The following is a 70,203-nucleotide window of genomic DNA, read 5'->3' as shown; positions in this document are numbered from 1 at the left end:
CTAAAATTGCTCAAAATGTGAAGTTTTTCATGTCTATAAATGGCTCAAAATGTGAAGTTTTTTATTTCTAAATGGCTCAAAATGTGAAGTTTTTTATTTCTAAATGACTCAAAACGTGAAGTTTTTCATGTGAAGTTTTTCATTTCTAAATGGCTCAAAATGTGAAGTTTTTCATGTGAAGTTTTTCATTTATAAATGGCTCAAAATGTGAAGTTTTTCATCTCTAAAAGTTTTTCATGTGAAGTTTTTCATTTCTAAATGGCTCAAAATGTGAAGTTTTTCATTTCTAAATGACTCAAAACGTGAAGTTTTTCATGTGAAGTTTTTCATTTCTAAATGGCTCAAAATGTGAAGTTTTTCATTTCTAAATGACTCAAAACGTGAAGTTTTTCATGTGAAGTTTTTCATTTCTAAATGGTTCAAAATGTGAAGTTTCTCATGTCTAAATGGCTCAAAATGTGAAGTTTTTCATGTCTAAATGGCTCAAAATGTGAAGTTTTTCATTTCTAAATGGCTCAAAATGTGAAGTTTTTCATTTCTAAATGACTCAAAACGTGAAGTTTTTCATTTCTAAATGGCTCAAAACTTGAATTTTCATTTATAAATGGCTCAAAATGTGAAGTTTTTCATCTCTAAATGGCTCAAAATGTGAAGTTTTTCATTTCTAAATGGCTCAAAACTTGAATTTTCATTTCTAAATGGTTCAAAATGTGAAGTTTCTCATGTCTAAATGGCTCAAAATGTGAAGTTTTTCATGTCTAAATGGCTCAAAATGTGAAGTTTCTCATGTCTAAATGACTCAAAACGTGAAGTTTTTCATTTCTAAATGGCTCAAAATGTGAAGTTTTTCATGTCTAAATGGCTCAAAACGTGAAGTTTTTCATGTCTAAATGGCTCAAAATGTGAAGTTTTTCATGTGAAGTTTTTCATTTATAAATGGCTCAAAACGTGAAGTTTTTCATGTGAAGTTTTTCATTTATAAATGGCTCAAAATGTGAAGTTTTTCATGTCTAAATGGCTCAAAATGTGAAGTTTTTCATGTCTAAAATTGCTCAAAATGTGAAGTTTTTCATGTCTAAATGGCTCAAAATGTGAAGTTTTTCATCTCTAAATGGCTCAAAATGTGAAGTTTTTCATCTCTAAATGGCTCAAAATGTGAAGTTTTTCATGTCTAAATGGCTCAAAATGTGAAGTTTTTCATGTGAAGTTTTTCATTTCTAAATGGCTCAAAATGTGAAGTTTTTCATGTGAAGTTTTTCATTTATAAATGGCTCAAAATGTGAAGTTTTTCATGTCTAAATGGCTCAAAATGTGAAGTTTTTCATGTCTAAAATTGCTCAAAATGTGAAGTTTTTCATGTCTAAATGGCTCAAAATGTGAAGTTTTTCATCTCTAAATGGCTCAAAATGTGAAGTTTTTCATCTCTAAATGGCTCAAAATGTGAAGTTTTTCATGTCTAAATGGCTCAAAATGTGAAGTTTTTCATGTCTATAAATGGCTCAAAATGTGAAGTTTTTCATGTGAAGTTTTTCATTTCTAAAATTGCTCAAAATGTGAAGTTTTTCATGTCTAAATGGCTCAAAATGTGAAGTTTTTCATCTCTAAATGGCTCAAAATGTGAAGTTTTTCATCTCTAAATGGCTCAAAATGTGAAGTTTTTCATCTCTAAATGGCTCAAAATGTGAAGTTTTTCATGTGAAGTTTTTCATTTCTAAATGGCTCAAAATGTGAAGTTTTTCATGTGAAGTTTTTCATTTATAAATGGCTCAAAATGTGAAGTTTTTCATGTCTAAATGGCTCAAAATGTGAAGTTTTTCATGTCTAAAATTGCTCAAAATGTGAAGTTTTTCATGTCTAAATGGCTCAAAATGTGAAGTTTTTCATCTCTAAATGGCTCAAAATGTGAAGTTTTTCATCTCTAAATGGCTCAAAATGTGAAGTTTTTCATGTCTAAATGGCTCAAAATGTGAAGTTTTTCATGTCTATAAATGGCTCAAAATGTGAAGTTTTTCATGTGAAGTTTTTCATGTCTAAAATTGCTCAAAATGTGAAGTTTTTCATGTCTAAATGGCTCAAAATGTGAAGTTTTTCATCTCTAAATGGCTCAAAATGTGAAGTTTTTCATCTCTAAATGGCTCAAAATGTGAAGTTTTTCATCTCTAAATGGCTCAAATGTGAAGTTTTTCATTTCTAAATGACTCAAAACGTGAAGTTTTTCATTTCTAAATGGCTCAAATGTGAAGTTTTTCATTTCTAAATGGTTCAAAATGTGAAGTTTTTCATGTCTAAAATTGCTCAAAATGTGAAGTTTTTCATGTCTAAATGGCTCAAAATGTGAAGTTTTTCATGTCTAAAATTGCTCAAAATGTGAAGTTTTTCATGTCTAAATGGCTCAAAATGTGAAGTTTTTCATTTCTAAATGGCTCAAAACTTGAATTTTCATTTCTAAATGGTTCAAAATGTGAATTTTTCATGTCTACAATTGCTCAAAATGTGAAGTTTTTCATGTCTATAAATGGCTCAAAATGTGAAGTTTCTCATGTCTAAATGGCTCAAAATGTGAAGTTTTTCATGTCTATAAATGGCTCAAAATGTGAAGTTTTTCATGTGAAGTTTTGCATTTCTAAATGGCTCAAAATGTGAAGTTTTTCATTTCTAAATGGCTCAAAATGTGAAGTTTTTCATTTCTAAATGACTCAAAATGTGAAGTTTTGCATTTCTAAATGGCTCAAAATGTGAAGTTTTTCATGTCTAAATGGCTCAAAACTTGAATTTTCATTTCTAAATGGTTCAAAATGTGAAGTTTTTCATTTCTAAATGGCTCAAAATGTGAAGTTTTTCATTTCTAAATGGCTCAAAATGTGAAGTTTTTCATTTCTAAATGGCTCAAAATGTGAAGTTTTTCATGTGAAGTTTTTCATCTCTAAATGGCTCAAAATGTGAAGTTTTTCATCTCTAAAAGTTTTTCATGTGAAGTTTTTCATTTCTAAATGGCTCAAAATGTGAAGTTTTTCATTTCTAAATGACTCAAAACGTGAAGTTTTTCATGTGAAGTTTTTCATTTATAAATGGCTCAAAATGTGAAGTTTTTCATGTCTAAATGGCTCAAAACTTGAATTTTCATTTCTAAATGGTTCAAAATGTGAAGTTTCTCATGTCTAAATGGCTCAAAATGTGAAGTTTTTCATGTCTAAATGGCTCAAAATGTGAAGTTTTTCATTTCTAAATGGCTCAAAATGTGAAGTTTTTCATTTCTAAATGACTCAAAACGTGAAGTTTTTCATTTCTAAATGGCTCAAAACTTGAATTTTCATTTATAAATGGCTCAAAATGTGAAGTTTTTCATCTCTAAATGGCTCAAAATGTGAAGTTTTTCATTTCTAAATGGCTCAAAACTTGAATTTTCATTTCTAAATGGTTCAAAATGTGAAGTTTCTCATGTCTAAATGGCTCAAAATGTGAAGTTTTTCATGTCTAAATGGCTCAAAATGTGAAGTTTCTCATGTCTAAATGACTCAAAACGTGAAGTTTTTCATTTCTAAATGGCTCAAAATGTGAAGTTTTTCATGTCTAAATGGCTCAAAACGTGAAGTTTTTCATGTCTAAATGGCTCAAAATGTGAAGTTTTTCATGTGAAGTTTTTCATTTATAAATGGCTCAAAACGTGAAGTTTTTCATGTGAAGTTTTTCATTTATAAATGGCTCAAAATGTGAAGTTTTTCATGTCTAAATGGCTCAAAATGTGAAGTTTTTCATGTCTAAAATTGCTCAAAATGTGAAGTTTTTCATGTCTAAATGGCTCAAAATGTGAAGTTTTTCATCTCTAAATGGCTCAAAATGTGAAGTTTTTCATCTCTAAATGGCTCAAAATGTGAAGTTTTTCATGTCTAAATGGCTCAAAATGTGAAGTTTTTCATGTGAAGTTTTTCATTTCTAAATGGCTCAAAATGTGAAGTTTTTCATGTGAAGTTTTTCATTTATAAATGGCTCAAAATGTGAAGTTTTTCATGTCTAAATGGCTCAAAATGTGAAGTTTTTCATGTCTAAAATTGCTCAAAATGTGAAGTTTTTCATGTCTAAATGGCTCAAAATGTGAAGTTTTTCATCTCTAAATGGCTCAAAATGTGAAGTTTTTCATCTCTAAATGGCTCAAAATGTGAAGTTTTTCATGTCTAAATGGCTCAAAATGTGAAGTTTTTCATGTCTATAAATGGCTCAAAATGTGAAGTTTTTCATGTGAAGTTTTTCATGTCTAAATGGCTCAAAATGTGAAGTTTTTCATCTCTAAATGGCTCAAATGTGAAGTTTTTCATTTCTAAATGACTCAAAACGTGAAGTTTTTCATTTCTAAATGGCTCAAATGTGAAGTTTTTCATTTCTAAATGGTTCAAAATGTGAAGTTTTTCATGTCTAAAATTGCTCAAAATGTGAAGTTTTTCATGTCTAAATGGCTCAAAATGTGAAGTTTTTCATGTCTAAAATTGCTCAAAATGTGAAGTTTTTCATGTCTAAATGGCTCAAAATGTGAAGTTTTTCATTTCTAAATGGCTCAAAACTTGAATTTTCATTTCTAAATGGTTCAAAATGTGAATTTTTCATGTCTACAATTGCTCAAAATGTGAAGTTTTTCATGTCTATAAATGGCTCAAAATGTGAAGTTTCTCATGTCTAAATGGCTCAAAATGTGAAGTTTTTCATGTCTATAAATGGCTCAAAATGTGAAGTTTTTCATGTGAAGTTTTGCATTTCTAAATGGCTCAAAATGTGAAGTTTTTCATTTCTAAATGGCTCAAAATGTGAAGTTTTTCATTTCTAAATGACTCAAAATGTGAAGTTTTGCATTTCTAAATGGCTCAAAATGTGAAGTTTTTCATGTCTAAATGGCTCAAAACTTGAATTTTCATTTCTAAATGGTTCAAAATGTGAAGTTTTTCATTTCTAAATGGCTCAAAATGTGAAGTTTTTCATTTCTAAATGGCTCAAAATGTGAAGTTTTTCATTTCTAAATGGCTCAAAATGTGAAGTTTTTCATGTGAAGTTTTTCATCTCTAAATGGCTCAAAATGTGAAGTTTTTCATGTCTAAATGGCTCAAAACTTGAATTTTCATTTCTAAATGGTTCAAAATGTGAAGTTTCTCATGTCTAAATGGCTCAAAACGTGAAGTTTTTCATTTCTAAATGGCTCAAAATGTGAAGTTTTTCATTTCTAAATGACTCAAAACTTGAATTTTCATTTCTAAATGGTTCAAAATGTGAAGTTTTTCATGTGAAGTTTTTCATTTCTAAATGACTCAAAACGTGAAGTTTTTTATTTCTAAATGGCTCAAAACTTGAATTTTCATGTCTAAATGGCTCAAAATGTGAAGTTTTTCATGTCTATAAATGGCTCAAAATGTGAAGTTTTTCATGTCTAAATGGCTCAAAACTTGAATTTTCATTTCTAAATGGTTCAAAATGTGAAGTTTTTCATTTCTAAATGGCTCAAAATGTGAAGTTTTTCATTTCTAAATGGTTCAAAATGTGAAGTTTTTCATGTCTAAATGGCTCAAAACTTGAATTTTCATTTCTAAATGGTTCAAAATGTGAAGTTTCTCATGTCTAAATGGCTCAAAATGTGAAGTTTTTCATGTCTAAATGGCTCAAAATGTGAAGTTTTTCATTTCTAAATGACTCAAAACGTGAAGTTTTTCATTTCTAAATGGCTCAAAATGTGAAGTTTTTCATTTCTAAATGGCTCAAAACTTGAATTTTCATTTATAAATGGTTCAAAATGTGAAGTTTTTCATGTCTAAATGGCTCAAAATGTGAAGTTTTTCATGTCTAAATGGCTCAAAACGTGAAGTTTTTCATTTCTAAATGGCTCAAATGTGAAGTTTTTCATGTCTAAAATTGCTCAAAATGTGAAGTTTTTCATGTCTAAATGGCTCAAAATGTGAAGTTTTTCATTTCTAAATGGCTCAAAACTTGAATTTTCATTTCTAAATGGTTCAAAATGTGAAGTTTTTCATGTCTACAATTGCTCAAAATGTGAAGTTTTTCATGTCTATAAATGGCTCAAAATGTGAAGTTTCTCATGTCTAAATGGCTCAAAATGTGAAGTTTTTCATGTCTATAAATGGCTCAAAATGTGAAGTTTTTCATGTGAAGTTTTGCATTTCTAAATGGCTCAAAATGTGAAGTTTTTCATTTCTAAATGGCTCAAAATGTGAAGTTTTTCATTTCTAAATGACTCAAAATGTGAAGTTTTCATGTCTAAATGGCTCAAAATGTGAATTTTCATTTATAAATGGCTCAAAATGTGAAGTTTTTCATGTCTATAAATGGCTCAAAATGTGAAGTTTTTCATGTCTATAAATGGCTCAAAATGTGAAGTTTTTCATGTCTAAATTTGCTCAAAATGTGAAGTTTTTCATGTCTAAATGGCTCAAAATGTGAAGTTTTTCATCTATAAATGGCTCAAAATGTGAAGTTTTTCATTTATAAATGGCTCAAAATGTGAAGTTTTTCATGTGAAGTTTTTCATCTCTAAATGGCTCAAAATGTGAAGTTTTTCATTTCTTTGACTTCTATGACAGGAAATAAATCACAAACCTTGTTAATATTCACATTTGAGCATGAATTCTGTGAGTTTATGTTCTATAGCTGCACTGATTCACTGCGTCTGGGTCCATTCACTGTGGGATTTATTAGTTTTCAGCTTCAAACTGCTCACAGAGGTGCAGTAAAATGTGCTCCATCAGCCTTTCTCAGACAGAAACTTTCACTCAAAGCTAAAGCAAGACAAAAGGAATCAGGGGAGCCGCGAACAGCGCCGCCCTGCTGGCAGAAGGAGCTTTTTTCTGGGAAAACTCACCTTTCTGAGCAGGTTTGGATGCTGCTGGAAGGACTTCTTTGGTAGTTATGATGTAGATTCTTTCTAAATATATGAATCTTTAATAAAAACGACCACATAACAGGTTACAGTTTCAGTTAAAATCATCTTCATTTTTATGACATCATTTCTAACCCTTGAGTTTTTCCCTCACATCTTTGTTTTTCTGAATGTTTTGATCTTTTTTCCTTTGAAGAACCACTTTAATGGTGAAATGTTGCTTGTTGACAACTTTAATCTTATCTTATAAAACCTAAAGTGTGTTTTATTCTATAAATCTGGATGTTTTGTGCCTGTAATTGATCTATTCTGACATTATCTCAAATCTAATCTGCGAACGCAGACAGAAACTCACTCGGTGATGTTCTTCTTCTGCTGTTTCATTGAACGTCGGCCTCCTTCTCCACAGAGCAAAGGCATGTTTGCTTTATGGGAACTCGCCTGCTGGATGCTTTTAGGTCAGTAAAGGAGTTAGTTTCTTCCTGCTGTTAGATACTCGTCACCTCAGGCTCTGAAACGTGTGCATACACATATATTTATAGACCTATCCTCTGTTCTTCAGGGAGAAGGCAAACAAATGCAGCTTCTTTCTACTCAGATGTAAATAATGAAGCTCTCTGAAGTGTTAATACACACATTCATCTCAGCAGCACATCGACTCCTTTCTTCTCCTCCCTGCTCTGTTCCAGCTCTGAGTGAGGCTGGAGTGAATTGAAATGACAGCGATTCACAGTCAATTCTTTTACATAATGATACAGAAACTTTGACTCATCAGAAGACTTCAGCAGGAAAACACAAAGCTGCTAAATCACATCTTTTAACGTTTCCACGGAGCACAAATGTCCTCACAACAATACAAGATACTGAAACACATCAGTTAAAAATAATAAAGACGCAGACGCACACATCTGGGCGCAGACGCACACATCCGGGCGCAGATGCACACATCTGGGCGCAGACGCACACATCTGGGCGCAGACGCACACATCTGGGCGCAGATACACACATCTGGGCGCAGATACACACATCTGGGCGCAGATACACACATCTGGGCGCAGATACACACATCTGGGCGCAGACGCACACATCTGGGCGCAGACACACACATCTGGGCGCAGACGCACACATCTGGGCGCAGACACACACATCTGGGCGCAGATACACACATCTGGGCGCAGATACACACATCTGGGCGCAGACGCACACATCTGGGCGCAGACGCACACATCTGGGCGCAGATGCACACATCTGGGCGCAGACGCACACATCTGGGCGCAGACGCACACATCTGGGCGCAGATACACACATCTGGGCGCAGACGCACACATCTGGGCGCAGATACACACATCTGGGCGCAGACGCACACATCTGGGCGCAGACGCACACATCTGGGCGCAGATACACACATCTGGGCGCAGACGCACACATCTGGGCGCAGATACACACATCTGGGCGCAGACGCACACATCTGGGCGCAGACGCACACATCTGGGCGCAGACGCACACATCTGGGCGCAGATGCACGCATCCGGGCGCAGATACACACATCTGGGCGCAGATACACACATCTGGGCGCAGATGCACACATCTGGGCGCAGACGCACACATCTGGGCGCAGATACACACATCTGGGCGCAGATGCACGCATCTGGGCGCAGACGCACGCATCTGGGCGCAGAGACACGCATCTGGGCGCAGACGCACACATCTGGGCGCAGACGCACACATCTGGGCGCAGACGCACACATCTGGGCGCAGATACACACATCTGGGCGCAGACGCACACATCCGGGCGCAGATACACACATCTGGGCGCAGAGACACGCATCTGGGCGCAGACGCACACATCCGGGCGCAGATACACACATCTGGGCGCAGATACATATCATTCAACCCATGAACGAGGGCCGGTGTTTACGGTCTGCAGCCGGTGGCCATGATGGATTCAGAGCTGATGGGACAGGAAGGCTCCATCAGTCTCTCTCACTCGGACTCAGTGAACTGGTCCAACCTGGAAGCTGGAGTAAAACAGCTTTAAATCACAGGTAGCTCCTGTCAGCAGGAGGAGGCAGAAGCAAAGCTGCTGTCAGGTGTGACGCTGATGAACGAAGGCGTTCTCTCAAACTGCCACTTCACCTGGCTACAGATGGCAGATTCCTCCAGGACTGGACCTGACTGAACTCACTCAGCAAGCCCCCATGACAAAGGATTGCATTTATGTGAACACTGACCGCTGTTTACCTGGAATTCATGACCGTTGAATGCAGAAACCGTCCCCTGGAGTTTACTGTCGTCATGGTTACAACAGTGTCCGGCAGAGGCCCCCCAGGAACCAGGGGCAACAGCTCCAACTCAGCTATAAAACCAACTAAATCCACGTTTTTATTCTTAATGTTTGGTGAATGATTGAATTTCATCAGTAATCTAATGTCTTATGGGGCTGTACCTGTTTCTGGTTTCTGATTTCCGTGCACTTTAACCCCCTGAAGGGTTAAGGATGGGAGTCCGGAGCTGCAGTCAACCACACAGAGACTTCAACAGGCTAATACGCTCTCAGGCTGAAGAGGTACCGATCCTCAGAGCTGATTAAATGACAGTAAATGTGTTTCATCCAGCCTCCTCCCGCTGGGACCTCCACTCTTCATCCATCAGGGCAGCAGCAAGCAGAGGCCGCAGATCAGGAGTCATCTGGCAGCTGAGGTTCACCTCTGGGTCTCCTCAGGGTTTTCACTTCCTCAAATAGACTCTGACCTTGTTACTAAGTTCCTAAGAAGCACATTTAAGTCCAGATTTACTGTTTGTGGCTCCCTGAATTGACTCTGAAACACCAAGGTATCAAAAAGCAATGAGTTGACAAGATGAATATGGGTCTGCAGGACTATAAACTGACATCTTCTGAGAAAACAGATGTGGAACCAGTCAAGTTAAAGAACATTTACTTTGAAATGTGTAACAGTTACAGTCAGAAGGCTGAAGAAGAAGGCTGAAGAAGAAGGCTGAAGAAGAAGGCTGAAGAAGAAGGCTGAAGGCTGAAGAAGAAGGCTGAAGAAGAAGGCTGAAGGCTGAAGAAGAAGGCTGAAGAAGAAGGCTGGAGAAGAAGGCTGAAGAAGAAGGCTGAAGAAGAAGGCTGGAGAAGAAGGCTGAAGAAGAAGGCTGAAGAAGAAGGCTGGAGAAGAAGGCTGGAGAAGAAGGCTGAAGAAGAAGGATGAAGAAGAAGGCTGAAGAAGAAGGCTGGAGAAGAAGGCTGGAGAAGAAGGCTGAAGAAGAAGGCTGAAGAAGAAGGCTGGAGAAGAAGGCTGAAGAAGAAGGCTGAAGAAGAAGGCTGAAGAAGAAGGCTGGAGAAGAAGGCTGGAGAAGAAGGCTGGAGAAGAAGGCTGGAGAAGAAGGCTGAAGAAGAAGGCTGGAGAAGAAGGCTGGAGAAGAAGGCTGAAGAAGAAGGCTGGAGAAGAAGGCTGGAGAAGAAGGCTGAAGAAGAAGGCTGGAGAAGAAGGCTGGAGAAGAAGGCTGAAGAAGAAGGCTGAAGAAGAAGGCTGGAGAAGAAGGCTGGAGAAGAAGGCTGAAGAAGAAGGCTGGAGAAGAAGGCTGGAGAAGAAGGCTGAAGAAGAAGGCTGAAGAAGAAGGCTGAAGAAGAAGGCTGAAGAAGAAGGCTGGAGAAGAAGGCTGAAGAAGAAGGCTGAAGGCTGGAGAAGAAGGCTGAAGAAGAAGGCTGAAGAAGAAGGCTGGAGAAGAAGGCTGAAGAAGAAGGCTGAAGAAGAAGGCTGGAGAAGAAGGCTGAAGAAGAAGGCTGGAGAAGAAGGCTGAAGAAGAAGGCTGAAGAAGAAGGCTGGAGAAGAAGGCTGGAGAAGAAGGCTGAAGAAGAAGGCTGAAGGCTGGAGAAGAAGGCTGAAGAAGAAGGCTGGAGAAGAAGGCTGAAGAAGAAGGCTGAAGGCTGGAGAAGAAGGCTGAAGAAGAAGGCTGGAGAAGAAGGCTGAAGAAGAAGGCTGAAGAAGAAGGCTGGAGAAGAAGGCTGAAGAAGAAGGCTGGAGAAGAAGGCTGAAGGCTGGAGAAGAAGGCTGGAGAAGAAGGCTGAAGAAGAAGGCTGAAGGATGGAGAAGAAGGCTTGAGAAGAAGGCTGAAGAAGAAGGCTGAAGGCTGAAGAAGAAGGCTGAAGAAGAAGGCTGGAGAAGAAGGCTGAAGAAGAAGGATGAAGAAGAAGGCTGAAGAAGAAGGCTGAAGAAGAAGGCTGGAGAAGAAGGCTGGAGAAGAAGGCTGAAGAAGAAGGCCGAAGAAGAAGGCTGAAGAAGAAGGCTGAAGAAGAAGGCTGGAGAAGAAGGCTGGAGAAGAAGGCTGAAGAAGAAGGCTGAAGAAGAAGGCTGAAGAAGAAGGCTGGAGAAGAAGGCTGGAGAAGAAGGCTGGAGAAGAAGGCTGGAGAAGAAGGCTGAAGAAGAAGGCTGAAGGCTGGAGAAGAAGGCTGGAGAAGAAGGCTGAAGAAGAAGGCTGAAGGCTGGAGAAGAAGGCTGGAGAAGAAGGCTGGAGAAGAAGGCTGAAGAAGAAGGCTGGAGAAGAAGGCTGAAGAAGAAGGCTGGAGAAGAAGGCTGGAGAAGAAGGCTGAAGAAGAAGGCTGAAGAAGAAGGCTGAAGAAGAAGGCTGAAGAAGAAGGCTGGAGAAGAAGGCTGAAGAAGAAGGCTGGAGAAGAAGGCTGGAGAAGAAGGCTGAAGAAGAAGGATGAAGAAGAAGGCTGAAGAAGAAGGCTGAAGAAGAAGGCTGGAGAAGAAGGCTGGAGAAGAAGGCTGAAGAAGAAGGATGAAGAAGAAGGCTGAAGAAGAAGGCTGAAGAAGAAGGCTGGAGAAGAAGGCTGGAGAAGAAGGCTGAAGAAGAAGGCTGAAGGCTGGAGAAGAAGGCTGGAGAAGAAGGCTGAAGAAGAAGGCTGAAGGCTGAAGAAGAAGGCTGAAGAAGAAGGCTGGAGAAGAAGGCTGAAGAAGAAGGATGAAGAAGAAGGCTGAAGAAGAAGGCTGAAGAAGAAGGCTGGAGAAGAAGGCTGGAGAAGAAGGCTGAAGAAGAAGGCTGAAGAAGAAGGCTGAAGAAGAAGGCTGGAGAAGAAGGCTGGAGAAGAAGGCTGGAGAAGAAGGCTGGAGAAGAAGGCTGAAGAAGAAGGCTGGAGAAGAAGGCTGGAGAAGAAGGCTGAAGAAGAAGGCTGAAGAAGAAGGCTGAAGAAGAAGGCTGAAGAAGAAGGCTGGAGAAGAAGGCTGAAGAAGAAGGCTGAAGGCTGGAGAAGAAGGCTGAAGAAGAAGGCTGAAGAAGAAGGCTGGAGAAGAAGGCTGAAGAAGAAGGCTGAAGAAGAAGGCTGGAGAAGAAGGCTGAAGAAGAAGGCTGGAGAAGAAGGCTGAAGAAGAAGGCTGAAGGCTGGAGAAGAAGGCTGGAGAAGAAGGCTGAAGAAGAAGGCTGAAGGCTGGAGAAGAAGGCTGAAGAAGAAGGCTGGAGAAGAAGGCTGAAGAAGAAGGCTGGAGAAGAAGGCTGGAGAAGAAGGCTGAAGGCTGAAGAAGAAGGCTGGAGAAGAAGGCTGAAGGCTGGAGAAGAAGGCTGGAGAAGAAGGCTGAAGAAGAAGGCTGAAGGATGGAGAAGAAGGCTTGAGAAGAAGGCTGAAGAAGAAGGCTGAAGGCTGAAGAAGAAGGCTGAAGAAGAAGGCTGAAGAAGAAGGCTGGAGAAGAAGGCTGGAGAAGAAGGCTGAAGAAGAAGGCTGAAGAAGAAGGCTGAAGAAGAAGGCTGGAGAAGAAGGCTGGAGAAGAAGGCTGGAGAAGAAGGCTGAAGAAGAAGGCTGAAGAAGAAGGCTGGAGAAGAAGGCTGGAGAAGAAGGCTGAAGAAGAAGGCTGAAGAAGAAGGCTGAAGAAGAAGGCTGGAGAAGAAGGCTGGAGAAGAAGGCTGGAGAAGAAGGCTGGAGAAGAAGGCTGAAGAAGAAGGCTGAAGGCTGGAGAAGAAGGCTGGAGAAGAAGGCTGGAGAAGAAGGCTGAAGAAGAAGGCTGAAGGCTGGAGAAGAAGGCTGGAGAAGAAGGCTGAAGAAGAAGGCTGGAGAAGAAGGCTGAAGAAGAAGGCTGGAGAAGAAGGCTGAAGAAGAAGGCTGAAGAAGAAGGCTGAAGAAGAAGGCTGAAGAAGAAGGCTGGAGAAGAAGGCTGAAGAAGAAGGCTGAAGGCTGGAGAAGAAGGCTGAAGAAGAAGGCTGAAGAAGAAGGCTGAAGAAGAAGGCTGGAGAAGAAGGCTGAAGAAGAAGGCTGGAGAAGAAGGCTGAAGAAGAAGGCTGGAGAAGAAGGCTGAAGAAGAAGGCTGAAGAAGAAGGCTGGAGAAGAAGGCTGGAGAAGAAGGCTGGAGAAGAAGGCTGAAGAAGGCTGGAGAAGAAGGCTGGAGAAGAAGGCTGAAGAAGAAGGCCTGGGGCTCACAGTTCAGACACTCAGAGGAAGTTTACTTCAGAAACTGGAAAGTAGATAGATTGCTACAGCCTCAGCTCAGCTCTGCCTTCGCCTGACAGAGAAACACCTCACGCCTGATCTGAGAGTCACTCTGTTCAGACTCAGAGAGGCGGAAGGATCGGATGATGGCAGCGACAGCCGATGATAACATTTACTCTGGAGAAATGTCTCTGTTTATTGTCTCTCCAGCACGGAAATTAAATTTCTGCCCAGCTGGGCTTCGTGAGATGCTACTTTCAGTCTGTTGTGGTTGTAACTTCCACAACTTGTAAAGACACAGCTGTAACTTTTCCCCCGTTCGCTCATTCATCATCACTCACCTCCAGGACTGCTTAAAAATTCAGTGATGATGAGAAAATGACTTGTTTTCGGAGGGTTTTCTCCTGTGTGTCACACATCATGAGCTACAAAGATGCATCTGGGATAAGAGCGGATTTAAACCTGATGACGTTACCTCTGCAGTGACTGTGCTGATGCTTAAAGGGGGGGAACTAGCACCTGTGCAACACTTTGGGGGGTGTTGGGGCCCATGGGGGACTCACAAACTCTGTGAACACGACTCGATCCTGAAGACAGTCTGAGCAGAGGAGGATGGCAGGTGTTCAAATCTGTAACCTTTACTCGTGAGAATTAATATATATTATTGTTCTGCTGGTTCGGGGTCTGTGGTGGCGGGGGGGCTGCTGGCCCCCTGGTGGTGATGATTGGGCCTGGATCTGGGACTTGCTGTCGCCTGGCCTGCCTGTGCTTCTCCCGATGGGGGGGCGGCGTTGCCACCTGTGGGCACGTCTTGGCTCCCAGGGCACTTGGCCAGGGGCGCTGGGGCAGGTGCTGACCCACTGTGTGGCTGTCTGGGGCGCTTGGCCCTCCTGGGTATTGGGTGGGGCCTCTGCCGGGGGGTTTGGGGGCGCTCGGGCTCCTGGGGCCCGGGTCCGGTGCGCGGCCCATGTCTGGGCGGCTGGGGCCTGGCGGGGTCCGTGGGCTGTTGCCCCTGGCTCTCTGAGGGCCTCTGCCCTATGCTTATGGGGCCTCTGTCCGGGGGCTTCCTCTGCAGTCTTCTGGGTGGATGCGTGGTTGTCCCTGCGGTGGGCTTCCTGGGTTCTGTGCTCCGTGGGGGCTGCTGGTGGCCTGGGTCTTGTGGCCCTCTATGCCTGATTCTGATTGCTTGGGGGGGGGGGGGGGGGGGGGGGCTGTGGATTGTGGCCCTGTACACTTATACACTCATAACTAAGCAGGGTTATCATGTAGGTCCTGTGCCATGGGTGTTGCATGTTCTCACACACATTCATTAGTCCAGTAGCATGGTCGCTAAGCAGTTGATGTATTATCATGACGTCTCAGGTCATCTATATCCACAGCTGTGTTGTATGCGATTACTGCTTCTTGTGCTTGTTTTTGTTTGTGTTTGTTTGTTTGTTTGTGTTTGTTTTTGTTTGTGTGTTTGTTTTGTGTTTTTTGTTAATGTTTTTGTTTGTTTGTGTGTTTTTGTTTGTTTTGTGTGCTTGTTTTTTGTTTGTGTTTGTTTGTTTGTTTGTTTGTGTGTTTTTGTTCGTTTGTTTGTGTTTGTTTGTTTGTTTTTGTTCGTTTGTTTGTGTTTGTTTGTTTTTGTTTGTGTGCTTGTTTGTGTTTGTTTGTTTGTATTGTGTGCTTGTTTTTTGTTTATGTTTTTGTTGTTTGTGAGTTTGTTTTTGTTTGTGTGTTTGTTTTTGTTTGTTTGTGTTTTTTGTTTGTTTGTGTTTTTGTTTGTTTGCTTGTTTGTTTGTGTGCTTGTTTTTTGTTTGTGTTTGTTTGTTTGTTTTTGTTTGTTTGTGTGTTTTTGTTTGTTTGTGTTTGTTTGTTTTTGTTTGTGTTTGTTTGTTTGTTTGTGTTTTTGTTTGTTTGCTTGTTTGTTTGTGTGCTTGTTTTTGTTTGTGTTTGTTTGTGTTTTTGTTTGTTTGCTTGTTTGTTTGTGTGCTTGTTTTTGTTTGTGCTTGTTTTTTGTTTATGTTTGTGAGTTTGTTTTTGTTTGTGTGTTTGTTTTTGTTTGTTTGTGTTTTTGTTTGTTTGCTTGTTTGTTTGTGTGCTTGTTTTTGTTTGTGTTTGTTTGTGTTTTTGTTTGTTTGTGTGTTTGTTTTTGTTTGTTTGTGTGTTTGTTTTTTCTCTGCTTGTCTGCTTTCAGGTGCTCCTGGAGGCTCTAAGGCTGGATTCCCCTCAGAGGCCGTGGATTGTCGTCTGTTTTGTTTTTACAGGTGTAGCAGCTGGTTGTCTGTTTTTTCTTTCTATTTCTGTTCTGTTTCCTCTTCTTTCCTCTTGTTGTTCAATCATAAAGAGACACAGAACAACCAAAACTCACACAAGTGAGCACTCAAACACTCAAAGACTGGTTAGCAAACCCAGCATCAACATTGGTGATTCAGCAAGTCGAGTAAAAAGTGTGAGAAACGTTTTATTCAACTCAGTTTTATTTATAAAGCGCCAAAATACAACAAAGGTCATCTCAGGGCACTTCAAATATACAATCCAGTTAGAATCCAGTTCACTGTAATCCAATCCAATCAAATGGATTTTTCTGGTATATTCCAGCTCCATCGTTTATTTTCCACAAACTGAGATCACCCAGATTTAACAGATCCGATTCCATGTGACCGCTGCTGTTCAGACTGCTAAAAACATCTGATTTGGGTCACATTTGGCTCTGAACTCGCCTCAGGTCAGGGGTCACAGCTCCTCTGACCAGAACCTGGTGGTGGTTTCTCGTTCTGGGCTGAAAGCTGAAGATTTGGGGAGTTTAAGAACTTAAATTCACTCTTTCTGTGTGTCTGTTAACGTCGCTGCTTCTGCTTTGAGTGCACGTGGCTGCAGTGCACGTTAAACCTGCCGAACCCTGTTAATCAGCTGTAAAAACGGCTGCATCAGACACTGTGGAGCAGCACGAAGGCGTTTATCCTCCGCTGTCTGAACTCCTCGTCCTCTCCACGCCGGGCGCTCCTCATCATCGCTCTGACCCCCCCCCTCCATCTCAGCTGGAGGTTATCGGACAACCGGCCGAGTGCGGGGAATTGAGGGCGCGCCCTCTCCTTCTGCACGGCCCGATGGGAAGGATGGAACGGCGTGTTGTAATGGAAACCAATTACAGCGCGGTCAGAGTGGCGAGGTGACGCCAAGGTGAGAGGAGGAGAGTTTTTCACCTGCAGAGAGGAAGCGTCTCTGTGACACTCACTGATCTCAGAGTTTCTGAGTCTGTGGAAGCAGAACGACCTCCATCGGGTCAGCTGTTCTGTGAGAGGAACCCTGATCAGACCAGATGTTTCACATCAGCACTGAACATCTTTCAGAGTCAGTGTAGAAGGTCTTTCAGCTCCTGAGAGAAAGTGCCCAAACTACAGGTGGAAATGCTCCTCAAAACCTCCAACAGGACAGGTTCTGCATCACAGATCCAGCTCAGAGCATCACCACCTGCCTCCACATCGTGCTGCATTCACTGAACCTCAGACGTGGGAGGGCTGAACTCTTTTGCCTTTTGTTATTAACGGCACATCAGCAGTTACATATTTAAGACTGAGACTAATGTACCAAGCTGGAAGTTAGATTAAGGATCACTAATAAAAAAGGGTTTGTTTACTTTGTAGGGTACCTTTCTGAAATATGACTCGTAAGGTTTGGGGTTAATGAGTCTTGCAGAGCTCCAGACGAGAAACCAGAACTTTTGTTGGGACTTTCTCTCATTTTTTTCCTTGTTGCTCATTTCTCACTAACTTTTGTCACTGAATGCAGCAGCAAAACGCCGGTTTCTGACACATCGGCCACACAAAATGTTGTTTTCCACCCGCCGGCTTTACCAACCTGAACCAGAACATCACATGATTCAGGACAAGATTGTTTCTGAAAGATGGATCAGAACCAGCTGTCTCTGGTCCAGCTGCACACAAAGGAAATGTAAGTGTTTGATTTTTAAAGTTAGCAGCAGATGCTAGCAAACAAGCCTGAGATGTGCACAGCGTAGTTAGCTGTAAGTTAGCAGTTAGTTGTAAGATAGGAGTAAGTTAGCAGTAGGTTAGCAGTTAGCTGTTAGCTGTAACCTAGCAGTTAGCTGTAAGTTAGCAGTTAGTTGTAAGTTAGGAGTAAGTTAGCTGTAAGTTAGCAGTAGATTAGCAGTTAGCTGTTAGCTGTAACCTAGCAGTTAGCTGTAAGTTATCAGTTAGCTGTAAGTTAGCAGTAGGTTAGCAGTTAGCTGTTAGCTGTAACCTAGCAGTTAGCTGTAAGTTAGCAGCAGATGCTAGCAAACAATGCTTTCTCACCAACAGTGATGGACCAAGCCGGAGATGTGCACAGCGTAACTCGTAGTAATGCATGTGAACCGTTAATTACTGCGTTTAAACATTTTGGATATATTAACCTCATTAAACAGTTGTACCTGGAGACCTCCATCTTTATCAGAAACATGCCGATAATGTAACGCTAACACAGCGAGAGTGAGGAGAGGACCGGTGTTGTGTTGGAAACACACCCTAAACACAGCTGCAGGTTGTCTGAGTTACAGAACGGAACCGTTCAGCTAGAACGCTTCAGCTAACAAAGTAATGTGGGAACAATAATGTTCATCTTTCAGAAAGGAGCAGCAGTAACTCCTTAGAAGTTGGTGTACGCCATCTTCATTAGCTAAGCTGTTAGCGTTAGCTTCAGCTAACAAAGTAATGTGGGAACAATAATGTTCATCTTTCAGAAAGGAGCAGCAGTAACTCCTTAGAAGTTGGTGTACGTCACCTTCATTAGCTAAGCTGTTAGCGTTAGCTTCAGCTAACAAAGTAATGTGGGAACAATAATGTTCATCTTTCAGGAAGGAACAGCAGTAACTCCTTAGAAGTTGGTGTACGCCATCTTCATTAGCTAAGCTGTTAGCGTTAGCTTCAGCTAACAAAGTAATGTGGGAACAATAATGTTCATCTTTCAGAAAGGAGCAGCAGTAACTCCTTAGAAGTTGGTGTACGCCATCTTCATTAGCTAAGCTGTTAGCGTTAGCTTCAGCTAACAAAGTAATGTGGGAACAATAATGTTCATCTTTCAGAAAGGAGCAGCAGTAACTCCTTAGAAGTTGGTGTACGTCATCTTCATTAGCTAAGCTGTTAGCGTTAGCTTCAGCTAACAAAATAATGTGGGAACAATAATGTTCATCTTTCAGAAAGGAGCAGCAGTAACTCCTTAGAAGTTGGTGTACGCCATCTTCATTAGCTAAGCTGTTAGCGTTAGCTTCAGCTAACAAAGTAATGTGGGAACAATAATGTTCATCTTTCAGAAAGGAGCAGCAGTAACTCCTTAGAAGTTGGTGTACGTCATCTTCATTAGCTAAGCTGTTAGCGTTAGCTTCAGCTAACAAAATAATGTGGGAACAATAATGTTCATCTTTCAGAAAGGAGCAGCAGTAACTCCTTAGAAGTTGGTGTACGTCATCTTCATAAGCTAAGCTGTTAGCGTTAGCTGCTGCTAAAGGAAGAAATAAATCAGTAAATAAACCATGAGGAGTTATTTCTGCATTAGCTAAGCTGTTAGCGTTAGCTGCTGCTAAAGGAAGAAATAAATCAGTAAATAAACCATGAGGAGTTATTTCATTAGCTAAGCTGTTAGCGTTAGCTGCTGCTAAAGGAAGAAATAAATCAGTAAATAAACCATGAGGAGTTATTTCATTAGCTAAGCTGTTAGCGTTAGCTGCTGCTAAAGGAGGAAATAAATCAGTAAATAAACCATGAGGAGTTATTTCATTAGCTAAGCTGTTAGCGTTAGCTGCTGCTAAAGGAAGAAATAAATCAGTAAATAAACCATGAGGAGTTATTTCATTAGCTAAGCTGTTAGCGTTAGCTGCTGCTAAAGGAAGAAATAAATCAGTAAATAAACCATGAGGAGTTATTTCTCAGATGCTTCCATTTCCCTGCTCTGAAGTTCAGGCTCTGAGAGTTGGAACTGATCCTCTTTGTGGCTCAGTTCCTTCAGTCCAGCGTTGAACTGGACCAAGTTGTTAAAACAGTGGGATGAAAAGTGTTTGCTGCACATTCACAGTCTTTAGCTAACTCTGCTGGAACATTAGCCTCAGATATAGTTTATCCACTGGGCTCTTATATCCTCTGAGGCTGCTGCTGGATGGAAGATGCATGCTCCTCAGTGCAGCTGACAGCAGAACATTTCCACCAGAAGCTGGCTTCATCCGTCCAGCAGGGTGGAGGTGAGTGGGCGGGGCTTAGCAGCGGAGGCGGAGCCAACTGAAGGAGTGACGTACTTTAGCAATGAAAATCAGAACGGCTTGTTAAAGGAGGAACTTTCACACAAAGAAGAACTAAATAAATCCCAGGGTTGTGTTTTTGGGGAGTTTTAACCCTGCTGGTGACTTCAGACGCCCTGATATATGCTCCCAGCCTGATATATGCTCCCAGGAGCAGGAAGAAGGAGTTTTACACTTCAGACGCCCTGATATATGCTCCCAGGAACAGGAAGAAGGAGTTTTACACTTCAGACGCCCTGATATATGCTCCCAGGAGCAGGAAGGAGGAGTTTTACACTTCAGACGCCCTGATATATGCTCCCAGGAACAGGAAGAAGGAGTTTTACACTTCAGACGCCCTGATATCTGCTCCCAGGAGCAGGAAGAAGGAGTTTTACACTTCAGACGCCCTGATATATGCTCCCAGGAGCAGGAAGAAGGAGTTTTACACTTCAGACGCCCTGATATATGCTCCCAGGAGCAGGAAGAAGGAGTTTTACACTTCAGACGCCCTGATATATGCTCCCAGGAACAGGAAGAAGGAGTTTTACACTTCAGACGCCCTGATATCTGCTCCCAGGAGCAGGAAGAAGGAGTTTTACACTTCAGACGCCCTGATATATGCTCCCAGGAGCAGGAAGAAGTGATTTTACACTTCAGACGCCCTGATATATGCTCCCAGGAACAGGAAGAAGGAGTTTTACACTTCAGACGCCCTGATATATGCTCCCAGGAACAGGAAGAAGGAGTTTTACACTTCAGACGCCCTGATATATGCTCCCAGGAACAGGAAGAAGGAGTTTTACACTTCAGACGCCCTGATATATGCTCCCAGGAGCAGGAAGAAGGAGTTTTACACTTCAGACGCCCTGATATATGCTCCCAGGAACAGGAAGAAGGAGTTTTACACTTCAGACGCCCTGATATATGCTCCCAGGAGCAGGAAGAAGTGATTTTACACTTCAGACGCCCTGATATATGCTCCCAGGAACAGGAAGAAGGAGTTTTACACTTCAGACGCCCTGATATCTGCTCCCAGGAGCAGGAAGAAGGAGTTTTACACTTCAGACGCCCTGATATATGCTCCCAGGAGCAGGAAGAAGGAGTTTTACACTTCAGACGCCCTGATATCTGCTCCCAGGAGCAGGAAGAAGGAGTTTTACACTTCAGACGCCCTGATATATGCTCCCAGGAGCAGGAAGAAGGAGTTTTACACTTCAGACGCCCTGATATATGCTCCCAGGAGCAGGAAGAAGTGATTTTACACTTCAGACGCCCTGATATCTGCTCCCAGGAACAGGAAGAAGGAGTTTTACACTTCAGACGCCCTGATATCTGCTCCCAGGAACAGGAAGGAGGAGTTTTACACTTCAGACGCCCTGATATATGCTCCCAGGAACAGGAAGAAGGAGTTTTACACTTCAGACGCCCTGATATATGCTCCCAGGAGCAGGAAGAAGGAGTTTTACACTTCAGACGCCCTGATATATGCTCCCAGGAGCAGGAAGAAGGAGTTTTACACTTCAGACGCCCTGATATATGCTCCCAGGAGCAGGAAGAAGGAGTTTTACACTTCAGACGCCCTGATATATGCTCCCAGGAACAGGAAGAAGGAGTTTTACACTTCAGACGCCCTGATATCTGCTCCCAGGAGCAGGAAGAAGGAGTTTTACACTTCAGACGCCCTGATATATGCTCCCAGGAGCAGGAAGAAGGAGTTTTACACTTCAGACGCCCTGATATATGCTCCCAGGAACAGGAAGAAGGAGTTTTACACTTCAGACGCCCTGATATCTGCTCCCAGGAGCAGGAAGAAGGAGTTTTACACTTCAGACGCCCTGATATATGCTCCCAGGAGCAGGAAGAAGGGTTTTACACTTCAGACGCCCTGATATCTGCTCCCAGGAGCAGGAAGAAGGAGTTTTACACTTCAGACGCCCTGATATATGCTCCCAGGAACAGGAAGAAGGAGTTTTACACTTCAGACGCCCTGATATATGCTCCCAGGAACAGGAAGAAGGAGTTTTACACTTCAGACGCCCTGATATATGCTCCCAGGAGCAGGAAGAAGGAGTTTTACACTTCAGACGCCCTGATATATGCTCCCAGGAACAGGAAGAAGGAGTTTTACACTTCAGACGCCCTGATATCTGCTCCCAGGAGCAGGAAGAAGGAGTTTTACACTTCAGACGCCCTGATATATGCTCCCAGGAACAGGAAGAAGGAGTTTTACACTTCAGACGCCCTGATATCTGCTCCCAGGAGCAGGAAGAAGGAGTTTTACACTTCAGACGCCCTGATATATGCTCCCAGGAGCAGGAAGAAGGAGTTTTACACTTCAGACGCCCTGATATATGCTCCCAGGAGCAGGAAGAAGGAGTTTTACACTTCAGACGCCCTGATATATGCTCCCAGGAGCAAGAAGAAGGAGTTTTACACTTCAGACGCCCTGATATATGCTCCCAGGAACAGGAAGAAGGAGTTTCACACTTCAGACGCCCTGATATATGCTCCCAGGAGCAGGAAGAAGGAGTTTTACATGATATGGAGGCTTTAAGTTCTATAGAGGACTATTTGAATTAATTTATTGATCAATGTAAACTGATCATGTGATCTACAGCCACCTTTTTTTGGTTTGTTTTCATGGATCTGGCTGCTTGTTGCTGTCAGCCTTTATGAGGCTCAGACTGAAATGCATCAGTTCTTCTTTGAGGCTCTGCAGTGGATAAATGATGAAGATGATGCACCAGCTTTAGGTTCTGAATCTAATGACGTTCTGTCATCGCTTCAGTTTGTGTTGGTTTGAGATTCAGTCAAAAACAAACTGAAAGAACTGAGTTATCAAAGCCCTGTGTGTGTTTCAGATGCCAGCGTCCGACAAACCGAACCAGCCAGCTGATCAATAGCAGGCAGGAGCAGAGGATTGTGGGAGCTGACAGGCAGCAGGCGGAGAAACAACATTTACAAATGAGAAACAGTGAAGCAAAGACGGTTCATTACAGCAGCCAATGAGATGGAACTGAAATATGTGTCAGAGGCAGACAGGAAGGTGTTTAAAAGGCATCGGGCCGAGGAAGCGTCCTCCTTCAGACCCTCGCCATTAATAACCTCAGTCTGTCTGGCCATGTCTCAGTCTCTGACCTCCAGGGTCACCTGATGCCTAAACGGTTCCAGAAACTGTACCGGAGGGGAAATAAGCTGCTTGTTCAGTTAAATCCATGTGAGAAAAAGCCTTTCTTCCTCTCCGTGGGTCATTAAATCGGTGAAAACTGTTTCTGTTTCGGGTCAGTTAGGATCATGTTTTCTACTCATTCATACAAATGAAAGATGGATACATCCCCTCCTCAGTACCAAGGTGGTGTTACCTTGAAACTGTTGACTTGGGCCAATCGTTTTGGTTTGCTGGTTCCTCTTGACAGAACCGGGGCAGCCGGACCAGGTTACCTAGGTAACCGTAGGCCCACTTCCTCACATGCCTTTTCAGCCTCAGACATCAGCCTTAAGCTTAAGGTCCAGGTCTGTTCAAACAGAGTTGAGTAATGTCCGATGGGACAGAATCAGCTCAGTTACGGTCAGATTTAACCAACTTCTGTCCAACGTTTCTCAGACCAAAGCAGAAAGAGTAAGGTTCAGTTCTCTCAACAGGTCTGAGCTCTTCTGGTTTCTTTCTGAGCCGGTCAGAGTCCGGTTGAACGATGGCTCAGATAACGAGCTGGTGGGCGGACAGGAAGAGGGCCACGAGTCATTTCTTCTGACCCGCTGGGGCTCAGGATCCCTTCATCTTTCCGTCCATCCGTCACTTTGTGGAGGAGTTGCTCCTCTTCCGTCATCCTTCACTCGGGTTATTTCTGCCACTCTGCTTGCTCTTCCTCTGAGGAGAGGCAGCTGTAACTCCTCATCAGTCCATCCTCTCACAGGCAGATCTGAGATCAGGAGGTTCACAGCTAAAGAGGAAACCAGGAGATCCCCTGGTGCCCAACAACTGGATCAATAACTCTGAGTCTCACATGGAAGCAGCAGGAATAAAAAGGCTGATGGACAACAATAAGAAAGATCCAGCAGAACAAAAACTGGTTGTTATAAAAGCTTTCCTTTCAGTAAATGTTTGAGTTGCTGATGAATCGTCTCTTTTTAAGCAGAGAAAGAAGAGGAGTCGAGTTCAGATGAAGATGAAGAAGAAAAGTGGAGGAACCAGTGGCTGTTTGGGGTTTATTTATTACAAAATGAAAGAACAGAGTGTGAATCAACCTCATCATCAAAGCAGAACAACATCTAACCCGCAGATATGTGACACTTCAGTGTCACGCTCTCTTACTTTAAAGCAGCTGCATTAACCCCTTCAACCACCCCCCCACGGGCCATTTTCCTCAGCCCATAAAGAGGTGGATTCAGTCACTTTGACCTTTAAAAGTCACCACAAGGGGGCAGCGTTTACCCCAGAGTCAGGCCTGACTTCTTCCTCCTCATCGTCATCATCTCACTTCTCTTCTGGCTCCTTTTATTGTAAATGAAAAATCATCAAAAACAGCCAACAACGAGGTGGTAAATCAGGACAGGAGCTCCCTCAGTGTTGTAATTACAGTGTTTTAGAGCATCTTTAAAGGGTCTGGGCTGCTTTGGTTTGGGAGCTCAGCTCTGGACTGTAAAAATGTGCTCCTGTTGTGACTTTCTGTGGAGTTCAATGTACCTAAAATGCTACACTCAGTAGTTAAAGGTGAGACAGATTCAGCTGGTTCGCGGTTATGGCGTATTTTCCCCAATTTTCCACCATTATGTCTTATTTACAATGTTTACCCGAGGCTGGGCCCTTTTGTCTTTTTTTAACCCTTTTATTCATATAATAGTCCCTCCTACTCCTGACTTTTCCCCTACATCCAGATCTTCTTCCCATCGTTAACCTGGACACTGAGTTTTTTCCATAGCATTAATGGTGGACTCAGAGCTACACATTGGGTTTTTCCATAGTATTACATTCAGGGATTGTTAGATATCCTGGTGACTACACTCCTCAGAATAAAGGACTGTTCCTCCTGTTATTAAATGCTGAGGAAAGCCAGTCTGGCTCATATCTGCTGTTACAGATGTAGGACCCGGTTTATTCTTGTTATTAGGTCATGTTGTGAGGACCTGGTTCTCTTCTGGGGCAAAGCAGAGTCTCTGTAACATAAATCATTAAATGTTAGCAGTCAGTTTAAAACTGTGGCCTCTACTCCTCTGAGAGCTAATTTAACAAAATGAAAGCAGCTGCTTTCACACAGCCCATCTAAGAGAAACCAGGAGAATCTTCTTCTTCTTCTGCTGCTTCTTCTTCTGCGTGAAAACCCTTCGAATCGATCAGTCCTCCTCTGAGCTGTGGAGGATTCTCAGGCTCGGCTTCATCGAAACCTGATTAAATCTGTGGAGAAACAAGGATGAGGAGGAGGAAGCATGAAGCTCGCCGCAGTATCCATCATCCTGAATCCTGTTGAGTAACGCCGGTAAACAAAGCGTGATTCAGGAGTCAAACGCTCACTCAGTGGGTTACATGAGTGCCATCAGATCGGATTAATGGCTAACTTACAATAAGAGTTATTCAGTCCATGTAGACGCCTTTAAATTCATTCACCGCCATATATCCAAGGATAATTACCCTCAGATAAGGACCCAACTGTAGCTGTAATCCAGTTAATCTCAGCATGTCGACCCACTGAGTGAATCAAAAGTTATGTTTCTGTTTCTGTATTTATCAGACGCTTTTATCCAAAGCGACTTACAAATGAAGATATAACAGCTTTATAAAAAGCTAACAATAAGCTAACAATAAGCTATCAATAAGCTAACAAAAAGCTATCAATAAGCTAACAATAAGCTATCAATAAGCTAACAATAAGCTAACAATAAGCTATCAATAAGCTAACAAAAAGCTATCAATAAGCTAACAATAAGCTATCAATAAGCTAACAATAAGCTAACAATAAGCTCCATAGAAGGAACCCAGGAGTCCGACTCTGTCAGAGGGGACAGAGTAGAGATAGGGTGCAGGCATAGAAGGAAGAGCAGAAAGATAAAGAGCAGAGATAGAGGGGGGAGGGAAGTACAAGGTAAGTGCTGGGATAGGAGATGCTCTCTGAAGAGCTGGGTTTTCAGGAGCTTCTTGAAGATAGACAGGGACGCCCCTGTTCTGGTAGCGCTCGGTAGGTCATTCCACCATCGTGGGACGACACATGAACAGAGTTTGGATTGTCTTAGGCGTGGTGTAGGAGCTGCTAGACGACAATCCTGGGACCAACGGAGGGACCCAGTTGGGACAGAAGCCTTTGCAAGAGCATTCAAGTAGATGGAGCCGCTCCATTAAGCTCTTTGTAGCTAACATCAGGGACTTGGATCTGATGCTAAGGGCAGCCAGAGGAGTTGTTGGGTTAGGTGACATGAGAAGAACTAACAGACGAGTGCTTCCTGTTTCTCCTTTCTTTTGTTTAGTTTATTTCTATCTGTGATTCTTAACCAGGGCTGCTCACAGCAGAGGTTCCAGGTTCAAATCCCGGCTGGTTCTGTCTGTGTATGCGTGGGTTCTCTCCGGTTCTCCCTGTGCCAGCCTTGAGGTGCTCCCCTCACCCAGGGAAGGCAGCAACAATATGTCCTCTGGAGGAGAAGTTCTCATTTCACTTCACAGAATCCCTTTTAGCTCAGCAGCAGCTTTTGGAAAAGAGGAACCAACTGAGCTGAGACAGGATCCTGGTTTAAAGCTGAGGGTTAGCTTTAAATCTGTCAGCTCATTAGCTTTTCTGACAGTTTTCTACACAGATCTATGTGAGCTGAGCTCTTCCAGACTACAATAAAACCAGAGAGCGACTGGGAGCTTTGTGTGTTCCTTTCTTCGGTTCCTATCAGGATAGCAGCTAAATGGGCCCAGGTTCCACAGACTCAAATTGCCCCGTCCCATCTTTTTTCTACAGGTCTGAAATATAAAAATAGATGTTTATTAACAATTAACAAGCTGTTGAGACAAAGCATTTAAATCCTTTGGGTTCAACCTGTCTGTACAGTTAATGTTAGAATCTCTGGATTTTCCACCAGTGACATCATCTGAGTCCTAAAACCTCTCAAACATGTTCCTGCAGCTCAGAACAACCAAAACCTCTTCGTCGCAGCTTCTAATTACAGCCGAATACCTTCATTTGTGGTTGTTGTTGACTATCCAGTTCTGAATATCCTCCTTTCTGATGGATATCAGAGTATTTTCTACTCTATATTTACAACTGTGATGATGATGATGATGATGATGATGATGATGATGATGATGATGATGATGAAGGAGGAGGAGGAGGGTGCCGTCTCCTGGATTAGAAGTCTGTCTGGTTAAATTAGGAGGAGTATTTTTAGTCCCAGATACCCCGTCATCCTCCCCCTCCTCCCCCATTAATTACAGCCAACCTCTCAGACTAATAATACTCTGCTGCAGGAGGGGGAGGAGCTTCCTGGGACACGTGTCATCAACATCATCCTCACCCCGTTGGACCTAAACTCAGCAGATGAGCTCCGTGTTTCAACACAAACTTTATCTCATCTGCATCAAATTTCAGGTTTACTCACATTTGCAGAAACACTTAAAGCAGCTGGAAACATCAGGACCGAGTCACATGATCGATTCAGTGACATCATCATCATCACAGACTGAGCTGAGGTCAGTTTTAGCTATAAACGTCATCTCAAAGATACAGTCCAATTCAGGCCAATTAGAATCCAAGTTATTGTCAGACAATCACAATCCAATCAAACCCAATTCATTAAATTCCAAATAAAATTTAAAAGTAAAAAGAATCGGTCCGAGCACAGAACCCTGAGGAACTCCATGACTTACTCCAATGTGTGAGGAAGATTCTTCATTTCCAAGAACAAACTGGAATCTATCAGATAAATATGACTTAAAGTTACTTTAATAGTTCTAAACAGGAGGAAAACAACTGCAGACCTCAGTTTAACCACATTCAGGACCAGAGAGTCGGATCTTCAGTCATCGTACTTCCTGTTTGTGACCTCAGAACCAGAAACAACTGTGAGGGTGAAATCTCAGCGATGAAACAACCACACGTTCCCTCAATTACTGTAACTCTAACTGTGGATCAAGGACACGAACACAAGGACAGCAGACCTCACACCAAACTCCACACAGGTGGATTCAAACCTGACTCTGAGATCTCAGTCCGAACTCTTCTGGGTCCAGATTGTTTTGTTGCTCCCCGTTTCTGCTCCTGTGGTTGAACCAAAGGCTCAGATCAGAATTTACTGATTGATTATTATAAAGAAAACTCATTGTAGTTACTTATGGTGCTGAATTCTTCTTCTCTGTGAATATCAGACCTATTTATTCTGATCTAAACGTCACCTGTCTGCTTCTTTCAAACTGCAGTGCTGCCATCTAGTGGCTGCCATGCTGTATCACACCAGCAGGGCTGGAGGTTTTCATTTTAGTCCCTTTAAGATGAAATCAGTGCACGGATGAACACACATGAAATAAATAAATTCATATCACAGCAGCGTGAGTACATCAACATGGATAGATAGATAGATAGATAGATTGATAGATAGATAGATAGATAGATAGATAGATAGATAGATAGATAGATAGATAGATAGATAGATATATAGATAGATAGATAGATAGATAGATGAGAGGCCCATATTTTAGAAAACCTTGCTTGTTTGATCTCATGACAAAAGATTATCATTATATTTTTTCTTCCAAATGAATAAATCATAAATAAAAAACAATCTTTTTTTACGCCGTAATACCGTGTGTGACCGACAGGTGGCAGCGCATCGAGCTGCAGCGACCTGCTCCAGAGCAGCAGAAGAAGAAGTTTAACGCGGGTACTTTGAGTGTTTAGCTAACGGCTACAAACATTTAACCTCTGGAGGCTCGTCCAGTTCTTCGTGAGTTTTTCTTCTTTGAACTACTTCAAAGCTTGGTGTCGCTGGCAGCTGTTTGATTTAAGGTTTTAGAAACCCTGAGTTCAGTTAACCGTTTATGAAACAGTTAGAAAAACGCTATATTTAATCTTAAAGCCGCTCTGTATGTCTGTGGAAACTTTCAGCCAGACTACGTTAAAAAATCTGTTGTTTTTGTTTTTGTTTGCGGTTTGATGGAAAAGCTTATCTGACAGAGGACTAGTTAAGATTGGTAACTAATCTTATGGGTGGTAGGTTGTATTTGGCACATGATTCGTTGTGATTAGCTGTTATTTTTGCTCATGATCCACGGTCAGTCGGTGACGGAGCCTCATAAACACTGACGGCTGACACACCGTCACGTTTAGCATTATTTTATCCAAATGTTAAGTCATTGAAATGACGCAAATGTGATATAAATAATCAAAACTCTGATTCTGACGTGTGCAAAAGAGTCAGAAATGATAGATTTAGGAAAATGAGCAGGTTTACTACGCTCACTGCTGCTTAATCGATACTTTATCAGATCAATGAGGCTGATTGTGGCTCATTTTCTTCTCTTCTGGAGGCTTTTGGAGGTTTCTAACTTTATTTTCCATGAGAATGTCTGCAGATTTGTGTTTGTCCTCCATCACAGAGCCGCCATGGAGTCCACAGAGAGCAGGTTCGCTCACCTGCTGCAGCCAATCAGAGAGCTCACCAAGAACTGGGACGTGGACGTGGCGTCGGAGCTCAACGACTACCTGGAGGAGGTAAACTGTGACGTCACAGCTGCAGAGTAGACCTGTAGTACCTGTTCAGGTGATCTGAGAGAGTGTGTGTGTGTGTGTGTCCTCAGCTGGATGAGATGTGCATCACCTTCGATGGAGGGAAAACGCAGCTGAACTTTGCAGAAGCTGCACTGCTGATTCAAGGCTCCACCTGCATCTACAGCAAGAAGGTGTGTGTGTGATGTCATCAGAGTGTGTGTGATGTCAGCAGAGTGTGTGGCGATGTGGGCGGAGCTCTCACTGAGCTGTCTGCGGTGCTTTCAGGTGGAGCTGCTGCACAGCCTGGTCTACCAGACTCTGGAGTACATCAACGACAGGAACAAGAGGTGAGCTTGGTCCTGACGCCGCGGCGTGATGATGTGGCGATGGCGTGGCGCCTCACTCTCTGTGTCCTCCTGACAGGCGGAACAAAGAGGCGGCGGGGGCTCAGGGGGGCAACGCAGACGGGGCGGCGAGCGGCCACGACGCTGACGACATGGATGTGGTGAGAAGATGGAAGTGGTTTCAGTTTTGGTTGGAAGAGGAATAAAGTCTGGAGAACAGAAAGAAATGACCCCAGCTCAGCTTTTAAATGTATCGGGACAGATTCAGTCTGTCGGATTTAATTCTGAACATACAGATGATGTCATTGTGAAAAATCTCTTATATTTCAGTGATGAGTGAAGTCATAAATGTTCTTTCTGCGTCAGCTTCAGAGGAATCGGAAACATTCACGACTCTGAACCTGAAGCTGCCTCCATAAGACGGCTGTCCCGGGGCATTCTGGGTAATGTAGTCTGTTCTGTTTGCCTCCTCAGTTCTCTCCTCTGCACCTGGAGGCCTCAGAGAACTCCCAGAAGTCCGACTCCAACACGGTGAGTTTGTTTCCTCTCAGTCTGATGGGATAAAGTGAGACTCTGAGATCTGAGACTCTGATGTTTCCCTTCAGACTGTGAGTGTGGCTCCCCTCCCCCCCGAGTCTCTGATTCCTCCTGAAACCCACGAGAAGCGAAAGCTGCCCCTCGTCAGGTCAGTGTGTCTCAGAAAAATTAAGCTTCTCCTTTGAGAGTTTAAGGTAATAAGAGTAGAAGAAGACAGAGAGAGAATGAGTTCCCTTTGAAGAAGTGAGCTTCAGGTCTGATGATGTTATCATGACTGAAACCGACCCAGAGGTTTCCAGCTGACCCGGTTCTGCTGCTTTCAGTCTGAAAGGTGAGGTGGTGTGCAGCCTGATCGACTTCAGGATCAACCTGTTCATCCCAGGGGAGGACGACCTGATCCTGCTGTCGCTGCGGTCGGCCGCAGCATCCAGCTTCCAGCACCAAGCTGTGGAGGTGCAGCACCAAGCTGTGGAGGTCCAGCACCCCCTGGTGGAGGTCCAGCACCCCCTGGTGGAGGTCCAGCACCCCCTGGTGGAGGTCCAGCACCAAGCTGTGGAGGTCCAGCACCCCCTGGTGGAGGTCCAGCACCAAGCTGTGGAGGTCCAGCACCCCCTGGTGGAGGTCCAGCACCCCCTGGTGGAGGTCCAGCACCCCCTGGTGGAGGTCCAGCACCAGCAGTCAGGTTTCAGAACCTCCTCTTCGCCTGGTTGTCTCTGGTTCTGGGTGTTTCCTGCTGTAATGAGGGTTCCTTGTTGCAGACGCTGCAGAGAACTTCCTGCCCTTGGATGACGACCACATGGATCTGGACCAGGAACCAGAGGAGCACGTCGAGCGGCACCAAGTCTTGGTACTGCTTTGTTCCATGAGAGCAGGTTAACCGGTCTCACCTGGACAGGTGTCGGCAGGAGGGTTCTCTCTGAAATGGCTTTTGTTGTTTCAGGCTCAGAGTGACGGTCGGATGATCCGAGAGAGGCGGCAGGTGGAGGCAGACAAACGGAGGCGGGAGGACGAGGCGCCACCAGCTGTACGTAAACTGCTGTCTTTAAGTTTTCGGTTAATGACACCTGGGCACTGAAGGCGGCGCCGTTCATCCATCTGACCCCCAAAACGCCCCGAAGCCATTAAAGAAATGTGTAAACGGCAACAGGAGCCCGGTTACCCGACAGGAAGTCGGCCATTTTGGTTCAAAGGTACATTTGAACCCGACAGGAAGTCGGCCATTTTGGTTCAAAGGTACATTTGAACCAACTCCTATAAAATCCTCTTACTGCTGTGGGCCGAATCCGACAGGAAGTCGGCCATTTTGGTTCAAAGGTACATTTGAACCCGACAGGAAGTCGGCCATTTTGGTTCAAAGGTACATTTGAACCCGACAGGAAGTCGGCCATTTTGGTTCAAAGGTACATTTGAACCCGACAGGAAGTCGGCCATTTTGGTTCAAAGGTACATTTGAACCAACTCCTATAAAATCCTCTTACTGCTGTGGGCCCAACCCAACAGGAAGTCGGCCATTTTGGTTCATAGGTACATTTGAACCAACTCCTATAAAATCCTCTTACTGCTGTGGGCCCAACCTTACAGGAAGTCGGCCATTTTGGTTCAAAGTTACATGTGAACCAACTCCTATAAAATCCTCTTACTGCTGTGGGCCGAACACACAGGAAGTCGGCCATTTTGGTTCATAGGTATATTTGAACCAACTCCTATAAAATCCTCTTACTGCTGTGGGCCCAACCTTACAGGAAGTCTGCCATTTTGGTTCAAAGGTACATGTGAACCAACTCCTATAAAATCCTCTTACTGCTGTGGGCCCAACCTGACAGGAAGTCGGCCATTTTGGTTCAAAGGTACATGTGAACCAACTCCTATAAAATCCTCTTACTGCTGTGGGCCCAACCTGACAGGAAGTTGGCCATTTTGGTTCAAAGGTACATGTGAACCAACTCCTATAAAATCCTCTTACTGCTGTGGGCCCAACCCGACAGGAAGTCGGCCATTTTGGTTCAAAAGTACATTTGAACCAACTCCTATAAAATCCTCTTACTGCTGTGGGCCCAACCCGACAGGAAGTCGGCCATTTTGGTTCAAAAGTACATTTGAACCAACTCCTATAAAATCCTCTTACTGCTGTGGGCCCAACCTGACAGGAAGTCGGCCATTTTGGTTCATAGGTACATTTGAACCAACTCCTATAAAATCCTCTTACTGCTGTGGGCCCAACCTGACAGGAAGTCGGCCATTTTGGTTCAAAGTTACATGTGAACCAACTCCTATAAAATCCTCTTACTGCTGTGGGCCCAACCTGACAGGAAGTCGGCCATTTTGGTTCAAAGTTACATGTGAACCAACTCCTATAAAATCCTCTTACTGCTGTGGGCCCAACCTTACAGGAAGTCGGCCATTTTGGTTCATAGGCACATGTGAACCAACTCCTATAAAATCCTCTTACTGCTGTGGGCCCAACCTTACAGGAAGTCGGCCATTTTGGTTCATAGGTACATGTGAACCAACTCCTATAAAATCCTCTAAATGCTGTGGGCCGAACACACAGGAAGTCGGCCATTTTGGTTCATAGGTACATTTGAACCAACTCCTATAAAATCCTCTTACTGCTGTGGGCCCAACCTTACAGGAAGTCGGCCATTTTGGTTCAAAGTTACATGTGAACCAACTCCTATAAAATCCTCTAAATGCTGTGGGCCGAACACACAGGAAGTCGGCCATTTTGGTTCATAGGTACATTTGAACCAACTCCTATAAAATCCTCTTACTGCTGTGGGCCCAACCCAACAGGAAGTCGGCCATTTTGGTTCATAGGCACATTTGAACCAACTCCTATAAAATCCTCTTACTGCTGTGGGCCCAACCTGACAGGAAGTCGGCCATTTTGGTTCAAAGTTACATGTGAACCAACTCCTATAAAATCCTCTAAATGCTGTGGGCCGAACACACAGGAAGTCGGCCATTTTGGTTCATAGGTACATTTGAACCAACTCCTATAAAATGCTCTTACTGCTGTGGGCCCAACCTGACAGGAAGTCGGCCATTTTGGTTCATAGGCACATTTGAACCAACTCCTATAAAATCCTCTTACTGCTGTGGGCCCAACCTGACAGGAAGTCGGCCATTTTGGTTCAAAGTTACATGTGAACCAACTCCTATAAAATCCTCTTACTGCTGTGGGCCCAACCTGACAGGAAGTCGGCCATTTTGGTTCAAAGTTACATGTGAACCAACTCTTATAAAATCCTCTTACTGCTGTGGGCCCAACCTTACAGGAAGTCGGCCATTTTGGTTCATAGGCACATGTGAACCAACTCCTATAAAATCCTCTTACTGCTGTGGGCCCAACCTTACAGGAAGTCGGCCATTTTGGTTCATAGGTACATTTGAACCAACTCCTATAAAATCCTCTAAATGCTGTGGGCCGAACACACAGGAAGTCGGCCATTTTGGTTCATAGGTACATTTGAACCAACTCCTATAAAATCCTCTTACTGCTGTGGGCCCAACCCAACAGGAAGTCGGCCATTTTGGTTCATAGGTACATGTGAACCAACTCCTATAAAATCCTCTTACTGCTGTGGGCCCAACCCGACAGGAAGTCGGCCATTTTGGTTCAAAGGTACATTGGAACCAACAATCCTCTTACTGCTGTGGGCCGAACCCGACAGGAAGTCGGCCATTTTGGTTCATAGGTACATTTGAACCCGACAGGAAGTCGGCCATTTTGGCTCAAACAACTCCTGCAGACTTCATCATAAAGGTCAGGAAATTGGCCCAAATAGTCTTAGTCGCGCACGTCTTATGAGAAGCTTGAGTTTTCATCAATGAGTGGGGGCAGCCCCTCAAACTGTGCTTGTCGTTGCCCCGCCCACTTCCAACAGGAAGTCCTGTCTCTTGTATTTACGCCTCACAGCTGATCGTTGGTCAGAAAATGGTCTCATGGTGCAGTTTTCTCAGAAGCGTGTCTTTAAATGAAGGTGACTCTACGGGCGTCTCTGTTTCAGGTGAACGTCTGGGCGCTGCATGATCCGTACGTCCCTGCTGGCGAGGAGAAACCCTTTAAATCAGGTGAGCGCCGGGCCCCTCGCTGCTGTCGGGTCACGTGTTTGTGCGCTGACAGAGTTGTGCGTCCTCCGCAGGAAAGTGCTACAAGGTTCCTGACGGGGTGGACGACGGCGGGAAGAGGAAGAGGAAGCGAGCGGCGTCCCTGCAGGACTTCAGGAGCTGGTTCAGAGGAACCTGTGAGTGGTCACACGGTCCGACCCGCTGTGTTCTGCTCACCTGTGCTCACCTTTCACTGTGTGTGTGTTACAGTCGATCCTCCAGAGCACAAGTTAAAGAGCGGCCCCGCCTTCACAGGTAACCCTCAGAAACACACAAACCAGGTGACGGAAGCAGCTGGCTGTCCTGAATCTGAGATCCAGCTGTGACTTCCTGTTTCAGACCTGAACTACATTTACCTGCGCTGCATAAAGGACAAAGTCCGGACCCAGAGGAGGCTGCACCGCAGAGCCGTGAGTCCGTTTCCCATCATGCATTGAGGCGCTGCTGTTCCTGTTCCCTCAGATTCTTACAGGGAAATAAATTATTCATGTGGAGAAGAAATAAGAGCATGAAAGTCTCGGGTTAAAGGGCTCGGGTTGGGCTAGAAGAAGTCCATCTTCCTGTTCTCTGCTCTGGTTCTGATCCGAGTGGGGCTGTGGGCACTGTATCAGTTTGTGTGTGATGTCACTCAGGGTGTGGTGATGTCAGAGGAGGAGCTGAGGAGGACCTTCCTGCAGCCGGAGGAGGCGGGGCCTCAGCACCAGGAGGAGGGGCTCAGACACGCCGACCTGTTGGGTAAGAACCAGCCGGTGCTGTTTGGGTCGGATCCAGTTCTGTGAGGTTTATCCAGTGGTTAAAGCCGGCTCTTTGGCAGGTGGAGACGACGACTCGGACAACGACCACGAGGCGTTCCCCGATGACGGCCCGGCCGAGTTTGGAGGACCGGACTTCGTCTCCCCAGGTAAACCCGGTGGGCTCAGACCCAGATGTGCCTTCAGGGCCCGGTTTTAACGAGCTGTGTGTCCACAGAGGCTCCGAGGGACGAGCTGACGTACGAAGACCTGGTGAAGCTGCGAGTGGATCAGCTGGTGGTGAACAGCCGGGGCTACACTCAGGAGACGGCGCTGTCCCGCAGGGTCAAGGACTGGGAGGAGAAGATCCGGCCCGAGCTGCAGCAGCAGGTGAGTCAGCAGAACCGGGTCAGGTCCTGCACCCTGTGGCTCACAGCTCTGAGGCCCTGTTCTGGTTCTGGTTCCAGGAGGAGCGGGCAGTCTTCGACATCCATGACTACGGCGAGCGGATCGTGACGGCGCTGGGCGGCGTCGGGCGGCGCCGGGCCTTCTCCTCCGTCGTTCACGGGCTGGACAACTTCGAGGCGTGCAAGTTCCTGCTGGCGTCACTGCAGCTGGTAACGTTTTTGGACCTTTCTTTCCTCCGTTTAAAGGCTTTTTCTGACCCGACCTCGACCCAAATCCTGGCTGATGGCATCAGCAGAACCGGCTCTCTGTGGGTGAAGGTGTGGGGGAGTTTCCCTACAGGTAACCATGGTTACCAGAGGTGGAAAAAGACAGGTGAAGCTGTGGGGGAGTTTCCCTACAGGTAACCATGGTTACCAGAGGTGGAAAAAGACAGGTGAAGCTGTGGGGGAGTTTCCCTACAGGTAACCATGGTTACCAGAGGTGAAAAAGACAGGTGAAGGTGTGGGGGAGTTTCCCTACAGGTAACCATGGTTACCTGTAGTTATGGACCAATGAGAGTTCAGGGGCACTGCAGTACCTGCTTTGTCCAGCAGATGGAGCCGTTTCAGGTTCTCTGACCCGGTCAGAACCACAAGCAGCCGCAGACTCTCTGTTCCAGCTCTTAGCTCAGCTCGGTTCTGGACTTTCCTCGGATGGACCGGGCCAGCTGGAGCTGGGCTCATCTTAAGGTGTTGATGACATCACCAGCCTGAAACTGCTGATGCATCATGGGACGTCTGCTCAGTCAGAACCCTCTGAGCTGTGTCTGATTCTCTTCTGATTGATTGATCGATCTGTTATTGATCCCTCAGGCCAACGACCACACGGTGGAGGTGGACAGCGGCGCCGGCCTGGAGGACAGTTTGGACACCATGTCTCTGACGCTGCTCAGCACTCACAGAGCGACGGACCGGTTCAAAACCATGCCGGCGTCCACCTGAACGCCGGTTAGCGAGCCGCAGCTCAGATTCCAGGACTTTGTCTGTTCTGAAGTCTGAACTCTTGAACTCTTCTGTTCCCGTTTCTAAGATTTCTAATAAAACTACGTTGACCGGAGGCACAAAAGCCTCATTTCACTTTATTTAAGGGTTCAAAGATAAAAGATCTGAGGAGGAAACGATCTGTTCTCAGACAGAACCGTTCAGAGGAAGCAGAACCTTTCCTCACTCACCCTGTACTGTTTTACAGTTTAAAGTTCTGCCAGATTAAACCGATTTAAGCTGGTGTTCTGTGTCTGACTGATGATTACATGTTTTAACTCGTGGGGTTAGGGTTTCTCAGGTTTTAGCGGCTCAAGCCCTCTGGTTTTAGCATCAAGTCTCTGGTTTTAGCGGCTCAAACTCTCGGGTTTTAGCGGCTCAAAGTCTCTGGTTTTAGCATCAAACCCTCGGGTTTTAGCGGCTCAAACCCTCGGGTTTTAGCATCAAACCCTCTGGTTTTAGCATCAAACCCTCGGGTTTTAGCGACTCAAACTCTCGGGTTTTAGCGACTCAAACTCTCGGGTTTTAGCGGCTCAAACTCTCTTGTTTTAGCGGCTCAAAGTCTCTGGTTTTAGCATCAAACCCTCGGGTTTTAGCGACTCAAACTCTCGGGTTTTAGCGACTCAAACTCTCGGGTTTTAGCGGCTCAAACTCTCTTGTTTTAGCGGCTCAAAGTCTCTGGTTTTAGCATCAAACCCTCGGGTTTTAGCGGCTCAAAGTCTCGGGTTTTAGCGGCTCAAAGTCTCTGGTTTTAGCATCAAACCCTCGGGTTTTAGCGACTCAAACTCTCGGGTTTTAGCGACTCAAACTCGGGTTTTAGCGGCTCAAACTCTCTTGTTTTAGCGGCTCAAAGTCTCTGGTTTTAGCATCAAACCCTCGGGTTTTAGCGACTCAAACTCTCGGGTTTTAGCGACTCAAACTCTCGGGTTTTAGCGGCTCAAACTCTCTTGTTTTAGCGGCTCAAAGTCTCTGGTTTTAGAATCAAACCCTCGGGTTTTAGCGGCTCAAACTCTCGGGTTTTAGCGGCTCAAAGTCTCTGGTTTTAGCAACAAACCCTCGGGTTTTAGCGGCTCAAACTCTCGGGTTTTAGCGGCTCAAACTCTCGGGTTTTAGCGGCTCAAACTCTCTTGTTTTAGCGGCTCAAAGTCTCTGGTTTTAGCATCAAACCCTCGGGTTTTAGCATCAAACCCTCGGGTTTTAGCGTCTCAAACTCTCGGCTTTTAGCGGCTCAAACTCTCGGCTTTTAGCGGCTCAAACCCTCGGCTTTTAGCGGCTCAAACCCTCGGCTTTTAGCGGCTCAAACCCTCGGCTTTTAGCGGCTCAAACCCTCGGCTTTTAGCGGCTCAAACCCTCGGCTTTTAGCGGCTCAAACCCTCGGCTTTTAGCGGCTCAAACCCTCGGCTTTTAGCGGCTCAAACCCTCGGGTTTTAGCGGCTCAAACTCTCGGGTTTTAGCGGCTCAAAGTCTCTGGTTTTAGCATCAAACCCTCGGGTTTTAGCATCAAACCCTCGGGTTTTAGCGGCTCAAACCCTCGGGTTTTAGCATCAAACCCTCGGGTTTTAGCGGCTCAAACCCTCGGCTTTTAGCATCAAAGTCTCTGGTTTTAGCGGCTCAAAGTCTCTGGTTTTAGCGGCTCAAAGTCTCTGGTTTTAGCGGCTCAAACTCTCGGGTTTTAGCGGCTCAAACTCTCGGGTTTTAGCGGATCAAACCCTCGGCTTTTAGCATCAAACCCTCGGCTTTTAGCATCAAACCCTCGGCTTTTAGCGGCTCAAACTCTCGGGCTTTAGCGGCTCAAACCCTCGGGTTTTAGCGGCTCAAACCCTCATGTTTTAGCGGCTCAAACCCTCATGTTTTAGCGGCTCAAACCCTCGGGTTTTAGCGGCTCAAACTCTCATGTTTTAGCGGCTCAAACTCTCTGGTTTTAGCGGCTCAAACCCTCGGGTTTTAGCGGCTCAAACTCTCAGGTTTTAGCGGCTCAAACCCTCGGGTTTTAGCATCAAACCCTCGGCTTTTAGCGGCTGCTGTTCGGTTCCCCTGCCACACCTGATCCAAACCATCCACAGACGGAGGCTCTGTGCTCAGCACCAAACATCTTTATTACACTGAAAAACAACCACAGGAGCTTCCTGCCACACTTCAGTTTATCACGAGTCCCTCCTCCTCTCAGAGGACGCCGGAGCGCCCTTTAAGCCCCGCCTCCTGCAGCTGAGGCTCAGAGCCCGGCGTAGTTCTTGATGTGGTTCCGGATGCTGTCCTCGATCTGCTCCTGGCTCTTCATGCGGTTGTAATAGTCCAGGAACAGCCCGTCTGGGCTGACCAGGTAGATGAGGATGGTGTGGTCCACGATGTAGTCGCCGTCCTCGTCTTTGGGCCCGGCGCTGGCGTACACCCGGTAGTCCCGGCCGGCGTGCTTCACCTCCTCCTCGGTGCCCGTGAGCCCGATCAAACGCGGGTGGAAGTCTCTGACGTAGCGGGCCAGCGCCGGCACGTCGTCCCGCTGCGGGTCCACGGTGATGAAGAGCGGCTGGACGGGCGGCAGCGCGGCGTCCCGGTCCAGGCTGGACACCACGGCGCTCAGCTTGTCCAGCTCGTCGGGACAGATGTCCGGACAGTGCGTGAAGCCGAAGTACAGCAGCACCCAGCTGCCCAGGAAGTCCCGCTTGGTCCGGCTCCGGCCCGTGTGGTCCAGCAGGCTGAAGGTGCCCTGACCCAGAGCCACCTGCCGCAGCTGCTCCAGCCGCTGCCGCCGCCGCCGCTGCTGCTTCTCAAAGTGCACGTACGCCCACACGCCCAGCAGGCCGCCGCCGAACAGCAGCGTGACCAGCAGCCGGGTCCTCAGCCTCAGCGGGGCCGACGGGGCCGGGCCCCGGGACGAGCTCCGGGTCTGCTGGGGAGGGCGTCCCTGCAGCTGGACCCGACACCGCCAGGGCGCGCACGGCCCCTGGAGGCGCCACAGGAGTCTTCCTGATGACCGCAGATCACCCACAATGCACCGCAGCCCCAACATGTCCGCTGCTGCAACAGAGGAGCGGGAACAGGTCAGCTCCAAACTGTACATCACTGCCTCTGATCAATAAACTGCTGATCATCGGGTTTAGTTTCACATCATGAGACACTCAGCCTGTTCTCCAGCTGTTCTCCAGCTGTTCTCCAGCTGTTCTGAGCCTGACTTCATCCATCAGCTGACCGATGAGGTCATTATTACTGTTAAACAGTCTATATATATATAGCTATATATACATATATATAATATAATAAAACATGAGCCTTCTTATTTCTGTGTAATTTAAAATCTTAATCATTCGTTCGTTCGTTGCAGTAATTAAGCACATAAACAGTTAGAGCGCCCCCCAGTGGCCACACTGTGCCACTGCAGCAGCAGCCCGTGTCGTAACCGACCTCTAACTCAACGAGCCTGTCCAGCCGAACGGAACCGGGTTCTGTCTCAAACATCAGCGGGTCACTCGTTCACATAAAGGTGCTTAAACACAAAGCAGAGGTGGTTGGTTTTAAACTAACTGACAACAAACCGGAAACTAACGACCAGCCTGCTGTTAGCATGGCAGGCTAACTGCTTTCTCAGGGCTCTCTCTTCTCTAACCGCAGAAATCACGCATAAAACATAGTTTAACTCACCTTTTTAGTCCACGAACATCCACCCTCTGCTGTCGGTCACACACACGAGCCGGTCACACGCGGGGCGCACTTACATGAACGCGCTTATGAGCAGCAGGTTCAACACGGACCAGACACACCGCCGGACCAACAATAACGACTGCAAATAAATATTTAAAACTGATTATTTATAGACTACAGTTGTCAAACATTAATGTTAACACAGGTAATTATTAGTTATTTATTATGTTACTTAAATATCAGACATTGGAATAAAATATTTGATCGTTCTTACTTCGCTCACATCGTGACGTATGGATGACGTATTGTCAGATGACAAGGAAGTGTTGCAGTTGAGAGTCTGCCTGAAAATCATCGTATTTCTGAGACTTCCGCAGAATTCACAGTGATCTGTTTTAGTTATCTAAACATCAGTAACTCAATGAAAACGCAACCTGTCTCTCATTGAATCGGCTGCTTTATTTTACTGAATCGAGTAAAGTTACACTTTATCAGTCATCATCTGTGATAATGTCTTTGAACAGAGCACCGTGTTCACGTCAGCTGTAAATGTTCCACTGAAGAACCGTCATTATGACCAGTTACAGGTCACGTATGAGAGCATTTCATGGAACTTTCAAGTCACCAAATAAACCGAGTCAATGACTTTATGAAAGAAAACCAGTGACAGACGCACGTAAATACACTTTAAAATGTAAATACAGTAATAAAATATTACAAACTGTTTGTTTAAACTCAAGCAACAAAACAAAATGTACAATTATTGATCAATATCCAAACAAATATAATGCTAAATGAGAAATAGAATCCATCCATTTTCATCCAGTCGGGTCGCGGGGGGGTGGAGCCTGTCCCAGTGGTCATTGGGCGAGAGGCGGGGTCACCTGGACAGGTCCAGTCCATATAAGGATAACTTTACACATGTACATGTTCATATAATGTCATATTATATGATAATAAAGTATGTGTTATACTGTGTTCACTATTTACTTTTTGAATTATAACAGTATGCTAAGGTTAGGCCTTCGATTATACAAGTAAAATTAGCATAAAAAGTCTTTATTGAGTCAAATGTAGCCAGAGCTTTTTCCTGTTCTTGTCTTTTTCCTGTTGTCGTCTTTTTGTTGTGTGTTAAGTCTAATTACTTCATGTTGACAGCTTTCGGTCTCCTCTCTGATATTTTTGTATGATTGTTGTTTGTTGTTGTTTTTCTCTCAGATTGTGTACTTTCATGTTTTCAAACCTGGATTTCTGTTGCCTGGCAACCGCTCAGACATGAGGATTGGGAAGTTTATGATAACCCAGCACTCCTCATTTTCACTCCAGTGGGGGACGTGATGCTGCAGTGTGTGTGTTTGTGTGTGTTTGTGTGTGTTAGCAGGTGTTGAGGTCACACCTGAGAGAACAAACCTGCAGTTTAAATGTGTATCTGTTGTTGGGTTAGGGGTTTCTTCCTCTTTCTTCCTCTTCCTCTTTCTTTAATAACTGTTTCTCCCTCCAGTGGCTTTGATCTTGCTTATCTGGATGTCTTCTATCTGTGAGGTTGTTTTGTGTAAAATCAGTTGGTTCCCTCTCAGAGGTCTGCTGTGTTGAAGCCACAGTTTGCTCCAAATTCAGAATAAATTTTAGGCTCATGAATTCTGCATTCAATCACTGGAAAAGATACAATCACTGCATTCAATCACTGGAAATGATACAATCACTGGAAACGATTCAATCACTGCATTCAATCACTGGAAACGATTCAATCACTGCATTCAATCACTGGAAACGATTCAATCACTGCATTAAATCACTGAAAACGATTCAATCACTGGAAACGATTCAATCACTGCATTCAATCACTGGAAACGATTCAATCACTGCATTAAATCACTGGAAACGATACAATCACTGCATTCAATCACTGGAAATGATACAATCACTGCATTCAATCACTGGAAACGATTCAATCACTGCATGCAATCACTGGAAATGATACAGTCACTGCATTCAATAACTGGAAACGATTCAATCACTGGAAACGATTCAATCACTGCATTCAATCACTGGAAATGATACAATCACTGCATTCAATCACTGGAAACGATTCAATCACTGCATTAAATCACTGAAAACGATTCAATCACTGGAAACGATTCAATCACTGGAAACGATTCAATCACTGCATTCAATCACTGGAAACGATTCAATCACTGCATTAAATCACTGGAAACGATACAATCACTGCATTCAATCACTGGAAATGATACAATCACTGCATTCAATCACTGGAAATGATACAATCACTGGAAATGATACAATCACTGGAAACGATTCAATCACTGCATTCAATCACTGGAAACGATTCAATCACTGCATTCAATCACTGGAAATGATTCAATCACTGCATTCAATCACTGGAAATTATTCAATCACTGCATTCAATCACTGGAAACGATTCAATCACTGGATTGAATGCAGTGAATCTGCTTTCACTGGAAACGATTCAATCACTGCATGCAATCACTGGAAACGATTCAATCACTGCATTCAATCACTGGAAATGATTCAATCACTGCATTCAATCACTGGAAACGATTCAATCACTGCATTCAATCACTGGAAATGATTCAATCACTGCATGCAATCACTGGAAACGATTCAATCACTGCATTCAATCACTGGAAATGATTCAATCACTGCATTCAATCACTGGAAACGATTCAATCACTGCATTCAATCACTGGAAATGATTCAATCACTGCATTCAATCACTGGAAATGATTCAATCACTGCATTCAATCACTGGAAACGATTCAATCACTGCATTCAATCACTGGAAACGATTCAATCACTGCATTCAATCACTGGAAATGATTCAATCACTGCATGCAATCACTGGAAATGATTCAATCACTGCATTCAATCACTGGAAACGATTCAATCACTGGAAACGATTCAATCACTGCATTCAATCACTGGAAATGATACAATCACTGCATTCAATCACTGGAAATGATTCAATCACTGCATTCAATCACTGGAAACGATTCAATCACTGCATTCAATCACTGGAAACTATTCAATCACTGCATGCAATCACTGGAAATGATACAGTCACTGCATTCAATAACTGGAAACGATTCAATCACTGGAAACGATTCAATCACTGCATTCAATCACTGGAAATGATACAGTCACTGCATTCAATAACTGGAAACGATTCAATCACTGGAAACGATTCAATCACTGCATTCAATCACTGGAAACGATTCAATCACTGCATTAAATCACTGAAAACGATTCAATCACTGGAAACGATTCAATCACTGCATTCAATCACTGAAAACGATTCAATCACTGCATTCAATCACTGGAAACGATTCAATCACTGCATTCAATCACTGGAAATGATTCAATCACTGCATTCAATCACTGGAAACGATTCAATCACTGCATTCAATCACTGGAAATGATTCAATCACTGCATTCAATCACTGGAAATGATTCAATCACTGCATTCAATCACTGGAAACGATTCAATCACTGCATTCAATCACTGGAAACGATTCAATCACTGCATTCAATCACTGGAAATGATTCAATCACTGCATGCAATCACTGGAAATGATTCAATCACTGCATTCAATCACTGGAAACGATTCAATCACTGGAAACGATTCAATCACTGCATTCAATCACTGGAAATGATACAATCACTGCATTCAATCACTGGAAATGATTCAATCACTGCATTCAATCACTGGAAACGATTCAATCACTGCATTCAATCACTGGAAACTATTCAATCACTGCATGCAATCACTGGAAATGATACAGTCACTGCATTCAATAACTGGAAACGATTCAATCACTGGAAACGATTCAATCACTGCATTCAATCACTGGAAATGATACAGTCACTGCATTCAATAACTGGAAACGATTCAATCACTGGAAACGATTCAATCACTGCATTCAATCACTGGAAACGATTCAATCACTGCATTAAATCACTGAAAACGATTCAATCACTGGAAACGATTCAATCACTGCATTCAATCACTGAAAACGATTCAATCACTGCATTCAATCACTGGAAATGATACAATCACTGCATTAAATCACTGGAAACGATACAATCACTGCATTCAATCACTGGAAATGATACAATCACTGCATTCAATCACTGGAAACGATTCAATCACTGCATTCAATCACTGGAAACCACTGGACGACTTGTGTTACGCTGCCTGCAGCTTTAAGGAACTGAACACATCTCATCGTGGAGGTTAATTGTGCATTCACATGGTGGCCTGTGTGAGTCTGTGAGTGACGTCACTGCATCACACTGAGAGGAGAGGATGCTGAGGGGGAAATGTAGGACAACAGGAGGAGGTGTAAATGGTAATGGTAAATGGACTTGTACTTGTATAGCGCTTTTCTAGTCTAGCTGACCACTCAAAGCGCTTCACTACATGCTGCATTCACCCCAATCAATGGCACGTCTTAGGATATAACTACGTGCTTTCTAATCATTCACACACATTCATACCCCCAATGATACACTGGGGGAGCAACGTGGGGTTCAGTGTCTTGCCCAAGGACGCTCCGACATGTATCCTGGGGAAGCCAGAGTCGAACCACCGACCTTCCGATTGGTGGGTGACTGCTCTTCCTCCTGAGCTACAGCTTAGTGTGCAGGCAACACTAAGTTTCTACAGCAAGAAAAAAGCGGGCAGGTCTTTAGTGTGTCAGCGTCTGCAGCAGACACACAAACATGTGACTCAAGATGGATTCTGAGAGCGCAGAGGAAGGTCACAGCAACAGCCAATAACAGCAGCCGCTACCAGCTTAAAGGACAAGGACCACACTTCTGAAGCCAGAGTCCTGATCCAGAGTCCTGATCCAGAGTCCTGATCCAGAGTCCTGATCCAGAGTCCTGATCCAGCCTAATTTCTTCCAGACTTTCCTGTAATCTTCAAAGTGTCCTGATCAACAGTTCTGCAGCTTTCTGAAGCTCTTTCACAGTTTTTCTGCTTTTTCCCTCATCTTCAGTCCTTGTTCCTGAGCATTTTCAGTGTTTTTACTCTGTTCAGCCACTTAACTCTGACCTTTGACCCATTCAGGCAGAAAAAAGGCTCCTAACTCAAGGGATGAACCAGTGTTGTGTCGACACAGAACAGACAACTTAGCAAAGAAGCCATTTTAAACTGGATCTTTAGGCTCTTTGTCACAAAGACACATCATTTGTTCCCATTTCTTTAGCTGCATCTCTGAAAAACAGCAAAGAAAACACAGTTTGACAGACAGAAAATAGGATTTCTGCAGCAACAAGGTGATTCCCAAAGAGCTATTAGCTGAAAACTTGGCATATCTCAGCATGGTGTGCAGTGTGTCCTTAAAACATTTGAGGAAACTGGACAAGTGGAGGACAAAAGAAGAAGTGTCAGGCCTAAAAAACTATCTCCAGCAGATGAACAGGATCTGAAAGTGATGTCCTTAAGAAAGAGGAAAAAATCCAGCTGTGACCTGACAGGACCTGAGAGATGCATCTGGACCTTCAGCTGATCCATCTACTGTTGGCCCAAGCCTCATCAGAAATGGGCTCCATGGAAGGGTGGCTGTCAAGAAGCCGTTCTTAAGGAAGGGAAACAGGGAGAAAAGGCTGAGCTGTGCCAAACGGTCACATTCCTGCTGCTGTGGCTGTTTTAGTGTGAAACTGCGCTGCTGTTCCGGTAAAATAAAGCCGTTAAAACAGCGAAGCCTTCAGTCTGCAGCGCTGTGTTTGAAGCTTTAATTCAATCTGCTGTTTCAGCCTCTGTGCTGCAGTATCGCTGTCGCAGTTCTTCCTCCCCCTGCCTCCCCCCGCCTCCCCCCTCAGTCATCTCTCGGCTCCAGCAGGATGACGGAGCTGCAGCGGCTCGCTCTGCCCGGAGCGTGAGGAGACTCTGTGCTCCGTGCACGTCGTGCAGCACCAGCAGCTCTGTGCTCCGTGCACGTCGTGCAGCACCAGCAGCTCTGTGCTCCGTGCACGTCGTGCAGCACCAGCAGCTCTGTGCTCCGTGCATCATGGACGGATTCCGGCTGCCGCCCGTCATCGAGGAGGTTCTGGATCCAGGTCAGTGATGCGCGTGACGCAGACACATCGACGCGTTAAATGAACCGAACTGATCCGTCATCAATCATTTATGATGATTGATCATCGGCCACGAAGCAGTTAATTGTGATTGATTGTGGCGGAGACTTCCTGTGTCACAGTAAGAGCCTCCAGAGCTGGACCCAGGAAGGATGTTGAGTTGAAGGAAGGCAGTCGGAGCTGATCAGGAGGTCCAGACTGTTCTGGGTCCTTGTTTCAGGAACATTTTGGCTGCTCCTGTCAGAGTTTGTGCTGTTGATGTTCTGCAGGTTTTCTGCCAGCGTGGTGTCTGAGAAAATGTGTTCCTACAGGAATCAAAGGGTCCTCCTGGACTGGTTCTGCCGTGCCGGGCCTGGTGGTGTGGTTCTGGTTCTGCCCAGTGATGCACCCACCCGGCAGTGTTTATCTGCAGGTATTTTTAGCCCCGCTCTGCCTCTCAGGTGCTTCCTATATCATGTGTTCACCTTCAGCCCTCAGACTGGGACTAAAACCCACCAGAACTCCAGTTCTCCAGGCCGCCGGTTAAAGGCGGGAACCACCTGTGAAACGGGTCGGGTGGAACCTGTCCTGAACCCTTCCTGTGTGGAAGTGACTGATCAACAGGAACTCCTGTTCTGCTCCGGTGTTCATGAGCAGGAACCCGACCCACCTGATGTAGACTTTGTGGATCCAGTCAGGATGTGAAACACCAGAACTGGCTGTTGCTCTTTGGACACTTCAGCTGACTCCTGAGCTCCCAGGTAACAGGAGCTCAGTCTCTGGAGCTTTGGGCCTGAGTCTACAGGAACTGAAGGGTCTGAAGGAAAGGGTTTCTGAGGCTCAAACTGGATTCATCTGCACCACAGCCTGAAAACAAACCAGTGAATCCTGGATCTGAACTGAGTGCTGAGAGCCAGGCTGTTGTTGTTGTTGGGGGGGGGGGCGGGTCTATTTAAAGACGCAGTGATGGATGCTGATGAAGGAGGACAGCAGGAGGACTGGGCTGACAGAAACACACAGGCTAACATAACCCTAACCCTAAAACCATGGAACCAATGTTCAATCTTTTAAATTAAGCACATCTTCTTCCTGCATCTGTTTCATATTTTATTCTCTGAAACTGCTCTGGCTTCTGGAAACACCTTCACTTCCATCAGTCTTTACCTTTCTGTTTCCTCCCAGAAACACTCGAGGCAACAGGTGAAATGTCCTCTTCGGTCTTCCTTTCAGGACCAGGCTGTCCTACAGTTTTAAACCTGAAAAGCTTCATTTCTCTCAAACATTTTCATGCTTCAGATCCTGAAAAATAGATCTTCTCGAGCAGAACGTCCTGAAGTCCAAAGCTGAGTTTGGGGAATGAAATCTCCCGCTTCAGATGGTTGAAAATGTTCCCCTTTCTGCTCTGTTTCCATCTTTAAAAGAAAAGCTTGTTTCTGTCTGAGTGAATCCAAACTGAACCTGTTTTCTGAAGCAGATTAATGTTTGTCTTCCTGTGATTCTGCAGAAGAGCTGTGTGAGCTGAAGGAGGATAAACCCATCATGTTGGCTGAAACTCTGACTGCCAAAGAGAGAGGCTCCCTGGAGGAGAAGGAGGAGCCTGTAGGAGACGGGGAGAAGGGCCAGCAGGAGGAAGAGAAGGAGGTGAAGGAGGTGAAGTACGAAGAGGAAGGAGGGGTGAAGGACGAGGAGGAGGAGCTGGAGGAGCTGAGGGCTCAGATGTTACAGCTGCTCCTGGAGCTGGAGGAGACCAGGGAGGCTTCACAGAGACATGAGGAGAGCTTCATGGAGCTGCAGGGTGAGCAAAGAACAAGCATGTGGCAAACATCCCCGTCATACAGAGTAAAGAGAAACTGTGTGTCCTCTCCCTCAGGTCAGTTAGAGGAGGAACGTCTGGCCAGCGCTCACCAGGCCGAGAGCTTCACCAGGCAGATCCAGAGACTGCAAGGTGGTCACATGAAACCTGAAAGCAACACATTTCCCTGAGAGGCTCCTGCTGGTCCTCAGTGTGGTGAAACTGAAACCTCCTCACATTTCAGCACTTTGAAACACACTGATGCACCACAACTTGGTTCCAGAAAGTTTTTGGGTGTCCAGAAACGACGTTTTAAAACTGATCATTTTACTGGATACATCAACGGTTTAATTTGCATCTTGATATCACTTTCAAACTCTGAAAATAACTTCAGCCTTCAGAATCTGTCCTCCCAAGTTTATCATGTTCCAAACAGGAACCCAGCAGTCAGAAGCAACTCTTTGACTCTCTGACTCTCTGAATCTCTGACTCTTTGACTCTCTGACTCTTTGACTCTTTGACTCTCTGACTGTTTGACTCTCTGACTCTTTGACTCTCTGACTCTATGACTGTTTGACTCTCTGACTCTCTGACTCTCTGACTGTTTGACTCTCTGACTCTCTGACTCTTTGACTCTCTTACTCTCTTACTCTTTGACTCTATGACTCTGAATCTTTGACTCTCTTACTCTTTGACTCTCTTACTCTTTGACTCTCTGACTCTTTGACTCTATGACTCTGAATCTTTGACTCTCTTACTCTTTGACTCTCTTACTCTCTTACTCTTTGACTCTATGACTCTGAATCTTTGACTCTCTGACTCTTTGATTCTCTGACTCTTTGACTCTTTGAGTCTCTGACTGTTTGACTCTCTGACTCTTTGACTCTCTGACTCTATGACTGTTTGACTCTCTGACTCTCTGACTCTCTGACTGTTTGACTCTCTGACTCTCTGACTCTTTGACTCTCTTACTCTCTTACTCTTTGACTCTATGACTCTGAATCTTTGACTCTCTTACTCTTTGACTCTCTTACTCTTTGACTCTCTGACTCTTTGACTCTATGACTCTGAATCTTTGACTCTCTTACTCTTTGACTCTCTTACTCTCTTACTCTTTGACTCTATGACTCTGAATCTTTGACTCTCTGACTCTTTGATTCTCTGACTCTTTGACTCTCTGACTCTTTGACTCTCTGACTCTCTGACTCTCTGACTCTTTGACTCTATGACTCTGAATCTTTGACTCTCTTACTCTTTGACTCTCTTACTCTTTGACTCTTTGACTCTCTGACTCTCTGACTCTCTGACTCTTTGACTCTATGACTCTGAATCTTTGACTCTCTTACTCTTTGACTCTCTTACTCTCTTACTCTTTGACTCTATGACTCTGAATCTTTGACTCTCTGACTCTTTGATTCTCTGACTCTTTGACTCTTTGACTCTCTGACTCTTTGACTATCTGACTCTTTGACTCTCTGACTCTATGACTCTTTGATTCTTTGACTCTCTGAGTCTTTGATTCTTTGACTCTCTGACTCTCTGACTCTTTGACTCTATGACTCTGACTCTTTGACTCTTTGATTCTTTGACTCTCTTACTCTTTGACTCTTTGACTCTCTGACTCTCTGACTCTTTGACTCTATGACTCTGAATCTTTGACTCTCTTACTCTTTGACTCTCTTACTCTTTGACTCTTTGACTCTCTGACTCTCTGACTCTCTGACTCTTTGACTCTATGACTCTGAATCTTTGACTCTCTTACTCTTTGACTCTCTTACTCTCTTACTCTTTGACTCTATGACTCTGAATCTTTGACTCTCTGACTCTTTGATTCTCTGACTCTTTGACTCTCTGACTCTTTGACTCTTTGACTCTCTGACTCTTTGACTATCTGACTCTTTGACTCTCTGACTCTATGACTCTTTGATTCTTTGACTCTCTGAGTCTTTGATTCTTTGACTCTCTGACTCTCTGACTCTTTGACTCTATGACTCTGACTCTTTGACTCTTTGATTCTTTGACTCTCTTACTCTTTGACTCTTTGACTCTCTGACTCTCTGACTCTCTGACTCTTTGACTCTATGACTCTGACTCTTTGACTCTCTTACTCTTTGACTCTCTGACTCTCTTACTCTTTGACTCTATGACTCTGAATCTTTGACTCTCTGACTCTTTGATTCTCTGACTCTTTGACTCTCTGACTCTTTGACTCTCTGACTATTTGACTATCTGACTCTTTGACTCTCTGACTCTATGACTATTTGATTCTTTGACTCTCTGAGTCTTTGATTCTTTGACTCTTTGACTCTCTGACTCTATGACTCTTTGATTCTTTGACTCTCTGAGTCTTTGATTCTTTGACTCTTTGACTCTCTGACTCTATGACTCTTTGACTCTCTGAGTCTTTGATTCTTTGACTCTCTGACTCTCTGACTCTATGACTCTCTGACTCTTTGACTCTATGACTCTGAATCTTTGACTCTCTTACTCTTTGACTCTCTTACTCTTTGACTCTCTGACTCTCTTACTCTTTGACTCTATGACTCTGAATCTTTGACTCTCTGACTCTTTGATTCTCTGACTCTTTGACTCTCTGACTCTTTGACTCTCTGACTCTTTGACTATCTGACTCTTTGACTCTCTGACTCTGACTCTTTGATTCTTTGACTCTCTGAGTCTTTGATTCTTTGACTCTTTGACTCTTTGACTCTTTGACTCTCTGACTCTTTGACTCTCTGACTCTTTGACTCTTTGACTCTCTGACTCTCTGACTCTTTGACTCTCTGACTCTGAATCTTTGACTCTCTGACTCTTTGATTCTCTGACTCTTTGACTCTCTGAGTCTTTGATTCTTTGAGTCTCTGACTCTTTGACTCTCTGACTCTGAATCTTTGACTCTCTGACTCTTTGATTCTCTGACTCTTTGACTCTCTGAGTCTTTGATTCTTTGAGTCTCTGACTCTTTGAGTCTCTGACTCTTTGATTCCTTGACTCTCTGAATCTTTGATTCCTTGACTCTCTGACTCTTTGATTCCTTGACTCTCTGACTCTTTGACTCTCTGAGTCTTTGATTCTTTGACTCTTTGAGTCTCTGACTCATTGATTCCTTGACTCTCTGAGTCTTTGATTCTTTGACTCTTTGACTCTCTGACTCTTTGACTATCTGTCTCTTTGACTCTTTGACTCTCTGACTCTATGACTCTCTGACTCTCTGACTATTTGACTCTATGAATCTTTGACTCTATGACTCTCTGACTCTCTGACTATCTGACTCTCTGACTATCTGACTCTTTGACTCTTTGATTCCTTGACTCTCTGACTCTATGACTCTCTGACTCTCTGACTCTTTGACTCTATGAATCTTTGACTCTATGACTCTCTGACTATCTGACTCTTTGACTATCTGACTCTTTGACTATCTGACTATCTGACTCTTTGACTCTTTCACTCTCTGACTCTTTGACTCTCTGACTCTTTGACTATCTGACTCTTTGACTCTTTGACTCTCTGACTCTTTGACACTTTGACTCTCTGACTCTCTGACACTTTGACTATCTGACTCTTTGACTCTTTGACTCTCTGACTCTTTGACTCTCTGACTCTCTGACACTTTGACTCTCTGACACTTTGACTATCTGACTCTTTGACTCTTTGACTATCTGACTCTTTGACTATCTGACTCTTTGACTCTTTGACTCTCTGACTCTTTGACTCTTTGACTCTCTGACTCTCTGACTGTATGACTCTCTGACTCTCTGACTCTTTGACTCTTTGACTCTCTGACTGTATGACTCTTTGACTCTTTGACTCTATGAATCTTTGACTCTTTGACTCTCTGACTCTTTGACTCTCTGACTCTTTGACTCTCTGACTCTTTGACTCTTTGACTCTTTGTCTCTTGCAGCACAACTACGTTCAGTCCAGGAGGAGATGAACAGCCTGGAGGAGGAGAAGGAGAGTGAGTTGGACGAGGTTCAGCAGGAGCTGCGCTCGGCTCAGGAGGAGGTGCTGGTGCTGCAGCAGGCGGCCGAGGAGGCGGCAGCGGAGAGGGAGAACGACATCGCCTCTCTGCAGGAGGAGCTATGTCGCCTGAGGGCGGAACTGCAACGTCTCCACGCCACGACCGCAGAGTACGAGTTGGAAATCACCACGCTGCGAGCCGAGATGAGCATGAAGAGCCGCGGCCCAGTGACACACGGTAACTGTAACTGAAGCACAGGAATAACAGATGTGTAAACTGGCGAACATCTGTCATCAGTGTGCTGATTGGTTGGCTTGTGCTCAGGTGATGTGACTCACCTGCAGGAAGAGTGCGTCTCTCTGACAGACGAGCGTCAGACTCTGACCAGTGACAACAACCAGCTGAACAACAAAGTGGAGCAACTTCAGCAGCAACGAGATACGTGAGTGTTTCAGTCTCGTGTTAGCATTTCTTCAGCGTGTTTCAGTCTCGTGTTAGCATTTATTCAGCGTGTTTCAGTCTCATGTTAGCATTTCTTCAGCGTGTTTCAGTCTCATGTTAGCATTTATTCAGTGTATTTCAGTCTCATGTTAGCATTTCTTCAGCGTGTTTCAGTCTCATGTTAGCACTTATTCAGCGTGTTTCAGTCTCATGTTAGCATTTATTCAGCGTGTTTCAGTCTCATGTTAGCATTTCTTCAGCGTGTTTCAGTCTCATGTTAGCATTTCTTCAGCGTGTTTCAGTCTCATGTTAGTATTTCTTCAGTGTGTTTCAGTCTCATGTTAGCATTTCTTCAGCGTGTTTCAGTCTCATGCTAACACTTATTCAGCGTGTTTCAGTCTCATGTTAGCATTTCTTCAGCATGTTTCAGTCTCATGTTAGTATTTCTTCAGCGTGTTTCAGTCTCATGTTAGCATTTCTTCAGCGTGTTTCAGTCTCATGTTAGCATTTCTTCATCGTGTTTCAGTCTCATGTTAGCATTTCTTCAGTGTGTTTCAGTCTCATGTTAGCATTTCTTCAGCGTGTTTCAGTCTCATGTTAGCATTTCTTCAGTGTGTTTCAGTCTCATGTTAGCATTTCTTCAGCGTGTTTCAGTCTCATGCTAACACTTATTCAGTGTGTTTCAGTCTCATGTTAGCATTTCTTCAGCGTGTTTCAGTCTCATGCTAACACTTATTCAGCGTGTTTCAGTCTCATGTTAGCATTTCTTCAGCATGTTTCAGTCTCATGTTAGTATTTCTTCAGCGTGTTTCAGTCTCGTGTTAGCATTTATTCAGCGTGTTTCAGTCTCGTGTTAGTATTTCTTCAGCATGTTTCAGTCTCATGTTAGTATTTCTTCAGTGTGTTTCAGTCTCGTGTTAGCATTTATTCAGCGTGTTTCAGTCTCGTGTTAGTATTTCTTCAGTGTGTTTCAGTCTCATGTTAGTATTTCTTCAGTGTGTTTCAGTCTCATGTTAACATTTCTTCAGTGTGTTTCAGTCTCATGTTAACACTTATTCAGCGTGTTTCAGTCTCATGCTAACACTTATTCAGTGTGTTTCAGTCTCATGCTAACACTTATTCAGTGTGTTTCAGTCTCATGTTAGCATTTATTCAGCGTGTTTCAGTCTCGTGTTAGTATTTCTTCAGTGTGTTTCAGTCTCATGTTAGCATTTATTCAGCGTGTTTCAGTCTCATGTTAACACTTATTCAGCGTGGTTTAGACTTATGATAAACAGAAAAAGACACCAGTGGTCGGGAAGTACAGTCTTCGATAATAGCTTTCATAATTGTTTTTCCCGCTTAAAACACAAAAGTAACGTTAAACTGAAACCTCTGAAATGTTTACGAGTCGCCAGCTCCAGCTGGCCTGGTGTCTCTCCCCTGAATCGTAATCAGTTCAGCTGCCTGGTGTGTCTGCTGGTGAACAGGTGTGATGACGCGTACCTGGCAGTCAAAGTGCAGGATGACCAGGTGAAGGTGGACTCCTACATCACGCTGTCCCAGCCTGGACCCGAACAGAAGGATCTGGACCTGTCAGGGGTCCAGGACGACCAGTGCAGCGTCCTGAAAGTCCAGCTCAAACAAGCAGAGGAGACGGCCCAGAAAGTCCAGAGAGAGGTAACGTCAGCATGTAGTTTACGCACAAGTTGCTGATGTATTGTATTATTTACTGTATATAATGTTTCAGAGAGGCACTGCTGTCCACCACTGAGCCTGACACTGACTGTTGTATGTACAGCAACAGTGTGACGGGTGTGTTTCTGTGTGTCAGTGCGAGGGTCTGAAGGGCGAGCTGGCCGAGCTGCAGCAGCTGTACGGCTGCAGCCAGCGGGAGCGGGCGGGGCTCGAGCTCGAGCTGCAGCGCTGCAAGGCTGAGCTGCAGAAGCTGCTGGACAGGAAGTCGCAGGTGAGAGGTCGAAGCCTCGGGTGCTGAGGGGACTGGGGTCGTCCTTCGCTCCACCTCCAGGGCTGTGATGTGTGACGTATCACAGCTGAAAGTAGAGATGTTTGTCCCAGGAACATTACTGGGTGGAGCTTGAAGGTTCAAGAGAAGCAGTCTCTAGAGAATAATGGGTAGAATATATTAAAACTTCGAGGTAAGTACAAAGCACATGAATGTCAGCTGTGACTCTCGACAGATGGATTCCCTTCCTGCTCTGGTCGCCATGACGTCCGTCAGTGTGTGTGCATGCTGGCTGATAACAGCTGACACCCTCCTGGAGCCCTGATTGGTCACCTTTGGTTTGCAGCTCTGCTCATGCTGTTGGCTGCTGAGCGTTTTGTTGTGAGCTTCTTAACGTCTGTTGCTTCAGGGCCGTTTGTTTCTGTCATCTGTGTGTTTCCACGTCTGTTAAATGTTCTGCCTCCCTAACTCAGAAACCCAAACCGCAGTGACAAAGGGAACTGACAGTGAGGTCACCTGACTCACAGGGACCTTAAATGACTCTTTAGGGCCTGTAGGGCTGCCTTTAGAGGCTCTTAAACACCGAACTGGGGTCAGGAAGCAGCTCTAATAACAGTTGATCCAACTGCCAGCCGGGACAAACCTGCACAGAAGACAAAACTCTCCAGTCCACAAGTGGGCGCTATTCTGTTTAGAGTACTCAGCCAGAAGGCCCCATAGATAACAAATGTCTGCCAATCATCACACGAGTGTCGTTGGCTCATCACAGACGTTAGTTTGAGACAGAAAAGAAGCAGAAACTGAATGAAGCGAAAGCATGAGCAGCCAATCAGAAGGAATTCAGTCTCTGACTGAATCAACATGCTGAATCTGCTGTAAACTGTTGAAAGATGTGTCAAAGCAGACTTTAAACACAGAAAAGAAAAGCCAGGCAGATGGGATTGTCAGCCTGGTGTATCAGAGCCTTAACATTTAACTTTAAATGAATGAGAGGAAAGCTGTGATCCCAGTGAGCTCCGGCTCTGAAGACCCTCATGATGGACCTCATGTCTGGACTGGACTTCATCCACCACGGACCCTTTGGCACATGACCCAAGTCTTCATTTGAGACGGATGCAGCTGAACGAAAGGTGTAAAACCAACCGGGCTTCACCTGGAACACAAGACTTGTTCTGACTTTGAACCTGAGACTTGGACTTCATCAGAAACTTGTCTGCTCCGTTATTCATTTGGCAGAAACTTTAGCACAAAGAGGTTTCTGTTGCCCTGAATGTAGCATTTTGCTCAAGGACACGAGAAGATGTGATCTGGGGAAGTTGGGAATCAGACCAGCAATCTTCCGCCATCTCCTGAGCTTCAGCTCCTTTAGATATTCAGCTATTTCGGGTCTTTTTGAGCCCAGCAAAAGTTCTGGTCCTAAATAAACTGTAAGCTCTGTGTTGATGTCTTATTTAAGGTGTGCTGGTGGATTCAAGTCAAAGAAGTCAACCGAGGTGTTGCTCAGGGAAAACGTTTCACCTGAGAAGCAGCTGCAGCACACACAGTAATTTAAGGTCTAGAGAAGAAATAGAAGTGACTTATGTCCTTAAAATGGGGCCATTAATGGGGCAGAATGTGTTCTTTCATCATTAAACTGCCTCTGATTCCTTTCAAATGATCCGTTTGTGAAGAGGACACTTCCCACGCCGAGGGTCTGAAGACCGGTTCCATGTTGTAGAACCTTGTTTGGACCGTCAGGGATCTGCTGTCAGCTGCTGCCACAGGTTCCTCTACAGGTGGTTCTGTGTACTGCAGCTATGCTTTTTACATGAATAAAGTCATTTTTAAGCCGTTCAGTTTTAGTTTTATTTAGGGGATAGGATAGTATGATGGCCACCTTTCATGTGGGAGATCTGGGTTCAAATCCCCTGCATGAAAGGTACTCCAGTAGGAGTCCTTGGGCAAGACCCCCTTCCCCTACCTGTAAGTCGCTTTAGATATAAGCATCTGCTAAATGCATAAAGATAACAAACATTCATTATTAATCAAATCCAGTTCTTTAAATTCTTACTTAGTCCAGTTCATACCTGCAAAGTTTGACCTCAGATTTACTTTTAGTTTTATTTAAACTTGAAGTGTTTTAATACTCGGTGCCTTCGGAGCTCTGACCTTGCTCTGACCTTGCTGTGACCTTGCTGTGACCTTGCTGTGACCTTGCTCTGACCTTGCTGTGACCTTGCTCTGACCTTGCTGTGACCTTGCTCTGACCTTGCTGTGACCTTGCTCTGACCTTGCTGTGACCTTGCTCTGACCTTGCTCTGACCTTGCTGTGACCTTGCTCTGACCTTGCTGTGACCTTGCTCTGACCTTGCTGTGACCTTGCTCTGACCTTGCTGTGACCTTGCTCTGACCTTGCTCTGACCTTGCTCTGACCTTACTGTGACCTTGCTCTGACCTTGCTGTGACCTTGCTGTGACCTTGCTCTGACCTTGCTGTGACCTTGCTCTGACCTTACTGTGACCTTGCTGTGACCTTGCTCTGACCTTGCTCTGACCTTGCTCTGCCTCCTGGTTTCATCGTGCAGGATCTGCTCGGGTTTGGCTCGTTGGCTTGTACCCGCCTCTGCTCCTCCTGGTCCAATCATTGCCATTCCACATGAATCTTGGTGGTGAAACCTTCAGCATCTTTTACCATCGTGGAGTTTTCCATTTCCTCCATTCTCATGTTTTTATCTGAACATTTGTTTAAAATGAATTTGACTGAAAAAAACGCTCAAATTCTCCGTTTTTTGATGGTTTTTGATGCTCACCCTGCCTGCCTGTCAGTCCTTCCCTTGTTTTCTACCCATAAAAGGTTTTAGTTTGCTCCCTGCTCGCCGTTCTCCGTCACGCCCTCTGACCTTATTGTTCTGATTACTTTTATGGTTTCATTTTCTCCTCTCTCCATCCTCCCCTTCACTCCTGCCTTCTGTCTTCTCCCCAGAACTGCACTCGTCCGTCTGAGCCCCCTGTTCTCTCCATACCCTTCATAGGATTGATTGTTATAGTGGCCTTGATTTGGTGCTGGTGGGAGGAGCTGGCGTCCTAGAGGGGACCAGGTATGGCCACGCCCTTCTTTCTCTACTCGACGCTTTGCTTCTTTTAGCATCAGAGAGTAGCTGGAAATCTTCCAGATGAACTGGCTCCACATTGAGTTGTTGTTTCCACCTTAAAAGAAGCAACATGTTTCAGTTAAAGTCCTCAGTGGGGCGTGAAGAGAAAACTCCTGAACCATCTCCATCCTGACGTCTCCCTTTTCTCTGTGCAAGCTCAGACGACCTTGTTGGTCCTTGGATAGAAAGCAGGTTTACAGCAGCTGAAGGATTCACTTTCAGAGGCTACGCATGTTTTTGACAGTCAGTGGGTTCCAAGTCCTGTTGAATACCTACCCTAACCCTAAGCCATCAGGTCCTGTTGAATACCTACCCTAACCCTAAGCCATCAGGTCCTGTTGAATACCTACCCTGACCCTAAGCCATCAGGTCCTGTTGAATACCTACCCTAACCCTAAGCCATCAGGTCCTGTTGAATACCTACCCTGACCCTAAGCCACCAGGTCTGTTGAATACCTACCCTGACCCTAAGCCATCAGGTCCTGTTGAATACCTACCCTAACCCTAAGCCATCAGGTCCTGTTGAATACCTACCCTAACCCTAAGCCATCAGGTCCTGTTGAATACCTACCCTGACCCTAAGCCATCAGGTCCTGTTGAATACCTACCCTAACCCTAAGCCATCAGGTCCTGTTGAATACCTACCCTGACCCTAAGCCATCAGGTCCTGTTGAATACCTACCCTGACCCTAAGCCATCAGGTCCTGTTGAATACCTACACTGACCCTAAGCCATCAGGTCCTGTTGAATACCTACCCTGACCCTAAGCCATCAGGTCCTGTTGAATACCTACCCTAACCCTAAGCCATCAGGTCCTGTTGAATACCTACCCTAACCCTAAGCCATCAGGTCCTGTTGAATACCTACCCTGACCCTAAGCCATCAGGTCCTGTTGAATACCTACCCTGACCCTAAGCCATCAGGTCCTGTTGAATACCTACCCTGACCCTAAGCCATCAGGTCCTGTTGAATACCTACCCTAACCCTAAGCCATCAGGTCCTGTTGAATACCTACCCTGACCCTAAGCCATCAGGTCCTGTTGAATACCTACCCTAACCCTAAGCCATCAGGTCCTGTTGAATACCTACCCGGACCCTAAGCCATCAGGTCCTGTTGAATACCTACCCTGACCCTAAGCCATCAGGTCCTGTTGAATACCTACCCTGACCCTAAGCCACCAGGTCCTGTTGAATACCTACCCTGACCCTAAGCCACCAGGTCTGTTGAATACCTACCCTGACCCTAAGCCACCAAGTCTGTTGAATACCTACCCTGACCCTAAGCCATCAGGTCCTGTTGAATACCTACCCTGACCCTAAGCCATCAGGTCCTGTTGAATACCTACACTGACCCTAAGCCATCAGGTCCTGTTGAATACCTACCCTAACCCTAAGCCATCAGGTCCTGTTGAATAACTACCCTGACCCTAAGCCACCAGATCCTGTTGAATACCTACCCTAACCCTAAGCCATCAGGTCCTGTTGAATACCTACCCTAACCCTAAGTCATCAGGTCCTGTTGAATACCTACACTGACCCTAAGCCATCAGGTCCTGTTGAATACCTACCCTAACCCTAAGCCATCAGGTCCTGTTGAATACCTACCCTGACCCTAAGCCATCAGGTCCTGTTGAATACCTACCCTAACCCTAAGCCATCAGGTCCTGTTGAATACCTACCCTAACCCTAAGCCATCAGGTCCTGTTGAATACCTACCCTGACCCTAAGCCATCAGGTCCTGTTGAATACCTACCCTGACCCTAAGCCATCAGGTCCTGTTGAATACCTACCCTGACCCTAAGCCATCAGGTCCTGTTGAATACCTACCCTGACCCTAAGCCATCAGGTCCTGTTGAATACCTACCCTGACCCTAAGCCATCAGGTCCTGTTGAATACCTACCCTGACCCTAAGCCATCAGGTCCTGCTGAATACCTACCCTGACCCTAAGCCATCAGGTCCTGTTGAATACCTACCCTGACCCTAAGCCATCAGGTCCTGTTGAATACCTACCCTGACCCTAAGCCATCAGGTCCTGTTGAATACCTACCCTGACCCTAAGCCATCAGGTCCTGTTGAATACCTACCCTGACCCTAAGCCATCAGGTCCTGTTGAATACCTACCCTGACCCTAAGCCATCAGGTCCTGCTGAATACCTACCCTGACCCTAAGCCATCAGGTCCTGTTGAATACCTACCCTGACCCTAAGCCATCAGGTCCTGTTGAATACCTACCCTGACCCTAAGCCATCAGGTCCTGTTGAATACCTACCCTGACCCTAAGCCATCAGGTCCTGTTGAATACCTACCCTAACCCTAAGCCATCAGGTCCTGTTGAATACCTACCCTAACCCTAAGCCATCAGGTCCTGTTGAATACCTACCCTGACCCTAAGCCATCAGGTCCTGTTGAATACCTACCCTAACCCTAAGCCATCAGGTCCTGCTGAATACCTACCCTGACCCTAAGCCATCAGGTCCTGTTGAATACCTACCCTGACCCTAAGCCATCAGGTCCTGTTGAATACCTACCCTAACCCTAAGCCATCAGGTCCTGTTGAATACCTACCCTAACCCTAAGCCACCAGGTCCTGTTGAATACCTACCCTGACCCTAAGCCATCAGGTCCTGTTGAATACCTACCCTAACCCTAAGCCATCAGGTCCTGTTGAATACCTACCCTAACCCTAAGCCATCAGGTCCTGTTGAATACCTACCCTGACCCTAAGCCATCAGGTCCTCTGTGAAATCCTGTTGAATGTCGCAGTAAAATCCCCAAAACTCTGAGAACTGGCCCGTGATGATAAGCCAGCGGAGTCTAACCCGCCGGCCTCGGCTGCTGGTTCAGCTGGTCACCAACACACCGGAGCTGGTAACAGCTTGGACTAAAAACTAAGCTGATGTTTATCTCTTTGGTCAAAAAGACCGGCCCTAGATTTGGACCTTCGTGGTGAAAGCAGTCTGACTGACTTACAGTCATATGAGGTTAAAATCCTGATTCCTAACAGCCTGAAACAGTAAGAGGTCAGACAGGCAGTCAGCTGTGGTCCTGAGACAGCTCTGGGATTTGGTTTTGTCCTGGTCCAGAAACAACAAGCGGGTCATCAGAGTGTTGAGTTTTGTACAGCAGGCTGTTAGCTTTACTTTGTTTTACAGATGAGATCCCCTACTGCCTCTTCTTCTCCTGTTACTTCCAGGTCAAAGCCCGGCAACGTTCACTCGTTTGAGTCCAACTGAACATGTCCTCGCAGGGAGTATTTCACCAGAACCAGTGATTTGTGTCAGATTAACGTGTTTACACGGGTTATCCATGCGTTTATATGTAAGTCCAGCTTTAGTCAGACTCCTGTCAACAAACTGACTGAAGTCCCTTTACGGTCAGTTTTTGACTCTCTGCAGCTACTTTTGGTCTTTTTGGTGAAGTTCGTTTTGCTCTTTGTTACCCAGGACCCCCCCCCCCCCCCCGGGTCCTTCCAGTAATCCTCCATGATGTATGAACTGCACTGACAGTTTATTCTAACTCCACTCATCGTTTCTCAGCAGAGCGACTCTGAAGGCTGGAACCTGGCGGTGGCGGCTGTCGCCGTGGCAGCCATTGTGGTTCTGGTAGTCCCCAGCTTCACCAGGGCCTGAGGACTAGCAGGAAGTGACCTCACAGCAAACTGTGGGATTGCCGTCATCCATTCAGCGCTGCCCTCATCCATATTGTCCTGATGTCAGCTTGTCGCACCGCCTCGACGCTTTGACCGAACGCCACAGACGTCAGTGAGTGCTGGAGGCAGAAGCAACACGAAGGTCCAAAATGACTGTTTACTCTTCCTGTGGGTCAGCACCGTGCAGCAGGTCAGACCATTGATTTATTGATCTGTGGTTTTCAAACGCCCTCCATCATGATCCACAGGGTTGTTCTTCTGATAACTCGAGTCTGAGTCGTTTTCTATATCCTGTTCTGAACATGTTTCTACAAATTAGGAATATTTGATCTCAAATAAGATCGATTCAAAAGGAAACTGCGGCCCTCAGAAATCTGTTGTTAACCATTTTTGTCCACTAGGGGGCAGATAGTTGACTCTAGACGTAACACGAGCCGCTGTTTTCAGACTGCAGGAACTTTTTATAGTTCTTAGAGCCACTGCAGGGAGTCTCTCCTCTTTCTTTGCTTCCACACAGCAGGAACTGATGACCACTGCAGTGAGAAAATGGTTTTTTAGCTCAAGGCTTCAGGTGTTCACGGCTGGTCTCAAACTTTAATTCCAGCTGACGGAGGAGGAATGATTGAGTTTGTGATCAGTAGAGTTGGATCGAACCTGTGGCTCATGATGACAGGTGTTTGAGAATGACCCGACCAGCTTACTGACAACTCAGAGCTGCACCTGCAGCAGTTTTATTTGTTTCATTCGTGGCTTTTTTGGTTGGAAAATGATCCACTTCAGGACGAGTGAATCTCCAGAATCCAAAGAGTTTTTCAGACTGCGTTCTCAGTCCAACCAACAATCAAACCCCAACCAATCACTCTCTAAAGCTTTCAGTCTGAGAAAAGTAGCAAATGTTGGCAGGTTTATACTTAATTCAACAGATTTATCTCTGAAAGCCTTATTTTTATTTGCTGGATATTTTGCACTTGCTGATGACGGAGGGAAAGGTAGCAGATAAAAGTGAATTAGTGTTTGTAATTTACTGACTCTGCTTCAGTCCTGCTTAGTGCTGTGTGTTATGTAATCATGTGTCATAACTGATGCTGTTTATTGAACAGGTTGGTGTGTAGCTTCCTGTATTTGTGAACATTTAGACCAGCAAAGTAGCTGCTAAAAAACATGCTGGTTGGACTTATTCTGACAACTGATTTCACTGTGTTTAAACTCAGATTGAATTATTTAGATATATATTTTGCACAAGGATGAGTAAAAGACATTTATATGATTTAGATTTAGACAAATGGTTGTGCAAACGTGGTGTTTTTAAAAGTATAAATGTTTTTATTTATGCAGATGACACTTTATTTTACTTTTACTAAGTTTAGCTCTTACACATCCCCATTCAGACGAGATTTATATGAAATATTTCATCTTTAATTAAACTAATTTCTGATACTAATTACTGTTTGCACGTGTTTTTGAAAAAAAATCCTTCATATTTATCACAGTTGTAACAGTTTTCTTGAAAAAAAAACAACTTGTTGTTGGCTCTCAGCCTTGAAAAAAACACCTTTAACTTTTTAAATAAACCGGGCCGAGAACAGGGACTTGTGGAACACCTAAAACATGCTGCTGAACAGCGCCTCCTGTGGCCACAAGTGGTAACAACAGGATAAAAATGTTGTATAACTGCAGAACAAATGGGCGAACACCAAACTAACTGTTGACTGAATGATAAACAGACACGTGTGGACAGAAGTGTGAGAAATAGTGCATAATATGGAAAAAAGTTGGGTTCTTATGTCACGATTACTGGTTTCTTGATTCGGGATGACTGAATATTAAGAAATGTAACCATAAAAATGTTAGATTTTCTGTAAGAAACTCTTGGATGAATCCTGTCTGAATGTGGCTGTGGAGCTTCTCCTGCTACAGACTGATTACATTTCCTTTTGGTCAGTTTTTGTAGCTTTTAACCTCTTTATCTGTGGTAAATCCTCTGAAACTGATTTATGTTTACATTTAAATTGAAACCAAATGATCATTGATATGATTAAATGTCCAAATAACTGTGATGATGTTCAGAGTGGAGCTTTTACACCGATGAGAGCAGATATTTAGCTCATAATTAAGAGTTTATTTAAAACATTCCAGATTATTTATGATGAATGTGACACCAGATTAAATATGTGTGCAAAAACTAAAGAAATGACCTTAAACAGACTTCTTAGAGTTACTTCTTTAGTATCTATTGATTAGACTGATTATTAGCAAGACATTGATCAGAATGTGTCACTTTATCAGAATCAAAACAGGAATAATTAATGATAGAAATGCTCTCTGACCGGGTTCTAATTCTGACTCAAACCTTAAATTGAGTAAATAGACGATCTGATCTACAGCCAAACGTGGAATTGCTGTTATTTTGATGTTTTTATTTGTCGTGGGCTTCCTCTTTGTTGTCTCCAGACTTTTATTATCTAACAGGAAGCAGCAGTTATCCTGTAAATGCTGTAAAATCTTAATGTGTGTGAAAAACACTGTAAAAACATGAATCTGCCCAGTCGCTGCATGCAGATACTTTGCAGATATCTTTGCTTTTTATTGATCTCTGCAGATGTTCAGACTTTCATTTAGAAGAACTTTATTTTCAAATGATGTGTTTACTGATGGGTTCACACAAAACTAACAGCTTCAGCGCAGTTATGTGAGATTTCTTCATTTAATCTCATATTCTGACCTCATTTTTTATTGATATGGTCTGTTTTATCTGATGTTTCTGCTTGGTTTCTCCAAACCACAAACACAACAAACGAAAACACATCATTGGCCTGAAACGCCGTTTTAAAGAGTTGTGCTGTAACTCTCACTGTTCATCAATCGCACAAAAATCTTGTTTTTAAAGGTAAAAACGGACTGAATGTGGGAATCTCTTTCATCTGAACTTATCTGAGTGTTTCCAGGAGTTCTTTAATGTCACCAAACTGGAATATTTGAACCTGCTCTAAGAGTAAAACACAATCATTGTGAGGTTTATGTTGTGTCTTTTACAGATGAGGTGAGAATCATACTGAATTTAACTGGAGATAAACTCCTGCTTCAGTCATAATGAAGCCTTCGGCCTTCAGTTTTCATCTGTGAAAACCAGAGCTTTTAACACCCGTTATCACTCAGGAGAGATACCAGAAAGCACACTCATTAGGGACTAATCTGGGCCACTTGTGCCACCAGACTCTGGCTTAGTTACAGCACCGGGAAATGCTTCGTGGCCCAAAGGTCAGGGGCGAGGTTTCAGGCTGTGTGTGGAGGCAGTGCTGCTGAGTTTAGGCAGCCACACTCAGCCTGAGTAAACATAATCACATCAGGCCAGATGTGGGCCAAGCCCCCAGTTGAACAGAAAACACTCCCCTTGAGCTTCTGTAACAAAGACTTGGAAAACAGTTTGGACTTTTATTTTGTTTTTAAGTCCAAGACCAATGGAGGCGCTTTGTACGTCTGCTTCAGGAAGCGGCTGTGTGATAAAGGATGAATAAATCCAGGTCTCCCAGTGCCGAAAGAGTTTGTGTCAAAGCTGAAAAACTCATTTAAAAACAACAAAGTACAAACAGGTTATTCTATGTAAAGTTAAGGTTAGCTGTTAGCTGAGTGCTGACCAAACACAACAGATACTATGATCCAATTCTTCCATTAGCTACTGCAGACTGTTTTATCAACTTTATTTTGGGGGGGGGGGGGGGGGCATCAGTTTCATCTCCGTGTCTCTAAAGGTTGTGAAAAAAAACAAAAAAAAACCCACAATGGCATTAATAACAAAGACAATAAAGGAGTTCCTTTGCATGATTTACACGTCTGTTGTTGCTGTTGTTGAGCTTGTTTAAAGCATACATATAATCACTGTGTGCAGTTTACTTTATGATAACTATCAGATCATTTACACAGTGTTAGCTTAGCTCGGCACAAGTGGAAGCATAAAGAAACTGCTAGCATAGCAAATAAAAGCAAACCTTGTGAGGAGAAAGTTGCCTGTTTTGTTTGTTTTTCTAATGATGTTTGTTTAAAAGTAGTCTAATAACCTGTAATCAGTGTCAGATAGTGGAAGCTAATTAGCCTAGCTTGGTACTAACTTCTAAATAAGCTAGTAACAAAATAATAACCGCAAAAAAAGCTAGCATGATAAATGTTCCCAAGCTAATGTTGTTGTTAGCTTTACAGTTTGTATCTAACTAATTGTAACTTTGTGTAACCGGTGTTAAACATATTTTTCTTAGTGTCACTACAATAGAAAATAAAAATGGTAGCCGGTGAAGCTAACTGCTGGTGCTAGCATAACCGCGGTTGCACAGCCTGATTCTATCAGGAGGCTGATTTTATCAGGGCATTAATGGTAGCTACAAACATTTCCTGTGCTACCTGTTTGTAGCTATATGATCTCCAGCAGCTTATTCAGTGTTATTTTTTCTTTTTAGATGTGTTTCAGCAAACTTAATCAAGTTTAAAGTTTAAAGTTTAAATCAAGGGTTAATACTCATCAGTACAGTTTAAAACATGATGAAGGTTTTAAAGGTTGAATATTCAGCTCTTCCCTGTTTTCTCTCATATGTTCTGAATGAAGGTGGCCAAAGTTTAAAAAATAACAATGTAAAAAGTGATCATTGCGAGTTTAAAACTGTCCTGAACGTAGTTTGAGTCTTTGCTAATCACATTTCTGTTATGGTGGCCGAGGTGTTGGACTCAGAATGAATAAAAAGCACCTTTAGCGTAGCCTCAGTCTCACAGAGGGCCGAACGTGTCCAGGACGTTCATCTGTGGAGACTGAGCTGAAAGGATCTTATCTGATTGTTGCTGATTTAGTGAAGCTGAGCCAACTGTCAGGTTTCCTTTAACACTCAGACTCATGTTCTGGCTGCTGTTTGGGGTGTTTTTTTAACCGGTCTCTTCCACCATCACTGATGTTTCTGCTCCACATTAATAACCGTATTATTAATAACTGTATTTCTATGTTTAATGAGCAGCTGGATTTTGTAAATGAACTGTGGAATAAAAAGTAGTTTGTCTTGTCTTTGTTCTGTGGCTGAATGTTGAAACATTACATAAAGCTGTGATTTTTAGATTTTTAATAGCTTTTACTCTATTTTCATATGTGTTGCTGTGTGTTTTTCCACTAATTTAGATGAATCTGGTCCCTGTAAAGCTTCTAATTATGTTTGACAATTAAATATTATTGGATGTAATGTGTTTTTTTTATTATGCTGCACTATGATGTCACGATGATCCATGTTCTGTAGTTTAATATCATGTTTTTAGAGTCTTATTTTCCACATTTAACTCTGATTGGTGCTCCGAGTGTTTCAGTAATTTCACTATTTTAGTCGTCATTTTAAAGCAGATTTTGTGCACAAAACCATCATTTATAAAAAGGAGCCTTGATGCATCATTTGATGTAAGTTCCTCAGATGGTTCTGGTCTGTCTGGGGTCGGCTGGAGTCGTGTGACTGGTTCCTTTGGACTTCAGACAAGTATCAACTGTCAGGGTTTTTCCACCAAAGTGGTTCTGGTTCAAAGACGAAACCAAAACCGGTTCTTTCTGTTTTAACTGCCAAAGTTAAATGTTAAAGCAGCATCTCCAGACTCTGACCTGTGGAGGTGAAGAGGCTCTGTGGTCCGACAGAAATGTTCAAACCAGTGCTTCATAGAACCAACTCAGAACTGTCTCCAGAACCAGAACCACTCAGAACCACGTCCAACCATAACAGGTGAGCTGTTCCCCGTAAATCTTCTTCTCTCTGAGTCACATGTTCCTTTGGTTCCAAACCTCATGACATCACTGTGACATCATTCTGATTTCCTGCAGATTTTAAAGAATGCACTTCTTCACTTATATGTAGCTTGTTTCAGGAAATATTCACGTTTTACTTTGATAAAAAAGTATGACGTACAGAAACCTGAAATCAGTAAAATAATAGAAAAAACAGTGATTATTTCTTACTTTTACTTCCTGTCAGACAGTCTGAACTCAACATGTTTCCTGTTCAGCTTCATTTAATCTGGTAACAAACATCATTTCTACACCTCAGACCTGCAGCATCCCATAAAGTCAGTGAACCTTTTCCCTCTTTGTTTCCTTCTGCCAACACTTAAAGCCGTTCTGACTCTGAGGAAACCAGGTGATGCAGAGTTCCAGCTGTTATTTTGTCCCATTCTTCCTCAAACAGGTCTGAATACCAATAATGACCAAATTACACCAAATAATGTCCGAATTACACCAAATAATGATCAAAATATACCAAATAATGTCCAAATTACACCAAATAATGATCAAAATATACCAAATAATGACCGAATTACACCAAATAATGATCAAAATATACCAAATAATGACCAAATTATACCAAATAATGATCAAAATATACCAAATAATGACCAAATTATACCAAATAATGATCAAAATATACCAAATAATGACCAAATTATACCAAATAATGACCAAATTATACCAAATAATGATCAAAATATACCAAATAATGATCAAAATATACCAAATAATGACCAAATTATACCAAATAATGACCAAATTATACCAAATAATGATCAAAATATACCAAATAATGACCGAATTATACCAAATAATGATCAAAATATACCAAATAATGTCCGAATTACACCAAATAATGATCAAATTATACCAAATAATGACCAAATTACACCAAATAATGACCAAATTATACCAAATAATGATCAAAATATACCAAATAATGACCAAATTATACCAAATAATGATCAAAATATACCAAATAATGACCAAATTATACCAAATAATGTCCGAATTACACCAAATAATGATCAAAATATACCAAATAATGACCAAATTATACCAAATAATGATCAAAATATACCAAATAATGACCAAATTATACCAAATAATGTCCGAATTACACCAAATAATGATCAAAATATACCAAATAATGACCGAATTACACCAAATAATGACCAAACACTTAGTTTCCTTCTGCCAACACTTAAAGCCGTTCTGACTCTGAGGAAACCAGGTGATGCAGAGTTCCAGCTGTTATTTTGTCCCATTCTTCCTTAAACAGGTCTGAATACCAATAATGACCAAATTATACCAAATAATGATCAAATTATACCAAATAATGTCCGAATTACACCAAATAATGATCAAAATATACCAAATAATGACCGAATTACACCAAATAATGACCAAACACTTAGTTTCCTTCTGCCAACACTTAAAGCCGTTCTGACTCTGAGGAAACCAGGTGATGCAGAGTTCCAGCTGTTATTTTGTCCCATTCTTCCTTAAACAGGTCTGAATACCAATAATGACCAAATTATACCAAATAATGATCAAATTATACCAAATAATGACCAAATTATACCAAATAATGATCAAAATATACCAAATAATGACCAAATTATACCAAATAATGTCCGAATTACACCAAATAATGACCAAATTATACCAAATAATGATCAAAATATACCAAATAATGATCAAAATATACCAAATAATGATCAAAATATACCAAATAATGACCAAATTATACCAAATAATGTCCGAATTACACCAAATAATGATCAAAATATACCAAATAATGACCAAATTATACCAAATAATGATCAAAATATACCAAATAATGACCAAATTATACCAAATAATGATCAAAATATACCAAATAATGATCAAAATATACCAAATAATGACCAAATTATACCAAATAATGACCAAATTATACCAAATAATGATCAAAATATACCAAATAAGGACCAAATTATACCAAATAATGACCAAATAATGATCAAAATATACCAAATAATGACCGAATTACACCAAATAATGATCAAATTACACCAAATAATGACCAAATTATACCAAATAATGACCAAATTATACCAAATAATGACCGAATTACACCAAATAATGACCAAATTATACCAAATAATGACCAAACCCTGATGGGTCTGACCACAGCACACGTTTCCACGGTGACGGTCCATCCCAGACGCCTCCGAGCCCAGAGAAGTGGACGAGGTTAACATCAGGCTTCTTTCCTGCACAGTAAAGCTTGTGAATGGAACTCTGTATTGTGGTGCTGGACAAAGGTTTCCACAGTAATCCCTTGTCCATGTGCTTCTATCAGCTGCTGATGAATGACGGTTCTTGATGTCTGAGGGGTCAGAGGTCACGGGGTCCAGCTTAGGCTTGCTCCCTCGTCCTTTACACTGAAACTCCTCCAGGTTCCCTGAATGCTTTAATGATATTCTGCTCTGTGGAGGCAGAAATATGCAGATCCCTTCCAGTCTTTCTCTGAGGAACTTTGTTTTAACACAAACTGGAGCTCCTCTGAACATCTTTGTTATCAATAAATCAATAAATCAATAAAGATTTATTCACTTTAGTTTAACTGGAACCACTTTTAACTGGAAGTTCTGCTCATTTTCATGTTGAAGCTGCTGTTCCTCCTCTTAATGATTAACCCATTAACCGCCTCGGTGCTGGAAACGTTCTCTCTTTAACTGTAAAACAACCCGTTTCCGGATCGGACCGATGGGTTTCAGGGTCTGTCAGCTGAGGTCCAGTTCTGCCATGATTCTGCACAGCTGATCCGGGTTCAGTCACATAAACGTCTCTGTCTCAGGGAGGAGGCAGAAAACAAGATGTCGTTTGAATTGTAGATTTGGATCAAGTGATGCTGAGCGGCAGCGGGCGGAGCCGGGTTGGACTGGTACCGACACCGGACATGCCCTGAATCTGCCGGACCCGGATGGGAGGAGGCTCGGCTGTGCATAAACTCGGCTGTGAGGAAGACTGCGGACGGAGGAGGAAGGTGTGATTCTGCGGGGACTCTCCGCCTCCTCCTTCCCGCACAGGGAGCGCGCCGCGCGGCTGTGTAGAGGCGTGACGCGCCCGAACCGCATCTCCAGGATGGCAGGTAGGTCTGGTTCTGACAAAGGGTTTAAAGGCATGCCGTGGTGGGGACGGTCCGATTCGGCCCGGCTCGGCTCGGCTCGGCTGCTGTTTGGGGCGGTGACCGTGAGGCTGCCGGCCGGAGCTCGGTGTCTCTGAGCGGCTCCAGCTGCGGCTGTCGACCCGCTCTCAGACGGAAGAGGCTCCGCTCCGGTACCGGGTCTTTACCGACCAGGATCACTGCTCGTGTCTGTTTCAACCCGCGCGACACCGG

At 44.0% G+C, this 70,203-nt stretch overlaps 4 protein-coding genes across 8 annotated transcripts in view; 3 read left to right on the top strand and 1 right to left on the bottom strand.

Annotated features, from left to right (window-relative positions):
- The first annotated feature begins 28,380 nt into the window (after positions 1–28,380).
- On the top strand, positions 28,381–36,535 carry ncaph2 (non-SMC condensin II complex, subunit H2). Its single transcript, XM_072378000.1, has 19 exons — positions 28,381–28,452; positions 29,105–29,219; positions 29,306–29,407; positions 29,502–29,563; positions 29,640–29,721; positions 30,035–30,091; positions 30,166–30,245; positions 30,421–30,779; positions 30,856–30,944; positions 31,038–31,121; positions 34,108–34,171; positions 34,243–34,344; positions 34,418–34,462; positions 34,547–34,617; positions 34,840–34,942; positions 35,022–35,108; positions 35,177–35,328; positions 35,406–35,555; positions 36,198–36,535. Exons 2-19 carry the CDS (start codon positions 29,112–29,114, stop codon positions 36,324–36,326), a joined length of 1,926 nt encoding a protein of 641 aa, XP_072234101.1. The 5' UTR covers positions 28,381–28,452; positions 29,105–29,111; the 3' UTR covers positions 36,327–36,535.
- A 1,915-nt stretch (positions 36,536–38,450) lies between these two features.
- On the bottom strand, positions 38,451–40,127 carry sco2 (synthesis of cytochrome C oxidase 2). The gene is made up of 2 exons (XM_072377266.1): positions 40,002–40,127; positions 38,451–39,380 (listed from the first exon to the last, which is right to left on the bottom strand). The coding sequence occupies exon 2, from the start codon at positions 39,370–39,372 to the stop codon at positions 38,578–38,580; it is 795 nt and encodes a 264-aa protein (XP_072233367.1). The 5' UTR covers positions 39,373–39,380; positions 40,002–40,127; the 3' UTR covers positions 38,451–38,577.
- A 5,697-nt stretch (positions 40,128–45,824) lies between these two features.
- Positions 45,825–64,584, top strand: LOC140283091 (coiled-coil domain-containing protein 136-like). 4 transcript variants are annotated; one of them, XM_072377744.1, is made up of 9 exons: positions 45,825–46,104; positions 47,606–47,896; positions 47,972–48,046; positions 51,798–52,091; positions 52,179–52,296; positions 53,765–53,954; positions 54,109–54,243; positions 57,202–57,316; positions 60,912–60,988. In XM_072377744.1, the coding sequence occupies exons 1-8, from the start codon at positions 46,056–46,058 to the stop codon at positions 57,304–57,306; spliced, it is 1,257 nt and encodes a 418-aa protein (XP_072233845.1). In that variant the 5' UTR covers positions 45,825–46,055; the 3' UTR covers positions 57,307–57,316; positions 60,912–60,988. The 4 variants fall into 4 exon arrangements, with proteins under 4 accessions (XP_072233845.1, XP_072233844.1, XP_072233847.1 ...); XM_072377743.1 differs by having other exon boundaries at positions 60,909–60,987; XM_072377746.1 differs by lacking the exon at positions 57,202–57,316 and having other exon boundaries at positions 60,912–64,584.
- Positions 64,585–69,661: 5,077 nt separating this feature from the next.
- LOC140283130 (UPF0606 protein KIAA1549) overlaps positions 69,662–70,203 on the top strand; it is a 27,084-nt gene continuing 26,542 nt past the window's right edge. For both annotated transcript variants that reach the window (XM_072377805.1, XM_072377804.1), the window contains exon 1: positions 69,662–69,954. The gene's annotated coding sequence lies outside the window, so the exon portion shown is untranslated. The remainder of the gene's footprint in view (positions 69,955–70,203) is intronic.

The sequence above is a fragment of the Leuresthes tenuis genome, unplaced genomic scaffold (assembly GCF_036924035.1).
Source record: "Leuresthes tenuis unplaced genomic scaffold, fLeuTen1.0.hap1 SCAF_23, whole genome shotgun sequence".
NCBI classification, from domain to species: Eukaryota; Metazoa; Chordata; class Actinopteri; order Atheriniformes; family Atherinopsidae; genus Leuresthes; species Leuresthes tenuis.
Note: the sequence above shows the minus strand (reverse complement) of the source record. Positions and strands in the feature narration are given on the sequence as shown.

Excerpts from the sequence above, each read along its gene's own strand:
- ncaph2 (XM_072378000.1), top strand. The coding sequence starts at position 29,112 with ATGGAGTCCACAGAGAGCAGGTTCGCTCACCTGCTGCAGCCAATCAGA. Across the intron at positions 29,220-29,305 it reads TCAACGACTACCTGGAGGAG|CTGGATGAGATGTGCATCAC; the intron begins GTAAACTGTGAC and ends GTGTGTCCTCAG. Across the intron at positions 34,943-35,021 it reads CAGACACGCCGACCTGTTGG|GTGGAGACGACGACTCGGAC; the intron begins GTAAGAACCAGC and ends GCTCTTTGGCAG.
- sco2 (XM_072377266.1), bottom strand. The coding sequence starts at position 39,372 with ATGTTGGGGCTGCGGTGCATTGTGGGTGATCTGCGGTCATCAGGAAGA.
- LOC140283091 (XM_072377744.1), top strand. The coding sequence starts at position 46,056 with ATGGACGGATTCCGGCTGCCGCCCGTCATCGAGGAGGTTCTGGATCCA. Across the intron at positions 47,897-47,971 it reads GAGCTTCATGGAGCTGCAGG|GTCAGTTAGAGGAGGAACGT; the intron begins GTGAGCAAAGAA and ends CCTCTCCCTCAG. Across the intron at positions 52,297-53,764 it reads CTTCAGCAGCAACGAGATAC|GTGTGATGACGCGTACCTGG; the intron begins GTGAGTGTTTCA and ends GCTGGTGAACAG.